This window comes from Apaloderma vittatum, unplaced genomic scaffold (genome assembly GCF_000703405.1).
Source record: "Apaloderma vittatum isolate BGI_N311 unplaced genomic scaffold, ASM70340v1 scaffold5161, whole genome shotgun sequence".
Classification (NCBI taxonomy): domain Eukaryota; kingdom Metazoa; phylum Chordata; class Aves; order Trogoniformes; family Trogonidae; genus Apaloderma; species Apaloderma vittatum.
This window is the reverse complement of record NW_009698356.1, coordinates 1-65,964: the sequence shown is the minus strand read 5'-3', so window position 1 is coordinate 65,964 and position 65,964 is coordinate 1. Positions and strand designations below refer to the sequence as shown.

Here is a 65,964-nt window from a genome sequence, read left to right as displayed (position 1 = left end):
CGGCTGCGGGAGCCGTGGTGCCTGGCCCGTTGTCAGGAGCACCGGGAAACGTCCACGGCTCAGGGCAGGGCCGACAGTACCTGTGTCACACACAACCGGTCGGACTTTTCTTTGAAACTACCAGTGACAGAGATAGCAGAACCTTCCTGTCTGCTATTCTTGATAGATGAGGGGAGATACGGGTTATACAAATCGTCAGAGCTCAGCGTCTCTGAGCAGAGCCCTCCGCACAGCAGAGTTTCAGGTGGGCTCTTACCTCTCTGCCCTCATTGCCATCTGGCCGAGTTGGAAACCGCTCGTCCACGTTACTCACAGTGCCCAGAGCCTCGCTGCCGGCCTCACGGCCCGGTTCCTGCTGGGTCTGTTGCGCTGGTAAAGGTGCCCTGTCAAGAGGAAGGTAGTTAGACTGGTTTGGCATGACTTTTTTTCCTGACAAATTCAGGTTAGCTGTTACTTTCACTTTAAAGTTTCTTGCCATTTGAAAGATCATGTATTTGCTAGCATGGTAAAAGGGTTTTTCGTAGAATTCTGTTTAGCTGGCAGACTTAAGAAAGATTTTTCCTTCTCTCTTAAAAAAAAAAACCCAAAAAGAAACATAAAAACCCCACGATAGCCCCCCCCCCAAACACATACAAAAACCCCCAAATCAAAATAAACAAAAAAGCTCCACAAGAATCAAACAAAAAAACCCCCACCCAACCACCTACCTTATCTTGTAGTAATCTGGCTAAAATAAGATTAAAGGTGATATCTCCTTGTAATAACTCACTGGATATGTTGTCCCCAAAGTCCTATGGAGAAAAGACAGAAAAGAGAGACTCAGCAATGCCTTGGTTCTAGTTTACAGTTCCAGTTCTGAGATGCAGAATTGTCTTCTTGAGTATCTGGTTGTGTGGAAGTGCAGCAATCGACTTTTAAATCTTCAGAATGGGAAGAGGGGAATCTCCTCTCTTCAGGAGACAAATGTAGTTTGTTTGTGGGCTGATAATATCAGTAGTAGAATTATAAACATGGAGTATAGCCTATTTTTTGAAGGCTGGAGAATTTGGAGAAATGAGAGTTAAAATAAAGACAGCAAGACACTTGGGTTTAAAGCATAACAGTGCAAAGGACCAGGAGGAAGTCACCAACTAGTAATTTTTCTTGTCATGCCTGATCTGCAGCAGCCTCACCATCTGCTGTTTAGGTCTAAACAGTTCAAAGTCAGACTGTACTTTTCCTGAAATACTGATTTATTTATCTTTTAAATGGATGCCTTCCTCCAGCATTCCTACACAGAACTCAAACATTTGCAGAGAGATAGACAGACCTGTTTCTGCCCTATCTAAATTGAATAACATATAAAAAAAAAAGCAGCTACTTTCAGCTTAGCAACTGTTGACATGTATGTGGTTTCTGTGTTGTAGTAAAATTCATATTTAACTTTAGGTTTGTCCCTCTATGTCTTGGTGTAGCTAGTGGTGGAGGAAAGGAAGTTCCAAAGACAGGCTGAGATGAAACAAATTGGAGGGGAGTCATCAGCCCTTTGGAAACTTGGACATATATTGGGTCAAGTTTGATTTGTCTTGACGAAATCAGCACTACAGATACACAGTAAATCCACTACAAAAACATGATGCTGAACAAGAGCAGAAAAATCAGTCTTACAAACAAAACCTCAATAAAAAAGTGCTTTTCACTTAAGACTTAATTTTATGCTATTGAACTGGCATCATGACCTCATTTTTAGTAAAGCCACTGCCTTAGACAATGAGCCTTGCAAACATGTTTGTAAATACAATTCATGACACATTTCTCCTCTTTAATGCTGGTTTTGGGAAACAGATACTATTGGAAAAAAGGCTTTCAGAGCTAAAGGTGGTGGTGTCCTTTCTGTTGCTACATCTGGGATGTCAACCATACCAAGGGTAAAACCCCAAACAACTGCCAACCAACAATAACAGCAAAACATTCAAAAAACCTCATTGCAAACCCAACTAAAAAAAAACCAAACCAACCTTAAATTTCACCACAGTTTGCTGTATAGCAAACCAGTGTACCTTGTGCACAGGCACCATCATAGATAGATAGTGACTCAAATGACTCCTTTTTTTGTAGCAGTGAAGATAGGCTGGGGAGGTCTCATGCATCAAATTATTATTCTGATTAAAGCCTAGATTACTTTGGCCTGTCTGATAACTTCTACCAAAGGGCTTTTAGCCAGGCATTTTCTATAGCTCCTCCAAAAACTTTGATACAAGTATTAGGAGGCTTACTAGCTGCCTCTACCTGTGTGCAGGGAAAGGCCATAAGCCACTTTGATTTGCCCAGGAAGCGAATCCACTTTGCAGAAAGGAGGTAACTTCATAGTTCTCAACTGTTGTTGTCCCGTCCCCTTGTGAGATTCGTTTCCTTACGGCTTGCTGTTTAGCAAAATTGACAGCTGAACAACATTCATCTCCAAATTCACAGCAGAAAGACAGCCTTCTCTCTAAGGAAGTCAAACTCAGACTGCTGAGAGCCTGTCAGACTTTCATAAACTGGCTTTCCAGGAATGGCAACATTCATTTGACTCGCTTTCCTCTGTACCACATGAGCCATATCAAGACAAACTGTCTGACTGCCAGTAAATCTTTAATTTAAATTTCATTACTAAACTCACTAGCTGTGACTGGAAAAGGTAACTTGGAAGCATTATTTATTATGTTTAAAAATGCAGTTTGAGGATGCTGCATGTAGTATAAATTTAATTAATGACCTGAGACAACTTTTCAGAGAAGTATGAGAAACACAGAACCTTCTACAACCTTCACCTCTTTATATTGTTTGGGAGATCTCAGAGAGTGTATCTCCTAGATTAGTCTCGCATGCCTGAAGATGCTTAACCCTCACCTCCGCACTGGAAAGTGGCACAAAGAAATCACAGGCAGCAGCAAGATCCCAGAGGAAGGCGTGTGGAGCAAACGGCACCAACACACTGGCAGGGGGCCCTGCAAGCATCATACCCCTCTCCCGAAACAGAGTTCCCATGTAAATGATTTGGGCAAGCTCAGATTTCTGCTTTACTTCTTCCCTTGGCTCTGATCTATACCTAATCAACAGTCTGTTCATAAAAGTGAACTTCAGCTTTGACTGGAAATTCACCTTGCGTTGCCTTTAGGTGGTTTAGACAAATTAACTTTCTCCTGCGCTGGCTGGTTTCTCTGAGCCCAATGCTATGGCACTGGAGCTTTGTGGCTCTTAACTTACAAAGCCCTAAGGCAGGGTTAGGCCATGTGTTTACTATAAACATGTGGCACACTCCACCTGTACAAGTGTTTGTTTTTGCATAACTAGCAGATAACAGGGCTGTAAATTTTATTGCTAAATATTATAAACATAGATCTATGATTTTTTCCCCCAAGAACTGTGGTTTGTGCCTGATTCTGATCTCACTTCTACGAATTTTAGATGGATATAGCAGGAAACCGTGACTTACACATTAGGGTAAAAAACTGACTTACAAATCAGGGTAAAAAACTGTGACTTACAAATTAGGGTAAAACTGGTTTGCGATAGCACTAATGCTACTTGTGGGTTTTGTTTAGCATGATATAAATATTTTTGTCATTTTTCAGCAAGACGTATACATAAATGATTAAAATATATTAATTTCCATAGTTTTCCATTCAATGCCCTATTATATATCCATGCTCTATAAGAAACAAGATGTTTTTCTGTAGTGGCTGCCCCCTCCCTGGAGGTGTTCAAGGCCAAGTTGGATGGAGCCTTGAGTATCCTGATCTAGTTGAGAGGCGTCCCTGCCCATGACAGGGAGGTTGGACTAGATGATCTTTAAAGTCCCTTCCAGCCTAGGCCAGTCTATGATTCTGTGAGGTTCAACAAGCCGAAATGCAAGGTCCTGCACCTGAGTCGAGCCAATCCCAGGCACAAATACAAACTGGGCACAGAGTGGGTTGAGAGCAGCCCTGAAGAGAAGGACTTGGGGGTGTTGTTGGATGTTGATGCATCCCTGTCCTGGGATGCATCAAGAGGACTGTGGCCAGCAGGTCGAGAGAGTGGCTTCTCCCCCTTTGCTCTTGTGAGACCCCCACCTCAAATACTGTGTCCAGTTCTGCTGTCTCCACTGTAAGAGGGACGTCGATCTGCTGGAACATGTTCAGAGGAGGCCACAAAGATGATCCAGGGGCTGGAGTACCTCTGCTACGAGGACAGGCTGAGGGAACTGGGATTGTTTAGTCTTGAAAAGAGAAGACTCTGGGGGGACCTAATAGCTGCCTTCCAATACCTGAAGGGAACCTATGGGAAGGCTGGGGAGGGACTTTTTACAAGAATGTCCAGCGATAGGACAAGGGGAAATGGGTTTAAGTTAAACAGATTTAGATTGGAACTTGGGAAAAAAATTCTTCAGTACGAAGGCGGCAAGACTCTGGAATAAATTGTCCAGAGAAATTGTGGCTGCCCCCTCCCTGGAGGGGTTCAAGGACAGGTTGGGTGAGGCCTAGAGTAACGTGGTCTAGTTGAGAGGCGTCCCTGCCCATGACAGGGAGGTTAGATTAGATCATCTCTAACGTCCCTTCTAAGCTAGGCCATTCTATAATTCTCTGACAGTGTTACAAGAATGACAGTTCCTCTGTTCTGTACATTACCAGCGTGTGTTTTTTTCCTGAAAACATCACTATCTAAAGAAATATTAACACATATATTTTCCCCAATTGTTTTTCCTTCTACTGCTTCAGAATCCATCATCACAGAGACCTGTTATTGCTGTATGTGTCCTTCTCCGGATTGTCTCAAACTGCCCAAGAGGTAATTTTGATACTGTCACACCACACTTGAAACAGAATATCTAAAATATGTGATTATGTCTTCTTATTCATAGCATTAACATTTTGTACCACTTACATAATTTCTTAAGTTCCTGTAAAATGAAATAAATCATATACTAGATGCTCTTTTTTTTGGAAGGATACTTAAAAGTCTCGGGAGAAAAATTTGAAGTACTTATTTGTAGAAAGTTGTCACAGAAAATTTGTCGATTTAGTTGCTCCATAAGTATCAGTGAAAACTCAGATTTCAATGTCTTTTGGGCCTTTCTACAGGAATAAGAAAGCATATGCAAACAAATGGGAAAGGCAGGTTTATGAGACATAATTGCATTTGATTTCAACCATAAATTGCACAAGAATCAGAATCATTACTGCACTGCTGAGTTTTCTTTCTTTCCTGAGTGGCCTTCACATTTTGTTTCATTTTAGCTGCAAAAACTAACTGCAGTATTGCAGTTGCAGTGATGTGCACTGGTTTGCTCTTTTGTTTGTATCTCTGGACCCTATGAAACCCCTTTTCATAAATGCTTCCTTTTCATTAGCAGTACATATGGGCATGGGATATCACATGCTTCTTTGCGTACTATTATGAGTAGAAGGTCAGAAGCTTTAAGACCTATAATGATTTCAATTCAAATGTGCCCTTCAAGAAATCAATTTCAAGAAAGGAAATAAAAAATAAAACTGAACACAACAAATATTAACTGCATAATGGTTTCAAGTTGTTCAGTCAATATTAAACTGACAAAAATAATCTAAATAGTAAATTATTTGAGAACACAACTTTACAGATTTATAGAGATTTTCATGATGAAAATAATGCATAACTCAAAGTGTTTAATTTTGCATGCTTCATTAATTTTCTGCATTCTGATTCTGGTGCAATTTAAGGTTGACATCTTTTTGTGCTTGGATTCTTAGGTTTCATGTGCTGTTTATGTTTGTAGTGGTATAAAGTGTTATTTTATTGGAATGTGCATGTGTTTTCTTGTTATTACTTTAGTGATCTATTACAGAAGTGCTACAAATTGCACGGTAACAGAATTCATGCACTCATGAACTATATGTCATTGACAGTGGGAAATTACAAATTCAGTTATGTTTGTGTCACCAACTCAGCTGGTGGAAAGCCTCTTTATATATGAGAAACATCAAGATGTGGGCAATGTCCTAACAAGGTTCAGCTATTCCAGAGCTCTTCTGCTTTTATCTTGCAACTATTACGTGAAATGTTAAGGACTATATTTCTTGGAAAGTGCACCTGTTATACGACGGCAGGTGTAGGGGGCAGCGGTTAACCAGCACTGATCGAGAGTGACTGCAGAGTGATCAGTGCTGTTAAAATTCTGGTCCATTCGAAGAGTGCTTTCCAACTAAATCCTGACAGATGCAGAATGTTAAACAGAAGACAGCTGCTGCTGAATCTAAGAATGTGTATAAGGAGGTTAAAAAATATATATCCTTATTTTTTAATTAAAAGTCTGCTGTTGCAATTCTTTAAAGAGCCATCACAATTCAGTATGAGTAGGTCTGTTCACTGGAAATGCATGTTAACTCCTTTCTGCAGAAAAGGTAAGGATTATTGTCTCTTTACGGGGCCGCCCCAAGGAGATAATTACACGCTGTAAGATATAATCACACGGATAGAATATGGAGTCTAGGGCAAAGCGGGATGATGATGTTTCTGCTCATACCTTTGACTGCAGTATAGGGACCTGCATTGTGTTACAATTTTTAACTGAGCACATAATAACCCAGGTGTGCTATGTCCTTGTCCTCTGGGTGACTGCAGTCTGTCATGGTAACAATATTGCTGTACAGACTAAAAGAGAAGGGATTTCAAACTCTCTTTAAGGAGAGAAATAAATAGGCAGGCCTCGGGGAATATGTTTTGGGATAATGAAGTTTGATAATCAGTAGCAGGCGTGGCAATCTGGAAATCTCTTCGGTATTTCTAGAACAGCCTTGATAACTGAAAAAGTCATTGGGATTTGTTCTTTTAGACTGCTGGTCCACAAAGCATGTTGATACTGAGTTAATAATAAAGTTAAACTGAATGAATGAATTTTGCTTTTTTCAGAGGAGTTGTACTGTATAAATAAACATCTACCCACTGTTAAGCAGGATCCATAGTATTAGTGACTTGGTTTTTGCGGTATCTTTTGAAATTGAGATAATCCTTCAGAGGAGTGTTAGTCAAATCACAGCATTGTCTTTGCCCTTCCCAGAAGGAACACTTAGCGTTCAGAATGACTGGTAGTATGGCATGTCACATTTAGACCTCTCGGCTGTAAATTGCTTTCAGTCTCATTTCTGTTCAGCTGTTCAGTCAAATCACGAGTGAAGCAGAAAGAGAATTTGAGTACTAGCAGCTCATTCCCTTGCGATCCTGCTGCTCCCAATGATGCCAGATAAACGCCGATGTACCACACTATTATGTACTGCTAATAGAAGGTTAATCTGACCAAGAATCTCTTTCCAATTCTGAGAAATTCTGAACAAAATGTCGCTCCTTTAAGTTCTTTATTATATCTAGTTGAACACTGTGGAGTGCAATGGTTCCCTACAACTCAGGTGGGTGACTGGAAAACCTCAGCCGTTCGCTGTTCATGACCTCGAATCTTTCTAGACAGCAAGAGTAGAAAAAATGATGGATTTCCCTGTACTTTCCCAAGGTGCTCTGTTGAAAAGACACAACAAGCCTAATCTGGGCAGAAGAATAAAACCTATTAATTCTCACATTACATTTCAGATTCCATTCATGCAGCCTGTGCCAACTTACTGCCTCACCACAGATATGTCCATTCGTTCCAAACCTCAGTTTTCAAATCAACAAAATGCAAATAAATGCATAATTTTGAGGAAATGGATATTCTACAGGGAAGCCCACTGAAGAGAATTTTGTAAAACGTTTTCCTTCCTTTGGAAGCAAAACAGACACTGGATACAAAGGAAAATATCAGACTGCATTTAATACATACAGAATTATTCTCTGTCACATACTAGCAAGTGTTGAAATATAAGTATAAAGCAGACAAAGCATCAAGTTCATAAAGCCAATCCATGAAATTACGTAAATGCTGTGAGATATTGATTGTTCTCACTGCAGTTTTACCAGGCAAATGGACTTTTGTGCATTCCTGTACCTTAATTTGAGCTGTGCTGCCGAATTCAAGCCATCACTCACTTCAATACAAGTCAGACAGGCTTCCCTAGAAAAGAAAATGCAAATAGTTTTATAAGATATTAATGAAAAGCTTTGCATCTGAGCAAAATACTGGACTATTGGGCTTTATTAAATGGATTTTGGTTTTTTTTATAGCATGAAAGCTGATTCATCCTTGTCTTCAGTTACTTTCATTTGTTTATTTGTGGGTGCAAATTGATTTTAAACTTGAGTGAGAGGGGTAGGATGCATAAAGCATCTCTTTCTTCTGTTGTGGTCAGGATGGCTAAGCTGGTGTTTAGGATTTCTAATGGAAGACTTCACAGGAATGAATCAGGAACAACCACCACAGACTTCTGTTTGGGCACTGTGTGAGCATGGTGAATGGTTCTAATGGTTTCATGATACCTGCTGCCTGCTCTTCTAAGAAGGAAGTGCAGGCTGACAATAGATTTCAAAAGTGAATAGTGGCTTTTCTGGTGTTTCAAAATGAAACAGACTCTAAAACCTAGAATTTCTGGCAGATTTTTCAGTATCTCACTCTACAGTATCAGGCAAATTACTCCTATGCCTTAAGTGTGGCCAAATTTGGAAAAAGTAGTCCAGGAACTGTGACGAAAACCTGGCTGGTTTTCAGGTGTGTTTTGTTTTTAGAGAGTCATTTAAAGAAGGAGGATTTTTTTCTTTTCAACTGTGAAAGCAAACAGTCTAATTGACCAAAGAGAATTACTTCAATTAGGTGTGCAGCTACTTCAGTGAATTCCACCTGGAAACACATTCAAGTGCCATTTGAGCTAGAATACATAGAATGATTGCAGCAGGAGCAGACATACTCCACCAAGATTTGCTATACAACAAGTAAGAATTAGTGAAAAATACCAGGCTCCCAGGCTCTGGAACTCTGCAGAAACTCTAGGCAACAGAAGGGGATGTCAGTGTATTTCACTGTGTGGAGAACATTCACTTTGGCTCAGTTACATCTGTAGTGCAGCTTCAGCTACACAGGGAGATAATAACCAGCAGCGGGCAAAAGCCTGCTTGCAGGAGTAACTTCTGATTGAAATCCAGCCTGTACATATTTGCAGAATTCTTTGTGCACAGTACACAGACCTGTATGTTTCACATATACTGAAATATCATATCAAACCTTTTTTATAAATTTCAGGTGAAAAATGTCCTTTCCAAATAAGATGTGCAAACCCAAACTAGTTAGCTGATGAATAATCTGAATAAATACATTGTGAAAATGTAGTAATACAGCAGAAGGCTTTACTGTTGGGTCACATAGGTAAGAATAATGACATCCCAACCACCCAAGGAACTCTAAAAGTCATGGAGAAACCACTTGAACATTAACACTCACAAATCACAGGAGGTAGTTAATACTGCTGCCATCACTTGTGTCTAAAATGAAAAATTCTTAAGTTGCAGACTTTTTTGCTGGTGCTCTAAAGTCACACTCCAGGGTTTAGGTCAGCCCTTTCTCTGTGTTTGTTGGTGTTATTGTCTATCTAAGCAGTTATTTGGGATAACAGGTCACTCCAGCCCTTACCTGTCCCCACACAGCAACAAGAAAATAACAGCAGCACTAAAAGATTAATCTGACCGCAACCGATGGCTTCTGTTTCACTCGTGTCCCAGAATTTTCATGTTTGTATCACTGCATTTCTAACTTTGCTTTGCTGACCTATGCTATCCCCAGCCTGCTTGACTGCTTCATTTTCATATTATCAGTTATCATCAGCAGGTTTTTCCACAGCTGTGACCTTATTCTTCCCTTTCTGCACAGGGTTAGGAATGTTAAATACACTTTGATAGAGGGCGGGGGAAAAAAAAGTCCTGATTGACAGTAGTCTGAGGGCTTTCAGCTTTTAAGGGCTACTGTAACTTGTCTGGGGATAAAACACCATGCCTCTTTGCATATTTATTTGCATAAATACTAACATTGCATAAATTTACAATATTTGCTTTAATACTAACATCCACTGCTCGTTAAAGTAGGTCTACCCAATTGAACTCAAACAAAGATTTGTGATAAGACCAGCTTAGTAATACTGATTTTAACTCATCCTGTAGAATCTTCTAGTTAAGATATTTTCTGTTAAATTATGTAACGTCATCTGAACAAAACTAAAAAGCTCACCTTTGTGGAAATGTTACCTGTTTCACCGCAGAAGGGAAAAAATCATGCAGCTTCAGGTCTTAAAGAAGTTTGAGCATCCCAAAGACACCCCTAATCCAGCCAAGTAACACTTGTTTCCAGTGCCAAAATCAAAGAGCAGGTCCAGAACTCCTCAGACCTGAGCTTAAGTGGGGCTGCTCACAGCTGTGGCAGGCCTAGGGCAGGGAAGGAGCTCAAAATACCCGCTGCAGCTGGAGCCACACTGTCCCCTACAACGTGACAGGCAGGGAAACTGAGTAAGTACAAACCCCTCATCCTTTCTTCTTCAATGCAAGAATTGTGCTTGATTTTTTTTTTTAAATAACAGTAAGACCTATAATTTGAAATCTGCCCACTTGTGATACAGTGAAATGCAGGTATGTTTGACAGGCACAATAGTTTAAGTCAGATGATGACATTTTCAGCATTAAACAATCAGGTTCCCATCTGACAAGGAAAAAAAGATGTTCCCCCACCTGGTCTGAACTTCTTGCATTCTGAGCATTCTTTCCATAAATCATTTAATAGCTGTCCTATTCACAGGAAAATGTATTGCTGAAGCTAAACGGTGGTGCTTTTTTCCCCCTCCACTCTCATTGGAGGTAAGCATAATAAATTAAGCCTGATTTGCATGCAAGTTTGCATAAACACAAAATTCTTGTCATGAACTAGCAAACAATGAGCTGCTGCTGTCAGAACACGTTGTTCGAACAAAAGCATAGTAGTATCACCCTGCTGCTCCACGTCAGTGGTACTTTGCGACAACAAATCTACAGCTCTGCAAAGGCAACGAAAAGAAAAAAAACTCAGCAGCTTTGCATCTCTCACTGTGCCGCAGTCCAAATAACCTCCATCACTTTGTGGGACACCCTGAGAAGAGGGAAATTCTGAGCCCTGGATGAGCCTGTATGCAAAATGTAAAAATATAAAAAGCTTTCCCTGATGACACAAGTGTTCCATCTCTCAATACACTGCCTGGAAGTGTATGTCAGCTCATTTATTGGGCAAGGTGTTATTAGCTACTGTGTAATGTTGTCATGAAACTTATGGCATTACAATGTTGAGCACATTTATTCTGGAATTAGTGGCTTTACAGGAGTAAAAGCATGTTACTAGTCAAACTAGACATGTCTTAGGTCTCCCAGAAATAATTTTTGACATTGGGAAAAACCCTCCTGACATGGCATGTAGTGAGATCAGAGCTTCTGACAGCTCTCCATGGAAAGTATCAGCATGCCAGGGTTTAGCTCTGTTTACCTCTAGTAACAACACATGAAGAGTTCAATGCTAACACCTACTTAGTGGCTGCTTGGCTTAATCATCTTCTGGAATCTGTCAAAGGAACAGAAGCAAGGGGAACTAATTATTGTAACTCATCACTAGTAACTAGGAGGTAGCAGTGGAGATTTTTTGGCTGGAAAGGATTGAATGAGAACAGTAGTAACAGTTTGGGGCATTTACCCTAACCAAAGCATGCCTAGTATTTGAAGAATATTGCTGGCAGTCTTTGTCATGCAGTGAAAGCATATTTAAAAAGAAAGAAAAAAAAGATGTTAAGCACAGAAAGCTTTTGTGATCCTAAGGTTAGGTGCTCCCTTCAGATGACCTCTGAAACCTAAGGCAGAAATGAAGCACCTCTTCGAACGTTAACTAACTGTGCAGCAGACTTTGCTATTTGCTTTGGCAACCATCTCCATTTAAAATGCACTCAGCTTACACGGCATCAGCTATATATTTTTCTATAAGCAAGATGCATTTCCTAGCCTCCTGGTTCCATGATTGTATTGTCCTCGATCCATCGGCATGTAAAGAATACCAGGTGCCTAACATCATCTGGAAACATAAAATTGTAAACTAAAAAGCTGGTGGCTGTCAACTTACTGCAGCAAGAACAGAAAAAGGAAGAGCAAAAGACATTGAAAATAAGAACTCATTAATGTAAAACAGGATTATGAATATGCTTTGTTTCACACAGCCACACCCTACAAGTGCTTTAGAGACCTGTAGAGGTTCTTGAGCTTTCCGTTCATTTAGTTTCTGCTACTACAAATAGAAGATTACGTATCTGATTCCCATATACCATTTCCAACACTAGATTTTGGTAAGGACTTAACAGTAAACACCTTCAAGTTTTGCTCATCTGATGGTCATTTCTGACAAAGGCAGCATTTACCTCTCTGAGCAGAGAAAGGTTTCAATGAGTGGGGAAGCATTTGAGAGTGGTATACACCAGACAGCACTGTAAAAGAAAAATCAGGAAAAACAAACTGTCAGTTAATCACTGCCTTAGGCCCCAGTCCAGCAAACTCCTGTGTACCGGCAGAGGCTGCCTGAAGCCAAAGAGCTGTGAGAGGGGCTCTGATGCCCACAGGTGGTGCAGCGCTTGGCAGGGTGAGCTGCGTCCGTCAACAGGCAAGGAGCTGAGCTCTCCAGTTTCAGTTTCAATAGAGAGGAGTTGGGGCTCTCGATACTTTGCAAGACCACTATGAAAGATTTTACCAGGAATCTTTGCCAAATGAACAATTAATAGTATTTTACCAATTGACTTAAATAGGAAATGAGTAGCATGCAGGTTAGAAATTGGAATTAGCTACTTCTAGAGTTGGACTGACTTGCCATCTTGCTTCTTAAAGAGTACAAAGCTAAAACCATAGTTTGCTGCAAAGAGATTTGGAGGGGAATGCTTCTAGGATTTAAAAAGAACCAAAACCAAGCTGAGGTAAAGCACAATTTGTATTGCAACTTATCAACACAAGACATGCAAAAATTAGTTTTTGTGAGGCAGTCTGAAAATTAATTTGCGTAGGGTATCAGCAGGCAGCACATTGTGCAAGTCCACTCAGGAAGGGTTGTTTGGGTAGATGAAAATCCTTACCACCTTACAGCTACATCTGCTACATAAATAAGATAAACTTCGGTGTCTTTCTGTCCAGGTACCGACAGTCCTGCAGGTTTCTAGCACATAACAAGGACCAACTGAGGAGTACTTATCAGCAATATCTCTAGCAATACAGCAACACAGAGTCTTGCAGTTGTCAGCACTTAAAGCAGGGAAAGCTAGAGGTTACAAGAAGTGCACAGCAGGTTCTTGGTTCATACTTTACAGAACTTGAGGTGTGGGTACTTTGGCAAAAAATCACACAGTTCTGGGTCAGCTGTTTCCAAGATCCAGTGGAAACACTTATAAGGATTGCTGTAAAGTGCATTAAACTGGCAGTGTTATGAATTGGCAAGCCTACTGGGAAGAAGTTCATTATTTTCCCCACCTGGGAATGTTTTCCCATGAAGTAACAAAGAAACTATTGACATTAGTAAACAGTGAAAAATTTCATAATGTATCCCATCACAAGAGAAAGGTTAGTGCGTTATATTTCAGACTGCATCTGGCAAAAACCTCGAGAAGAGTGGAGAAGTAAATACTGGTAAGACTGGAATTTGATTTTCCTTTACAGTTACCTGCACCACACCTCTTGGTGTCTTCTTGGAACAAGGAGTAACAGTTAAGCTCTCAACAGTCTATCATCTGGAGGGTCAGGCATTCCAGGACCATGTAGTAAAATACAAATCTTTAAGCCTTGTGGTCTAGCTCTACTCTTCTTCCACTTTGCAAGAGAATTACAGTCTGTCTGCATTGTAAGACAGGTATTTGCAGACTCTTTATCATACTTTGCACAGTATCCTGTAGTTTCTTTTTCTAGTATTTTTTCATATATGATCAAAGAACTAAGAAGGTCACACTACATCCGGAAAACTAGTAAACAATAATCAGACATTTATATCACTATTTACTGAGCATTGAAAGGGTGTTCATCAGTGAATCGGGAGGCTGCAGCATTGCAGAAATTTTCTGGGGGTGAGTGATTTAGAAGTCTCCCATTGTTTACAGAACCCAACCATGGTTTGCAATTACCACTCTCACAAAACAGTTTCACAGGGCAGTGCGTGCTGGCTGTCACTCACCACTGATGAAAGAGAGCCAGCGATCTGTCACAAAGCGTGATGGATCGACATGCTGCCTCACATCATAAGCACCCAAAAACTGATGCAGCACAAGCTATTTAGGTTAATGTTAGCAAGTCTTAGTAGCAGTTTTCCTGAGCCTGGCTCACTCTGACTGAATCGTAGTTCAAGAACTTAATGACTTAAGCATTTGTGCAGGCAGAGGTACCAGGATGCAAAAGGCACTAAGCACCTGCAGGAGGGGCTGTTCAGTGGTGGAAAGGTCACAAGCAGCCCAAACAGTGAGGGAGCAGCGTCAAATTGACTATTAAACTCTACATTCATAACTTAAGCAAACTATTACCATTAATGAAATAATTAAAGTGGTTTCTGATACTTTGCCTAATTCAATGAAAACTCCACAACAAGCTTGAAAATACGTATGAAGCTCTGAGTACATTGCCATGTAGATTAATTACATTTCCACCATATTGAGTGTAACAAGAGATACAGGAGATCTTACTACTACCAGTTCTTCATTGTATCCTTACAACCAGTGTAAACTTTGCATCTAATGTTGCTCCTCTGTACTCTTCTCCTAAACTGCCTGCATTTATCTGATCAACAAATTGGTTTGGATTTGGCAGATGAGCAAGTCTCACAGTTACCTTGTTGTGGCTTCATTTTGCTTAAGCCAGGTGGGCTTTTTTGTTTGGTTGGGTTTGTTTTGCAAATAAAGATTGTTGATTGCAAAATACATTGTTGACAGCGTAACAGGCTTCGCTAAATTTTTTGAGTTGTAGATGAGGCAGGAAGGACCCTTAAAGTTCTGTGTTGTCAGCTGAAGAAGCACCTTGTGTTGTAGGACTCTGGGGTCTGCAATTGATCCCATGACAAGGTGGAACAACCCTAAGGCTGTAGTACAAGGGAGTCCTGGCTTTCCAGATCTCTGCTGTGAAACACCAAATTGCTAACGCGGTTTGAGTTTTAAACACCCTCCCTGGCACTAGAGCCAGAGCTGAAAACTCACAGGCTCCACTGCTTCAGACCCAGGACACGGAACCAGAAAACTACGGAATAAGAACCCAGGGAAGGAGTTTCTAATGAGGTCAAAGACAGCGAAGCTGCCCTCTGGGTTCAGCAACAGTACAATTCACTCATTAGAAACTCATTACTCATTGACCATTAGACAAAACCCATTGCCTGCCACTGAAGACTTCTAATATTTGCAGTTTTAATATGGCAGAAGGAAAGCAAGTCATAACCTATTCTGACCACTTTAGGGCTGGATGCATTTGTGCTAAGATGGGAGCAGCCTTTAAGAGTTAACTCAACATTTAAATCAGGAACAAAATGATTGCAGAATCGTGGAACCCAGTACCCACAGTGGTACGGGAAGAGAGCTGCATCTCAACACAAAACACCCTCTAAGAATGAAGCAAACAATTGAGAATCTCTGCAGAAAAAACTAATCAGAGTTTTTGTAGCCCAAATTCTCTTTTCAGGCAGCATCAGTCAGTAAATACCTTTGTAAATTAGATTATAAGTCTGCAAAGTCCAGCAATGTTTTAAGTATATTTTAGTTACAGGTCTTAGTTTAAGAGCTTCTTTAATAGTATACTTAAAAACAACCAAAAAAGCTAAACTACCACCCTTAAAGACCAGGTACTTTTCCCTCCAAAAGCCCTATGTTTGCCATATTGGTAAAATACACAAATAGGAGCATTACCTTTGCCAGAGCAGTGCTGCTGCTCATGGAAGAGTAGCAGTAAAGTTTCCCTGCAGTTCCCCTGATGTGCAGTAGCTCCAGGAATGTTATCAGTGTGGCTGCTTATCAAAACCAATTCTCTCTGAAAAACACAAAAATACAGATGAGCACAAGCATTCTTAATTTGTTTTGTTGCAAAGTACTTCTGTTTGGAGGAGAAAATAAGATTACATCACATGCAATTGTCTTTCTACTCCTCCTTAAACAGCAGCTTTGACTAAGCTGATGTGTCAAACCAGCTGAATGGGTGCGGAGGAGCTGGTTAATCTCAGTGATGAGGAACCCACTGGAAAACTTACCTTTGTGGAGAACTGACATTTTGGCAGCACTTCCTCATTATGCATAAGCCAAAAGTAGCATTCAGTTGACGTTATCTGCAAAGCAGTGAGGCACAAGCTCTTACCCTTTTGCACAGCTGTGTGGATTTCCTTTTATTATTTGGGACTATGAACCAGGAGAGTTGAACAAAATGTTGAGCGCCAAATGAGTTGCTTTTTTACTGTCTGCTGTTGTTTAGCAACATCATCCTTCTTAGCATAATTTGCATCTCATTTTTACCCACTCTTTTGCCCTGTAAGTCCACAATGGAACATTTTCCATTTCAGCACTCAAGAAATCTGTTTCCTTTCCATTTTGTGAACCGTATACTCCACAGGAACTACATTTCTGGGCAGTTTGTTTTATGTCTGCTGAATCCAAGATGTAACAGCTCTGACTGAATCCATTTCTCAGTTGTCACACAAGTAAGTGTCTCTATAACAAATGCTGCCAGCTGCTGAGCTGCAGGGATATCATGGCTCACCTACCAGGCTGAGATTCTTGGAAGGGCTGTAAAATTCTGAGGGCAGGAGTTACAGCTCAAGCCTCAGCACATGCCTGACATCAGAAAAGCTTATAGTCATGGCACGAGGACACCACCAGAAAGTCATTTTACGTTTTTCTTAAGCCACAACGTTAGCAGTGTAGGCAGATTTCAACTCCCAAGTGAGAACTAAGAGGGGGTACAAAACTATGAATAGTCAGAGCAGCCTTGATAGTGGAAAAGGTTAAACATAAAAAGAAACAAACAAACAAATAAATAAACATGCAGAAAAAAACCGCAGTCATATTGTCCAATTGGCATGTGAAATAGTAGTCTGGTTTCTGAAAATTTAAATGATTAGCAGGAAAACTCCTAGGATAATTTTTATTTAGTGATAGTATTTTGCATAATACCAGCCAATTACATTCCTCAGGCATGCAAATTTTGATTGCCAAGACATATGTTATTCTCAGTCTCCAACCTTCTGCCACTAATAAACTGCTCTTTCCTCAGGCAAATTGCTTAGGTCAAACTATTAAGGAGACTTTTAAAGACATAAGTAGTATATAGTACACACACACAGGTACACATTTTTCTATACAAATGCTTTATTAAAAATGCTTCTGAGGTGGCCCGTAACAAAACTATACCCATGTAGAGTTTTTTAAAACAGAAATCAAGACCAAATGGTATCTACTGCAACACATTAATATGTTTTCTGTCATTCCAAAACCTGGTGTCTAGATGTGAACAATTAAACTTGCTGTCTATGTGTGCTACAGGCTAGCCAGTTTGAGGTACTACTCTACATAAACATGGAACTTGATTCAAGTCTTGTTTTGAAAAAACTTCACTTATATTGTGACAATTTTTTGTGTGGCTACAGTAGAGTGTGGGAAAAATAGCATTATTTCTAATATTTACTCTAGGACAAACAGCATGGAATTTTACAAAATTAAAAAAACAACAACAACAAAACAGTACAGGGACTTTTTACAGTATCTGCCACTGATATGTTGAAAGATCCAGCCTTTGGAATTGAAATGGAGAGACAGTTAAACTTTCTACCTGCTTTCTTCTTCCCTTTCCTCCTTCCTCCCCTCCACTCAATATTCAAATTCTTTACTCAGTAGAAATGATGTATGTAGAGTATTAAAATAGAAAAAATGTCTTCTCTTAGAAAACACATGTATTTTATTTATTTTATATATATATATTTAGGACAGATCTTATTTTCCTTTGGTGAATAGATTTGCATGTATAAGAAAAAAAACAAAGACCCAGACCCTGTAATTAGAATTGAAAACATTAAGATGCAGCTGCACCATCGGAAGACAGTTCCATTATATTTTGTTATGCTTCCTTTCAGTTTAAAAAAGACTGTGGTGTCCATGATGATGCTAGGTTCCTTCACAGCCATATTCCCCTTGGGGCTGAAAGAGGATCAAAATTTAGACAACGTATATGCTAGTACGAGAAAACCAAAGACAGCTCTCGCCAATTAGGCAGTGGTACTCATTATACAGGAGTTTTTGTTCTAGATCTTCAGTGTCTCAGAATAGCTTTGGTGAAATAAGAACTAGCTATGCAGCCTATATCAATCAGCAAGAGGGGATACTTAAAGATCTAACCGCATCTCTATTAGCACTTTAAAAGCACAGCAATGTTAGTACCATGCCAGAAAACACTTCATGCCTAAGGCAAACAGTGGCTTTTCAAGGATGCCTGTGGAGGACCGTGGTCGGCAGAATACTAGCAGAGTGTCTCAGGAGAACTCTTCGCTACTCTTGCTGTTATGATCCCTGATTTTTTCATGTGGAGTTGCTGAATGTGGAGTGTGACTAAGTATGATGGGTAACCAGTTTGCTGCTGTCAGAAGGTAGGAGGCAGTGTGGGTCCAGCGCTAGTCACCTACCCACAGATCACTCCCTGTCATGAGCAGCTATACTTTGGTGTCTTAGAATCCTTCATTTAAACCTCTGTTCCCTCCCTGGAATACAGGGTGTTGTTTGTGCTGATACTGCTGTAAAAATGAGTGTTAAACTGGTTAAGCACAGAGTTGCTGTAGCCAAGGTGGCTGGAAGGCACAGAATTGGACCACTCTCCCACACCATGGCTGGGGATATTAGAGAGCGGAGAGTAGGAATTAAAGCCTACCATGTTCTGTCCCATTTTGTCAATGGGTTCAGAGTTGAGTCCCAAAGGCACTGAGCGGCTCCCTGAGTTAGAGCCATTAACATACGCAGTCATACTGGAGAGGAAGTTACTGAGGCATGGGCTACTGGAAGATGGAGGTGGAGATCCTTTCTCAGGTGAGTTGTCAGTCCCAGGTGATGAGTTTTCCAAGATATCCTGATGCTCTACATCTTTGGCACTGCCAGTCAGGGCACTATCCTCTGATTTCTCAGACACAAGAGTGGCAGCACTAGCCCCAAGGTCAGACTTCCTTTTCCTCTTCCTGCGAAAGTTTCCATTGTCAAACATCTTTTCACAGTTCGGGTCCAAGGTCCAGTAATTCCCTTTTCCTGTCAAAGGGGACAAACCCACAACTTTAGTTTAAAAATACACACAGAAACAGCAAAGAGCAATCACCCAGGGCTTTACAATGTTTCTTTCACGTCAGAGAAACAACAATTGCATGAGTAAAAAACAGGTGCGTTTTTTCATCACACAAAAGCAGTAGTTTTGAACTCAGAAAGTGTGTTTTAGGCTGTTTCCTTTAGCTCTGACCATTCCAACAGGCAGAACTACAAGTGGAGCCACTGGGAGGGCTTTCTGGTTTGTTTTCTTGGTGAGGGAAGGAGGCTGGGTCTCTGATTTTACAGTAGGGAGTAATCAAATCCCATACTGGGCTGCTCCTCCAGATTCAGTGGGGTAGAATAGGTTTCTTACAAGATAGAACCAGTTTTTTGGCCCTCTGTGAAGGCATAATAAGGTGGTTTTCACATGTTCCAAATGGTTCGTAACAGCTATTGATAGAAAACAATAAAGGAACAATCTGACAGCGTATCAGCCAAGGGGTTGGAAATAGCAGAGGTGTGATTCCAAGCAAAATGCTATTAGAAACCAATGAAACAAGAGCAGCCTGCTCTCCTAAATGTACTGGATTTTCTTTGACAAATCTGAGTTTGCCTTATCCCCATTCCATTAATTCCCACTTCAGTTTGACGTAAGTCATAAGCATTACACCAAGGGAGTTCTGAATGTGACTTGCTTAGTTAGACTGGCTCCTGTGCTTGCTGAGCCTTACGCTCAGCACATTGATCAGTTCTCAAGAAGACCAAGAACAATAAAGAATCCCCTTCCCTGCAGAGATTTAAGAGCAACACTGATTCGAATCTCAACATTGCATAGTTGCCTTCTTGTTCAGACCTATGAAGAGCTACCATGTGTATGTACTACATCCAGGCTATTAACGCCTCTTTATAATGTATTTGGCATTTTTTTAATTTTTCAAAATTAATTAGAGGGGTGAAAAAAGAGGAGAAGGAGAGCTGTACCTGGATCATCTTCATCTCGAGGCACCTTCTTGAAGCAGTCGTTGAGAGACAAGTTGTGCCGTATGGAGTTCTGCCAGCCCGCCTTGCTTTTGTTATAGAAGGGGAAGTTGTCAGCCACGTACTGGTAGATCTGGCTGAGGGTCAGCCGCTTGTCGGGCGCTCCATGGATAGCCATGGCAATCAGTGCAGAGTAGGAGTAAGGTGGTCTAACCAACTTCATAAGCTCTTCTTGGGATGGAAGGGGAAGCCAGCCAAGGTCAGTTCCTCCCAAGCCGTGCACGTTAGGCAGGAGCTGCCTTTGCATCCCGTACGACTGAGGAATGAAGGGGCTGGCATTGGATCCTGGCAGGTACGGGGGCTGAGTGATGGAAGGTCCATTGAGCCAGAGGTAAGGGTTGGGAGTAGCGTTGTAATCCGTTGTCTCAAAGGTGCTCGGTCGCTGTGGACTAGGGATGTTCTGCGGGTGGAAAAAGTTCTCATAATAGATACTCATCTCCGGAGGTTCTTGACCGATATTTGGAAATTGTGGGCTGCAGCGCGGTGGAGAGTGCGTCTGTGGATCAAAGGAGCTCATGCTCTAACACAGGCAGCTGGTAAGTTATGACACACCTGTGCTAGTGCTCCTTTCCCGAGACAGGTGCATCACCTGTGCCCTTCCCTGCCTACTTATGCACCTGTAAATGTTTCAGCTTGTGCTGCAGGCTCCACCCCACAGCCCTGAGTGGCTGCAGATGAGGATGATATCCTTTTCGGAATGCTGGCAGTCCCAGCCAGCCATTGATGTCACATCAACCAAATGTGAAAGTTACAACTGTTTATCTTCTTAAAAGAATGAAGGAATTTTCCACTAATGTGATGCACATAAAGAAAGCCTAAGGTGCCTTGAAGTTAAAATCTCTAATCAGAGAGCCTTCTCTTTCTACCTTTCACAATGAAGCTTTAGCCCTTAGTATTTATTTTTAAAGAAAAAACATTTTTTGTTGCTGCTAGAAACATCTCAGAATGCAAAAGCTGTGATCACTCAGTGAGTCAATGAAGTCGCTGCATTGTCACTCAATGAAACAGTAGGTATATATATACTTAAAAAAAAAAAAGAAGAACAAAGAAAAGGTCAGACCTCCCTTTCTTTCCGTAATTTTAATTGCTGAGTTGCTTGTATTTCCCCCTAGGCAATCACAGTACTACGACCAAAATCTGTAGCTGGTTACTCACGTGAGTAATCTTACTGATATAAATGGAATTACTCCCTCTAAAGTAAGGATTAATCTTGTGAGAAAAAAATTTCAAGTTTAATCATCAAACCTCTCTTTAGAGCTTAAATTGGTGAACTGAAATGGGAAATCATTATTTGCTGCTTCCTCTTAGCTGCAGAGTCGGTGCAGAGAGCTCATAAAACCTCTTAGCTGGATTTCCAAACAGGAAGGAGGCAGTGTTCAGCACAGCTCTTTTCAGCTAATTTCCAATAACTTCATTTGGACCGGTACAGACAAAAGTTGTCTCTTTAAACTTAAATAACAAGAAAAAAACTTGAGCCCATTTATGAATTGGAAGAATACTTACTGCCCTGCATGGCAGTCTGCATTTTCGAAGGAGGAAAGAGCAGAGCTGCAATCTCACCAACACCTGTCTTGGAACGAGGACAGCTCTTACGACTGTGTCACTGCACAAAAGACTGTGCTGTAGTGAAAAGTTCCCTTCAGAAGTGATATCTGCATTTTTTTTTAATGTTTAAGACATATACACACAATTGCAACTTGACTCAGTCTTAATAACCCATTCAGTTAAACAAAGTCCTGGTATGCCAAGGCTTTTAAGCTGTCTCTAGTCTTGTAATTTCTAGAGAAACACGAGTTTTGGCCTGTAGATTTGAATTCCTGGCTGTACCAAAGACATTTTTGCCTTGTCACACATTCTGCAATTCACTTAATCTTTTTGTGCTGCAGCACCAAGATTTTCCCCCTCCCTACGCATCAGTGATTCACCAATGTCATCTTCATATTGTTGTTGATCTGAAAGGTACAAAAAAAATTCACTGGAAATACAACTGAAATACTGAGGAGAGTGACAAAGCTAGCCGGTTTGTCAGCTGCGAAACGCATCCCTACAGCTGTTATTTAACAATATATGCTTTTACTGCACATAAAATTGTTTGTACTACAACTATAGACAAACAAGCTGCTATTTTAATTCGAATGACTGAGAGTTCAGAGTTTATAAATGCTAACTAGCCTATGCAGAGATACACATTAAACAGACAAAAGTTAGGTGGAACACTGTGGGGCTGGCATATTTTCTAAGTGACAACTGCTGTGTATAGGGTGACTTGGACAAAAATACCCAAATGATGATTCACTTTTCAGGAAATAATAATGCCACTACATCCCTCCTCATGAAAGCTAGCTGAAATAATTTTGTTTTCTTCACTAGTCATGAGAAAGGCTGTTTGAGTTTTTCACTCATTTCATACAGCTTCCTAATTAACATACAGTAATATTTTAGAAGTGTATCTATAATCTTGGAAATATTAATGTTACAAATACTGCTAATACAATTATTTACAGAAATCAATGGAGCAAAACATTTAAGAAAAGCTCAAATGAGTAAAAAGAGTCACTTCTACAATGAACTAAGACTCAGAATAAACATAATACATTTTTGATCCTCTCAACAAATTATATTTTTGCCAAAAAACTCCATTGAAAACAGTGAAATACTAGCAAATTTATTATTGCTTAGAGTTAATTTATTCCAGGAAGTAAGAATGTAGTTAAGTGCAGCATGGATGTGGATTAGTGGCATCTAAATACATCCTCCCTGAAGTGTTCTGCATGCAGACGTACACTTAAAGTAAAATACACTGAAGTGGGTGCTGAGTGAATATATACTTTGAAAATATACTTAGCTTTACAAAAGGAAAAAAACCCCAACAAACAATTACTCCTGCAAGACTGATGAAGGGGGTAAAACATCCTCCAGAAATGAATCTTTAGGAAGTTTGCTGCAGTGCATCCCAGCAAAGTCAGCCCCTAGCTCTGCTCTGCAGCTGCCCGAGAACCTGTTACTACCAGACTCACCCAGATGTGACAGCTGAGCAAAGCATCACACACCACCAAAGCCGAGCAAGGGCTGAGGTGAACAGTGGCAACTACAGCTTTTGGAGCAACGGAGTACAAGGACAACTGTAGGCTTCTGCCTACAAAGCTCTGAAAGAGAGTGCAAAGGTCTGATCCCTCCCTGGCATGTGCGTGCTGGCACAGCTTCCAGCCGAGACACGATCCCACCAGCAGCATTTTTCTTCCAACTGATTTACTCAGATCAGAGTATAAACGATGCCAGTAAAAATGGTGCTTTGTCAGTACTACGGACACACCTCAGTGCTTGAGGATCACTGCCATACCATGTTCCTGTACAGCAGCACTTCTGGCACAGATGCTCGTATGCCGGCAGAAGGCAACAAGGAAAGAAGAAACTTTGCTCAGGTTATGATTGCTGCAGAGAACCGGGGTCAGAACTGGTCAGAACTGGGGTTATTTGAGTCTAGCCAGGAATACTGCCATGGGGTCCTCACCACTCACACTGCTTTCTTGGCAGGGCTGGAAGGAGAAGGCAGCATTCTCTCAAGTGGAGAGAGGAGAAGGAAAACTGGTGAGGCTTCCTCATAAAGAGGTGGGGAAAAGGTGATATGCTGACTGAGCTATGCTAAGAGATCATGCTTAGGGCTGAAAAAAACCCTATAAACGAAGTGGAGGCTGATGCTGGAGTCTTAGTTTAGTGATCATTACTTTTCAAATGCCTTTGGTTTGGTAAGGTCTCTGTTAGGCAGGAAGTGTCATGGTTTTAACGTTTCATTTTGCTACAGCACAGCACTGTACAGCCCTGAGTGCATGTCACTACCAGTTGGAAGCCTGATCAGCCACAGATTGTTGTCAAAAGATTGTTGTCAATTCTTGTGTTATAGGAATATTTGCTCCTCTTGATTTCCTGAGTGAAGATCTGAAATCTGAAAGTCCTCCATAGGTTTTTTAGGTCAGCTCCTCTGTACCCCTCTACTCCAGCCAACGGTAATATTTCTTTACGCTGATTGCCCCATTACAAAGGAAACCATCATCGTCTGAAATCTCAGGTTATGAAATGTTCAAACTAATTTCATTAACACTGGCATTTTCACTTACACTCCAAAGTAACGTGTACATTCAGCATTTCTGAAATGCAGTGACTTGGGAGAACTGTGTACATGCCAGCACACAGTAGGAAAGCACATAGATTTTTTTTTTAAAAAGAGAATCATACTGAGAACTCTATGCTTTCGTAATGTTCCAGCTGAGCTAGTGCTACCTGCCTTCTTAATTGGATCTTTCAATATGATAAAGCAAAATAAACATGATACCTGCTAGTCTCACAGCTACCTTTAGGTCATCACGCTGTTTCATGATGCGATAGTTTTAACGAACTTACATCCAAAGCACCGTGCCTGCATGACGCAAAGTACAATCTATCGCAAATCTACCCTAACGGCTAGTTTTGTAGTTCTAATTTCATCCTGGCAAACCTTGTAACGTACCGCCTAGTGCTGTCCCTCATATGGCCAACACAAACACTCTGCATCGTGTACCTTAACTAACTAGTCAGAAATGAAATCATTTACATTTGGTCCAGAACATGATGTAGTTAAAGATGTCCCTGCTCACTGCAGGGGGATGGACTAGATGACCTTTAAATGTTCCTTCCAGCCCAATACCTTCTATGATTCTGTGATAGATATTATCAGATAATCCCATGGTGCAGAGATCTATTTTTAATGAATATGAAGCTTTAGGCTGTACTGTTAACATTGTGTATATCTCTAAATCATTGTGTATTACCATAGTTCAACACCTTGCTGAAGAAAAAATCATGCAAGCTATTCATGTGGTCACAAAGAAGAGGAAAAAGAAGTTTTTAAAAGAAAAGAGTTCATCTACAATTCAGTATACCAAGCAACCTACGTTGTTTCAAACAATTCACACATTGGATTCCGAAATCTTCAGTATCCATCAATAAGACATACATACTCCCATAATGACCAACTACCTATATTCTCAGTTGTCTAGCTGATTACTTGTAGAAGTCTTCATGCCTTATTACAATAATCATCTGCCCAGCGTATGCACAAATGAACCACACTATCAGAAGAAACAAGGTGTAGCAGGCAAAACGATGTCATCTCAAGGTCATTACAGAAGCAAAAATACTATGTAAAACACAGTATTGCAAAACAAGGGAACTGAGCTTTATTTCTAGAAATGCAGGTTGAAGGGTAAATTAATGGAAAGGGATCTTTCCATTAAAAAGCATCTGGATCTGTGCCATAAATGCAGCAATGCTAGAATACCCTTAGACTTTTAAGACTTTCAGAACAAAGCCACTGTGCATTTTTAAAGCAACTTTATAACTGGCCTTTTAGAAGACTGTAAAACCTTATAAAGACTAGTAGCTGCTTTCTGACCATGAGAACTATGATAATAAAAGTAGTCATAACTGCTGCTTCAGCAAAGGCCTTCCCCCATCTTGTCAACACGGAACATGGCAGAGGGGATCAGGTGTGCCCTGACGTATGTGTTAGTCACCACAGGCCACAGCCAGGCAAGAAAGCTGTAGCTGCCTCTTCGCTGCCTCTGGCTCCCCATGGGATCTGCTGCAGTCACACGAAGACACGCTTAGCCCCACAGCGGAGGGATGCCTCAAGTCTAAACCAGACATGGAAAAATTGTCCAACAGATTCCTCTCATGTTAGAATCGTCATTATGGGCATACTTTGACAACCTCACCACTCCAACCTGCTTCCAAAGAGCTGAAATGCCTGACAGTTTTATATTATCCGCTTATTCATCTAGGCTTGTCACTAAATATTAGTTTACCCTAGAAATAAACGGTGCTAAAATCAAATGAGATTTTGTATGGACATCAGTTGTGTTTACCAAGTAAAATTAATCCATACACCTTTCTAAAACTCTTCAAAGTTTAATTCTTGTGCATTTTAGTAAGATGCACAACAGAATTCATAAAAAAGATAAAAACTGTAATGTGCTAATACTTCTGTTTTAAGTCAGAGTTCAGCATCAAGGTATTTGGTTGCATGGATAAATCAGCTCCCTCCTACTCTACTCCATCGAGACCTGATTGAATAACACATGTTAGAAGCAAGGATGTTTTAGGAGACATAATTTACTTTTTTTTCCTACACCCTTTGGTACTTGTACAACACAAACACTTGGGTAAAATTAATTAGCAACTAAAACTGATAAGTGAATTGGTGCAAGTACATGCAGTGAACCACTCCATGCTCCATGGACACACCCAGTCACAGATATTAAGGTTGTTTTAATGTAACCAGGGTTACATTAAACATTGCAGTAAACTAAGATCATCTAACTTGTGAACTTATTACAGTGTTAATAATCCTTGCACTTCCAGTTGCTCCACTTTGGTTTTCCCGGTATCTGGATAGACAGATCAGTAGCTTTGAGTTCTAGTATACGGGCAAAGTATTGCAACTACTTATCTCCCCCTAGTGACAGTTTTTGAAAACGTATCAAATTAGTCCAGATCTACCCTAGAGAACTCAATAAGTTTTTATACTACCCTGATCACTGTTCCCTTAGCAATATTACATAGATTTGTACTTGTAATTTTGGCATCTGTAAAAATAAAGAATGGTCGATGTAAGCATCTTTGACTTTTTAGTATTAGAATCCTTTGTTTGCCTTGAAATTCTGTGCAAAAATTCTGGTAAGTTTAGGGACTTACGTGTCTGTTTTAGGTTTGTTTCCTTTGTTCTCTTTTTTTCCAGTACGGATCTCCAACAGTACTGTTGTGTTGCCTTGTGTGAGAAGTCTAAATGCAGTTGTTAAGAAAGGTTCTACGGACTCAGGCATTGAGCATTAGTACTACTGAGAGTGTCAAAGCACTACTGAAGCATTGCCTAGTGTGCCAACGCAACTGAAATCATCTAGTAAAGACTTCATATTCCTCAGTATTTGTAGAATCCAGGTACCCAACTATAATTTTATTGCATGATAAAATAGAATAATCTTGGCTAAGAGCTGCATCTCAAGCAACTCAGTCCAGGGCTGTTTTCTTATGTATAAAAGAGTACAAGCAAACATTGATTTTTTTTCTAGTTACCAGAGGACTCCTACTACTTCACCTAGCTAAGTCTCTTGTTTGGGCAGCCCAGTTAACTCAGGGCACAGGTACCTTAAATGACTCTTTTGTGTCCCCATCACCTCTCCTGTGCCTTCTGAATCCATCACCACTTGAACGCACTGTAATACCATTACCAGCGCCCCCCCACCAGCTAACTAACCCACCTTAACGGGAAGGCCTTGGAAGTGTTACCTGTGAATGGGAGATGCTTCTGCCCCTCACATTAACCTGTTAGTAAACGCAGGCTGAATACACACGTGCATAAAGGAGCATATGGAGTTGTAGCACACGCTAATACTCATGGACCATTCTGTGATTACACGATTTGTTCCAGCACAGACACTCACAGTGGCTGGCTAACTCTAAGGTCAGCCATGGTACAGCAGAGCTTTCTGCTAGTCTAGAATACAAAAAAACCCTACAATGAAAGAGATAATTCTGTCCAAAACCCAATCAGATCAAACTGCCCTCACTTTAAAACCATAATTAAATTTATCTAACATTTTAAAGCTCATGAAATCCATGGCCTACCTGAGGTTTGTTTGCAGAGCAATTATTCTTTTACAGTGTTAATGTTTAGCACATCCTGCATAATGATAGCAAATCAGAATATAAAATTACAGACTGAGTCAATAAAGAACAACTACTCTCCTCACCCCATAGCACTAAATACTGCCAATGCTGAAGTCCTTAAAACTGAGGGCAGCCCTGGAATATTGCTCAATGTTCTCTCTCAAAAGGACCTTGAATACATAAGAGCAAGTAGAAACTCAGTTCTGAGGGGGAAATATAAGTAAATACTCTAATACTAGTGACTGCTCCAAGGCATCCAGGATAGTATATGGCCGCAAGCTCTTTTCATGAGGAATATTTTCCATATTCCTCAGAAAAAAAAATATTTATGTAGTAACAGGTACATATCGACCCCCAAAAATTAAAGAGAGAAAGCATCCTTTTTTTTTATTATTTTTCCCCTCAGGAAGGTTTTAAAAAAAGAAATGATGCAAGAGATAATTCTACTTTACATTGTCTGAATTATATTGCTTTCTACATGAGAAATATCCTGTGTTCGGCTAAGTTATTTCTTTTATTTTCCTACACTCTGGAGAATTGACCTGCGCTATTGTTTTAAAGAGAATACCCTAGGTCTAGATTATCCCCATTGATTTCATCATATATAGAACCAGTCTCTGGGATAAATGTTCCATCTGCTAAACAGCACTGCACTGAAGCTGGAACAAAAAAAGGGTCTTTTGGTCTCTTCCTGACAGTTAAAATAAAATCCTTTAAAATGGAAGAGCAAGTTAGCACAGAGAATTATGGGATTAGATGCCTTTACACGCAACTCCTGGGCCTCAGCTGACTTAATCAGAAACCAGATTTAATAACAAACAAAACCATCTTCTTCCATCCTACTCTGCTATTTTAAAAGCACATTTAACAGCTTTTCTTGTTTACAAGTGCTCTCATCCCATGACCAGGGTAGAACAGACCTGCTTAGGAGCTTGATAAGCTTTTAGTGATTTAAGTTATACCATTATTTCAAAGATGCTTCCATTGCTCTCACTTGGGCTGAAATAAAAATTCCTTGATAATCAGTGAGACATGATACAGCTGCTTCAATACTGTAACATTAGTGACCATTTAAATCCAGAATCTGTATAGTTATATACTTATGAATTTATCCTAGTCCAATGCAGAAATTGTTGCTCATTAGTACAATCAATGTAAAATCTCCTTATGACTCCAGGTACAGATTGTACTGTGTGATTTACCAGGCATCAGATATTGAATTAAGAGACGTCACGCTCAACCTGACCAAGTGGAATCAAAGTTCACTTTCTCATCAGTTTCCCGTCATCATTCCAAATTTTTTTCTTGCAGCATTCTTTGCACATACCTTCAAACTCATTTTGAAGGAAACAGACTGCTCCATCACAGCCACCAGCAATGAAACAAGCAGCAAGACAGCCAAACAACAAAAGCTGTGAATATCAAATGGGCTAAAGACAGCAACTCCATCTCTGAATCCATTTCATCGTTGAAATTTCAGTAACTTCAGCTGCATGACATGAAAGCATTAACCTGTATACCCATTCCCTGCTGTTCTAAGAACCTTCAGCAAGTGCTTGGTACAGGTTGTACCAAGGAACTGCTCTTTAGCCAGTTTTTACATTAAAACTGCTGCTGCCTGCAAACACTGAGTAGAGCAGAGCAGCTCATGCTAGCAAATCCTCATCACCACTCTCCAGCTACTCCAGATCAAGCAAAATTTTCCATTATTATTCCATTACAGCTTCCTTGTATTAGTAACTGTGGGAGCAAAGTACCTCTTCATCTCAAGTCTCTCACAGAAAACAGAACAGTCCACGATGCTGATTATATGAATTCTGTTCTTCAGAGACCAGGACAGCACAAGGTTCCTTCAATTTAAACATGATGCAATTGGACACATACCAGACTCTCAGAGACTTCTACACTTCTAAGGCTACTGTTCATATGATGCATTAGTAACACTCCCAGGAAAAATCTACTTACACAGTGTTGTACTGCCTTCAGCAATTCTGAAATTTCTGAAGAAATCCAATCCTCTTTCTCTCCCCTGTAAGACTGTGGTATCCCAAGACAGAGAATGAGAATCCTGCCTTAATGAGTCTTGATAGAAAGGTCAGGGACTTGATGAAACGAATCTGACAACTAGAGAAAAAGCCAAAAGCCGCATCAACCAATATTAGCAAGGAAAATGAAAAAAAGAGTTCCAATCATGTGTCTGTTGACTCTACACAGAATTACCAATATGGCCCCATTACCCCCACTGAGGTTTAAAACTAGATGATCTTAAAAGTCTTCTCCAACCCAAATCATTCTATGATTCTGCTCACTCACAATTTCCATTGTCTAATAAAGTTTACAGACTGCACATGAGACAGCTGAGTTCCACATCAAGCAGTACCTGCAACAAATACACTGGTCTGTCACACATTCATTCTCAATTCAAGAACACAATACATTCCTAAGGTCTGTAAAATCTTCAGTAAAACTCTCCTTCCTGCTCAGAAACTTGATCCCTATTGACTCATATTCTGAACACCTTCCTATAGCTCACACCACCTGATTTTTCTTGAAAATTTAAAAGCATTAATGTTTCTAACAAAAATGAATAAATCATAATTTCACAATGAGGACTCTAGCAGTATCACTGCATGGTACAAACTCAAGTTAGTTAAAGAACACTTCAGAATAACTCGATTTAGCAGAAAGCTAACATTTGCCATCTGTGACCAGACCTTACGCTGCACTGACACAGCAGCTCTTCTGGAGCTAGACCATTATTACTAATGTCATGTTGCAGTCCAGGAGAGATAAAGCCCAGGTTCCTGTGCCTGAAATTCAGACATCCAGCTAACAGAATGCATGGCATGCAGCTTAAATGCACCTTACATGGTTGCAGTGTAAGGTCAGCACATAAAACCTCAGTTGTACATAGTCTCTCCTACCCCACTGTAAAGGAATTATGTATTACAGACTCACACTACCCAACCGTTATCTTAGTGCCACGCAATCCAGAAAGCCAAAATATTACTGTCCAGACTATTTGAAATGTCCGAGACAAGTGACATAAACTGATACAGGAAGCACATGAAAACACAGTTGTGTCCAGAAATGCTTTTCTGGCCTTGCATGGTGAGAGCTGTACAGGTAGGGCTGTACAGGTTACAGGTGAAGCTGCCCCTGGTTCACCAATTCTCTGTGACAGTAGCAAAAGCCTGACCCTAATCTGGAGTAAATTTCTACCCTCTGTGCTTCACCTCGAAGAATGTCAAGTACAGAGATTCTGTGCTGCCTGAGTACACCTTCCTCTGCATAAATGAGCCAAAGGCCTGTTCAGCTAGTGACAGAAATGACAATTACCAGTGCAGGTTGACATTTCTAAACAGATGTTGCCTGATCACCATACTTGCACTTTATTATTCAAGGGCATCACTTGTTCTTCACACTATGTTGTTTATTTAGACTAAGTGTTAGTATCCACAGTTTCTGGAAAGTTGTGAATGGCTGATGCTTGTTGTCCAAACATCCTTGAATTTCAGTTCTGTGTATGCCCTGTTCTTGACAGTTATTTTTTCTTCATTAATTTTTCTTTTCTGCTCAGAGTTGATTTAGATGATTTCAGGCTTGAAATAGGTCCAAAACTAGGTTGGCAAGCGGAGGACAATCTGTGATGTGAGACAACTAATAAGATTTTTTTCTCGTATTTGGTAAATTAAGTGCCAATCTAAGCACTTCATCAAAAATTATACTAAAACCTGAGCAAAATACAAACGTGAATCTTGAACCACTAGTTAAACACTCCACACCAAACTTCCTTTGGACACTGTGCTCCTGCCCTTCCGGTATTTGTTTCTTCCTTTCTAATATTTGTACTATTTTGTTTTGAAACACAGTAATTATAATTTATAATATAAGCTTGAGCTCTTTTATTCCAATCTCACATGAAAATATCAAGATACAATAAGCAAAAGATAACCTTGAACAGATGTCTTTACAAAGAACAAACAGTTGCTAAATCATCCTTTTCTTACTTGTTCCCAGTAGAACCAAATCTTCTATTTTAAAATACTTTATAGGTTGTGATACCAATATTTCTTCAATGTATCTGCAAATAATATTGAAAGAAAATTGGGTACACTCCCTCCTCTTTCTCCATAGTAAGATGTTAAATATTCACCCCTCAGCCCTTAACTTTCTCCCATTCGCAGATAACCTACCCTACTAAACTGAGATTTTTTCCTAGAAAAGCCTTGTTCTTCCTCTGCGCTCCCTCAGCAGCATCAAGTTGCTGTGAAAAGCAAAAGAAACAAAAAGTCTATCGGTATCCATGCCAACAAACCCTGTAGTTAGTGTTAAAACTGGACTCATTTTGTTTTGCTGTCTATGGTTATTCTACCGAAAAGTATTTCTTGGCACAGTATTAGTTCCAGTGGCAACTATTTCAAACTTCTCACAGAAAACAACTGTTAATTATGTCTGTAGAAAACAGCTTCACACAACTTGCAAGGAGAGTCTAAATTCATTAAATACATTATTCATGCTGAATGCAAAAGTGTTTATAGTTATAGTTAGGCTTAGAACAAACTTTCAATCAATTCAACCACTCAGCAAGGAATAACTTTAACCTCTTTGTCTCTCCCGTATCTTTATAAATCAAACAAGGCCAGTCTCTCTCATCCACAACACTCTACACAGTCATATTTAACAAATATAAACCTGCGTATGCATCTGACACAAAGGAAGGAGTGAAGGAAATCAGTTATTCACCTGTTAGAAATTTTAATACTTGGATAACATACTTGCCTTTAGAAAGAACTGACAGGTTATTAAAAAATCTGAATGCTGACCTGCAGTGCTGTCTAGCTTGATGCCAACAAGGCACTATCTTCCAGCTCTACCTCATGAGTTGGAGAGACACAGAAAATCACTTTGGAAAGCAGAAGACTTGAACTTGTAGAATTCCATTTGCTGTCAGTAACAAACCTATGTTATATACAACGATACCTAGAGATTTCAGGGAGAAGGGTTCAAGGCAAATAAATTTTTAACTTTTTATTGATGAACAGCAGAAAATGTAGCTAGATGTAATGTCAATTTGTACATGTGTAAATAAACTTTTGCAAATTTTCAACATAATCAACAGCTACTACATCAAAACAACTCAGGTGTATGATGTCACAGTCGTGGGCATCCCCCTGAGACAGAAGGACACAGAGCACTGTGGCGGGAGCAGCAGAGGGATCTGAGGACTGTAAATCCAAGTACAGCCACAGAGGGAACTGTCAGTGGCTATTTTGTGCTGAGACATCTGTTGCCTTGACTACCCTGCCTGCACAGCTTCCACAGAGCTGGAGCTCGTCTGCACAAGCTACACGAAACAGTAACTTCTGTGCTCTCTGAAAAGAACAGGAGCTGGCTAATGAAAGTGTTGCAGATGGCCTCTTAATACGTCTGTCTTGGCAGGAACAAGTTTTGTTACGAGGGAACACACAATGCCCTTCGACCTGTGTAACCAGAGGCTCAATAAACTTCTGTTCATATTCTGGCAGGCACATGCTGTAGTATTTTCTTAAAACATTATTCCTGTATCTGTATCACAAATAACTCATCAGAGCCCGCGAATATTGTTTTTCATGTTCTCTATTAGGCATCTATGTTATCAGTGCCTTTCTTCAGAGCAGAGAGTGGTCTGAAATATTATATATATGTGTTTATAATTTGTTTTGGTTGAGACGTGGTCTTGTAACAGAATGAATCACAGATCTGTAGATGGAGATTTGAAATGGTGCTCCACAGACTGCTTTCCATCTTCGAGAACTTTGGAAATGCGCTGCAAAAACAAGAGGAACAGAGTGCCAGGTGTTAAAGCGATGACTGTACTGCAGTCAGTTAGACGTATATTAAGCACTAGCTTGTGACCTAGAGAAAAAAAAAAGGCATTACCCAAACCCTAGGTACTTTGAATTCATCTATCCTGCAAAACCATAAAACTGTATTAAAATTTGTCCACATGACCCTAATCTTGCTGTGGAAAAACTATAGAAAAGAACTTTTAGCTTTATTCATTACTTTTTCAGACATATAGAATCAGAAATGTGGACTTCCTTATTTCATAGGCTATTTAAGTTTAAATGTGAGTCGATGAGATCATGCTGAAAAACTGCTACTCCTGGGTCTGAAAAGAACAAATACGTGATAAATTGAAAACACGAGAAATCCTACAGCCTTCAAATTAATAGTTTTTTTTGTTCCTTCCAGTAAAATATGATTATGAACACTCTTAAGCGCAGATTTCACTAAATGTTTCTCTATGGATGCAGAAGGCACTCGTTATATTTGAAAAAACAAACAAACACGGAAACCAACAGTTGAAAATGAAACCATGGGGGAAAAAAAAGGTAAAAACCATAAATCAACCTTTGCTTTGAATGATCAGCAAAGAGTTGACAGAAATCAGTAGAAGGTTTCCTACTTTAAAGGAAGGCAACCTGTTTTAAGCAACATTCGTGACTCTGGTGTAAGCCAATTACTACTTTCAAATAAGCATCTCTGACGCCAGAAATTGCCCTCCTCTGCTTACCTTACTGGGCTGCTGGTGCTAGCTGCCCAACGGAGTTATACAGAACAAGAAATAATTTCTTTTCTTTCCTGCTAACGTTGTATCAAGCCAATCAGAGAAAATGAGTGAGGCAGATGAGACCTCTTGTGGTACCGATGCAGAACTGCACACCTGAGCCTTTCTCACGCACACGGAGTGTATGTACGTACATTCCTACCCCAGAAAGCACTGCCAGAGGCAAATTTTTGCTTCCCCATAGAGCTTCCACTTTTGTCCCTCATGAGAGAGGAGGGAAAAAACCAACCAAAAAAAAACCAAAAGACAAAAAAAAGGAAGCTTGACTTATGATCTTAGGGTATTTTAAAATGACTTAATTTTCAGAGCAATGAATTTTTCAAGAAGTAATATTTTCTTTTTTCCCGCATGCAGAACTTACCATAGTTTTAAATAACTGGTTCACTTTCTTTTTTTTGAAGGTTTTTTTGTCACTGTCTGAGGTTGAAGGAAACAGTGGCTGACTCAGCCTATGTGATGCAATTGTTTCATCAGGTGCCACAGCGCTGGCAGACAGAGTCAATCCTTAGAACAGAAACATTGGTTGCACAAAACAAAACCAGATAAAGAAAGTCAGAATGTAAGATAAAGCAGAACACAAAATAATGAACTACTGCAAAGACCAGAAAGAAATAAGACATTTTTAATCTACCTATATCCCTAGAATACAAAAATAAGTGAAAATTTCCCTGTTTGTCAATGCGGAAGCACTGTACTTCGTTACACTGGAACTGAATAGTGACAGAACGGAATCAATCTGGTCAAAGAAGAATACATAAACAGACAAAAACAAAGTGGGCCGGGAGAGTCTGTTGCGCCTAACAGGCTTCTTGAAAGATGGGCACAACGAGAAGGAGAGATGAAGGGCAGGCTGAGAATAAGATGTGCAAAAGTAATGGGTAAAGGCTATTGATCTAGGGCACATTTCTGTGTAGAGCCTGGCCTAGAAATGAGTTCCACCTTCAGCTACACTTTCCCCTTCTCCATCACGCAGCCATCAGTGTTTCTAGTGCCCACTTACGTCACCTTGTTTCCCCTTCTTGCTGTGAGGGAGGCTTATGAGATTCCTTTCTAACGCCAAAAGCAGAGGAGGAAACCCTGCTATGGGGCAACCTGCGGAAATATTCATCGGCCAAAGCAAAGTTCAGAGCACTCCTTCCTGCTCCAGTGGCAAGGGCAGACTGCTGAAGGCCTTGCTTCTGCAGCGAGACCCTGCAAAGCCAGGAAGATGAATAACCCTCGCCTCTGTCAAGGCAGGGGCATACTCACACTACACAAGGAAGCAAATTTCTGAACTCCAGAATTAGCACTTTCCTAACTTGCATGTGAGCCTATTGTTAATCAAGCAGTAGCAGCAGTCCAGCTTCATGCGCATTAATACACACTTAAATTGTAATCTTTGTCTCAGAGCCACACAGAGTGAGCTACCTGCTCTGCCTGCAGTAAACCCTTTATTGCAGCGTTTTCTTAACAGAAGCGCAGAACTCTCATCTTACTGTAAGGAGTTTACCTGGGATAGTTGGCATAGAACGACTGACAGAACTCATCTGCTTGAGGACAGATGTTTTCTGCGGTGCCACTACGTGTTCTGAGAGGTTGGTGTCACTCATAAACTCATATTTCCTTGACAGCTGTTTAATAAAAAAAAAAACAACTAATGATGAACTGAGCAACAAAGACCTAAGCAAAATATTTCATGAAAAGTATAAAAGAGAATAATTAATAAGCAAACTATTATGCCTAACCTGAGTTCTTTATGGGACTGTTGCTGAGTAAAAACATACAAGTAAATAGAAGCAGTAGAATGGAATCCACATATAATATTATGCACTAGCTAAAAACATGAAAACATGTAATGATTCTGCAGGTGATACATAGTTAGGTAAATACTTCTCAATCCACGCAGAAAAAAAACATTATTGAAAAAGCTAGCCAGAAGGGATTCTGTAATGTGGAACTGAAGGATGTTATTCATATCATGTATCTTTAGAAGAATACCATCAGTCAGCTCTGACTGTGATCTGCAAAGTAAAATGTGGTTTTGAAAACATTTTTCTTTATTACATCAACATAGCCAGCTTGACTGCTGCAAAGTTTGTCCCTATTTTTCTGAGGCAAAAGAAAATTCTGTTACTCGATACATAGTGAGATTCCCACAGTTAGATAAGGTGTTATCTAATTTAATCAAAAGACAAAGGTTGCTTATTCTTGTATATTAACGCTTCTCAGGGCATGACTGGGCTTTGTATGTCTCATTTGTACGAGGGCACGTAGTGTAAGTTTCTCCTTGTTTCCCAAAAGAATCTTGGCTTTCCACTGAATTCACTTTGCTGATTCCTCCACAAATTTTTGATCAAATGACTCTCTCCATTTAATTCAACGATCTTTTATCACCTGACATTTTAATTTAGGGCTTGTGTATCAGGAGGGCATCTTCCAATCATTTTTTAAAATTTTTTTTTATACTAAAAGAAGAATAACTTCCTAAGAACTAAAGTACCAAAAAAAGAGAAAAAGGCAAGCACAATATAAGTTATATAAATCATTCTAATGACCTAGCAGTGCAATAAAAGCACTCAGATGATCTACGAAGCGGGAGATGCCAGCGCTTCAGAACTTTAGTCTGGCACCATTTAAGGAACAGTGTTTGCAACCTTGCAATTTCCCAACAGCTGCATGTTCCATAACAAGGTACAAAACGCACAGGGCTCATCACTTCTGAAATAGCCCTGACTGCAAGGAGCTGCCATGAAATGTCAGCACAGTCAATTGCCTCTCCATAGGAAAGCTAGCTTAACACTCCCAATATAGTACTCCAATTTAAGCTAACCAAGCTTCAGAAATTGCAGCTTCAGGGCTACACTATCTGTCATCATAAGCAAGTGGAGATGTTCTGATGTTTCCATTGATTTGATTCTTCCTCAGCATCGTGCAGGTTCCATTCAGGTCAGGGCATCCTGCACCATCTCCTTTTCTGGCAGCCAGAGTCCTATGTAGTAAATGTTTCTCTTCCTAAACAAAGAAGTATTGTTCTCTTGTTTATGGAATATAAAATAAGACTATGTCAGTAACATACACATTTCATTTCAGAGAGGGGAATATCAGGCGCCGTCTTCTCATCAGCAAATACCACACTGCTTCTTTTTGTTCTTTTTTTGGACCTTCTCATCTTTACTTCGGGGTGAGGATTAATTTGCAGAGCAGTCACCTCTGATTCTGCTTTTACTGGCTTTGGTAGCACTACTTCCAGATCAAAGCTGCGGGAGCAAAAGAAAAAAAAAAGTACAAATTGCTGAGTGGTATTGTAAAAGCCACTGCTCTTCTGATGTCATTTTCCCATGGACTATAAATGCAGGTCATCTTCTCCTTTAGCGTTCTATGCAGCCTTTCAATCTGTTAGCAAGAAGTTCATGGTGTGCTTCAGCTGGCAACTGTACATACAAATAAAGATGCCTTCAGCAGGCGTGATATCGTCTTAAAATGTTGAAAAGAATGTAAAAAGCAACAGGAGTGCAAAACTCTTTTCAAAGGGTTGTGCATTAGCTTAACCACTCCTAAACTAAACAGTCAGAGCTCATAGGCAAGTTTATGGTGGTAACGGTGCTGAAAGCAAGACATAACATATGGGTTGTAGAAAATGGAACGGAAGTATTACTATTTATTTTCATGTTTTAAATGCATTCTCCTATTTATTTCACCATACTGGACAACATCACACATAGCCAGTGATAAAAAAGTAATCCTCCTCTCCTCCTCTAATTTTTGTAGTTTTAAAACTAGACTATTTTATTTCAAAAAAAAAAAAAATAAAATTGGTGCTGGTTTTACTCCCTTCTCTGTTCACGTAATTAGCCTATTGAACATGGGCCTGAACTTATTTTACAACATTAAAATGGATAAATCAAGTAGAATAGTGAATTTGTTGATCCATGCTTCCTAGAAATCAGTCAGTATTATAAGAATTACAAACAGGTGTGTGATTCAGCTGCTGAAGGGTAGTTGTCTGGTTCCATAGGAGGTGTCCTGCTTTACCAGGAACACGGGGCTGGCAGGCTCCACACAAATCAACTCCGTGGGCTGCACCAACCTTGAGTGGGAGCTGAGGGGTGGGAAGAGCAGCCTGGGACAGCTCCTAATATGTGATACTACAAACCTCAAAAAATCTGTGTTAAAAAAAATTTAATTGTGTTCAACAACTGGAACAATTTGTGGATGAAAAAGCTGATCAATACACCTATAACTGTTCTCCCAAAAGTTTTTAAGTTTCCCAGTGCTGCAGTTAAGAAACAATATTAAGCGAAGCATTCTACACTGCTACAGCCTTTACTAAAATGTTCTAACTCCTTACTTGTATGTTTGTAAAGGTTGCCCTCTTCTCCCATTTTTATAAGCAAAAATATGCTAATTAAGTTAAAAGCTGAAAAAAACCCCAAATCTGCAAAATCGACAGACCTTCGTATCTTTTTGAAATGTCATTTAAAATACTTGTTTTCCTGAAAATGAAACACCACTTTTTTCTATTAAGGTTGAAATACTGTAGCTTTAAGACTGTAAATAGTAATACCTACAGTTAAAAATAACTTTGGCAGAGATTGAAGAGACTGCTAGTGTTCTTTATCCTTGAACGTGTGGGTTTTTTAATCTTTTAGCTTCACCCCATAAAACTAGTTAGAAAACAGGACTAAAAGAAAATTGGTATTGCATTCATAACCAACCTTTCTGAAGCAATTTTACTTGGAGTACTGCAGTCTGAGTTCATGGAAGCCAGTGAAATAACGGATAACTGACGATAGGATCTCAGCATCGATCTTGGCCGTCCTACTCTCTTGTCATCAAAATCAGGCTACAGGATGGAAAAAGACAAACACATTCTACCAAACAACTTCACGTGAACCTCATTTCATCCCTTTTCACTAGGTCTTGAAGACAGCACAGATGTTTTAATATTTAGCATGGAAAAAGCTATTTGCCACCCTTAATTACTGCAACTGTTCCTTTCGTCTGGAAACACTCTAAGGCCTCTCGTGACTCAGTAATACAGTGAGTACCTAAATAAACTAAAATTAACATTAATCAATTGTAAGCTTTGAAAAGAAACTGAGAAAAACAGCATCTGCTGATCTTACAGACTTGGGGCAGTCCACTAAAGTATTTGCCTGAGCAAACAGATTTCATTGGCCTTTGCTCCAAGACACTAACCCTGCTCCACATTCACTATGGCAAGTTCTGCCTCCTTTATATATTAACATAAAATTTTTTAATTTTATGTTTGAAAGCATTGGACAAAATTAGTATTTCTCTGTAGCCAGAGAGGAAGAACGGGAGGATTCTCCAGGTCATCATGTATCCATACTGCACAAAGGCACATCTGCTGCCCCATCTCTCTTTGCAAAGCTCAAGATTGTATGTTCTGCAGTGTTAGCAGAAAAAGATTTCGCTCAAAACCTTCTTGAAGAAGATTCAGCGATTATAATGGAAATGTTCAGCTTAACATTGATGGTTATTTAGGCTTTTCAGTCTGGTAAACAGTTAACTAAAGCAATCTGACTGATTTCCAAATGCTTTCCTGTTACTCTTGTTAATAAGGGAGAGACAAGGATCACATTTCTTTGCTAATTCTAGAACTGTTTTCTTTCGTGAGGGATGGCTCCTGGGATCTAGAATTGCAGAGTGCAGTTAGCTCTTCCCTCTTTCTCTGTGCAAGTATTTCTCTGGGGAAGCATGCCCCCTCCTAGTTAGTTCATCACAGTGCCGTGATACGAGGCAGGGTTTTGGGAATTTCCCAGTGCCTACATGCCATAAACTACTTCTCAGGCCTACAACAATTTCTATCCTATAAACAGGATGTGAAAAATTTTTAAAAAACACTTCCTATTAAAGCACAGGGCTTTTTTTCTGATTACCCCAAAAGTATTAAAAACTTATGCGTAATTTCATATGCCAAATTTCCAAATACTTAGCTTTTGAAGTTATTTCTCACTAAGCTCTGATGTCTAGCAGAAGACTTGGAAACATGTGCAGTTTCAAGAATTATTTATTTCAAAGTGTTTTGCATGCTTCTCATCTTTTGAATGGCTAGAATCTTGTGATAAAGACACAATGACTGCATAACTTTTCTTTTTTTTTAAATAAAAAATTCTCAGGCCAGCCAGAGTCAGACACATTAAAATGGCAGTAGTGACACTCACTCTGCTCTTACAAAATTTTAAATAGGTCACTTTTTTTTTTAACTGCTGATCTGCAAGAATGCTGAAGGGTTCAAGCATTAGGCAAGACTACTAATGGTGGATTACAGCCTGTTTATTATTGCAATGATGGCAGCATGGAACTGCAAATAAGATAAACATACTGAAATAAATATATAGGATTTTGCTTATATAGGTAACACAACACCATATCCAAAATTCAATTTAGAAACTTGCTTTTTCCCCTATAACAAGGAAATAAATCCTTTTATAAAATGATCAGTGCTGCAGGCAAAATAATTTCCAAAGCAACTGGTATGTAATCACAAAAAACAGTCAACATAATTCTTGCTAGCCTGCACAAGCTCAGATAGGCTATTTTATTCAAGATTTGTCTGGAGAGTTTGTGTTTATAAGTTACCCTTCAATTCACATAGATTTCAGTTTGGTCTCAACTAATATTTACAGTATTATACACATGATAGGTTTTACTTCCCAACACAGCTGGAAGTGGCTAGCATAGGGAGACATCAATTGCAGATCAAAGCTCTAAACCACTAAGAAAAATTACAAAGAAGTGAAAGAGAAGAATTTCCCTTTGCTTCCTTAATAAGGCAGAAAAGAATTGCAATTTTCATAGTCATATTAAATACTCCAAATCTTCCAGAATGAGGAATATTTGATACGTCAGAGTATTGAATCAACGCTTTGACTAGAAAATTCACATCTTACTACCTTTAGATCATAAAAAAAACTCACAAGCAAGGAAAGTTTAGTACATGGGTTTGTTTAGAAGAACAAGATGTGCATTAAGTAAAGAGTGCAGGAGAAGTGAAAGGAGAGCAGTACCAATTCTCTGGCTCCATATTGTTTTTCCACTTTAACTTTTAAATGCTTGAAACATTCCTCCATACGGTCATGGAAAGGACGAAGGTTTTCAGAAACTCTTCTTTCATGAATTTTAATTCCAGCCCCAAGGAAAGGTATCTGGAAGAGGGGGAAAAAAAAGAAGAAAAAAAAAAGTGAGAATATTAAACTGGGTCTGACAAGCCCTCTGACTCCATTTAAAATATGGACTAAGTCAGCTCCACAACTCTTGTGGTGAATGGCAGATGGATTTGTTAGGTAACCTCAGCTTTTAGCAGCAAGTACAAGATGGAAAAGGCTCTTGAAAAATGAGCTTGCTCAGGGAATTTTTGAAGAATGTTGGCTGCCCCGTAGTGACTATTTTCTCTCTTCTATGGATTTTAAGGCAATCCCTTACAAGATCAAACAGACCATGTGAGAGTTAAAGAACGACTAGCCCACCTGCTTATGAAGGTGCCTGCCATGGTTTACAAGAATGAAGGTCGGGATGAAAAATTATGCAAGTGGATTCCAGGAAAGTGGTTTCAAATTCTTCTCTTTCAAGTGGAGGATTAAGTGCACTGGGAAAGGTTTAAATCAATCTGCTGGTGGCTTAATCATGTGATCACTTTGACAAAAAAAAAATTATCTTCAAAGATAATGGAGAGCACACTTGGACGTGCTGTTTAATTAGACATTTACAAAGAGAAACTTCGTAGTGCTGCTTCTCTTTAAAATATAAAGACATTTCATTACTTTTCAGTCTTTGAAGATGGTGATTTAAGAGATTTGTGCAACATAGTTTTAGCTACCCTTTTGCCAGTAAACTAACTGCTTTACCATTGATTTCGAGCTATTTTGCATTGCTGTTCGGGGATTTTATTCGTAAAATCCACTTAGATTCCATGCTTCCTTTTTGTGCTCTGACCCTATAAATATTATAAGTATCATATACATCTCTCCCCTCTTTGATCTGATCATATTTTCTGGAAGTTCCTTTCAATGTAAGTTTTAAAAACACAGTATTAAACCTCATCAATTACAGACAGATCTGCTTATCCTCTTTAGAGGGATTTACAAGGATAGATATAATTTACCACTTATTTTCTTAATGCCAGATGGTATTACAGTCAATTTGTACCACTACATCCACTGAGTACCTCTGATGGTCAGAGAGTAATCATATACAGAGCCTGTGGTGGGAAATGATACAAGAAAATGTACTCAAGCTAATGACTCAAACTAATAACCAAATCAAGATGAATCAAAATGAAACAGGAAAAAACTTCAGAAATATTAACAACATTATATAAAAAAGTTCCATTAAAACTATTTTGAAGATTCATTTCAAGGTTGACAGAGGAATAAATGGTTAATTCTTGCTGTTTCTCACCTATGAAACAGAGACAGAGTCATCAAATAGTTTGGGTTGGAAGGCACCTTTGAAAGTCATCTAGTTCCAACCTCCTTGCAATAAGAAGGGACATCTTCAACCACATCAGGTTGCTCAGAGACCCGTCCAACCTGGCCCTGAACATTTCCAGGGATGGAGCTTCAAACAACTCTCTGGGCAACCTGTTCCAGTGTTTCACCATCCTCACTGTAAAAATTTCTCCTTTCTATTTAGTCTAAATCTACGCTCGTCTAGTTTAAAAACATCACCCCTTGTCCTGATGCAATGGGCTTTGAGAAAAATTTGTCCTTATCTTTCTTACAAGCCCCCTTTCAGTACAGAAAGGCTGCAATAAGCTCTCTCTGGAGCCTTCTCTTCTCAGACTGAACAGCACCAACCTCTCAGCCTGTCCTCACACGGGAGGTGCTCCAGCCCTCTGACCATTTTTGTGGCCTCCTCTGGACCCGCTCCAAGTCTCTCTTGTGCTGGACACAGCACTGCAGGTGACGGCTCACCAGAGGGGAGTAGAGACAGAGAATCCCCTCCCTTCCCTCGCTGGCCACACTGCTTTGGATGCAGCCCAGGGTACTGCAGCCCTTACACAGGCACAACAGAAGCTTAAATCAATGAGGAAGAATTTTTCAGTGAAATAGTACGAAGTATGAAACAGCAAAAACACTATGAGAAATATCTCGAGCCATTCCTTTCTGAGAGTAAAATTTCAGATTAACTCCATTACATCCCTCTTTGCTTTGTTATAGCAATTACTGTGTCAGCAAACAGTTCTTTCTCACTTAAATCATCTACATTTCAGAGGTCTTAGCACTTAGTGGTTTCTTAACAAAGTTCATATGTGCAAAAATGGAAGTCTCTTCTCTCATAGTCATTAATTTTACCATATATCGATGGCAAGAATTTTTTCTGGAATAGGTAATGCAAACAGAATTGATAATTTCTGAGTTTGTTTTTCTTCCCTCCAGTATCATAACAAATGCTTAGGTCAATGTAAAGAGCCACGCTCCCTTGAATCTCAGCAAAACTAGAGGTGCATTTTCCTCTGAGTACAAAAGGCTTCTGCAGGTTGGCTGGCTTATCATAAGTACAATAAAAAAAACTACAGATAACCTTGGTAGTGCTAGTATAAGCAGAATAATCACTTTTAAATATTTACTATTGGTCTTCCATGCTGTTTGTCACACAAAAGACATGTAGCTGCAATCTTTGAAGGGTCATTGAGCTCCTGTGAGGAACTATTGTTCCATTGAGATTTCTAATGCAAACAAACAAACAGTAACAACAAACATTCACCTTTAGGAAAGAGTTACTTCCCAAGAGAATTTCTGATGTTTGCAAATGCTTGTTTTCCCAGCAACTCATGACTTTTGCCACACATTCAGTTTTGCCTCCAGGAACACAATCTGAGTTTGAAGTCCTGGCCCTTTTAACCATAAATGTCACCCAATGTATGTGGCTTTTGATGAACCATTCCAAATGATGTGCTCTTGCTCTACAAAGTACTTTCCTGGCCTGCTGCTTTCCCTGGGACATAAGGAGGTACACGGGTAATTGCCCTGATCCTGGTGACATTTCATCTAACTCCTAACGGACACTGTAATGATGATACTCCCCAGGAAATATGACGTGATTTTTCTAAGTGAGACATTTCTCCAGTTTAGGCACAGATTTCAAAAAACATGAAGGACAGGAAGGCTTAGATCCTCAAGAATGTTTTATCGATCGCTTGCCACATCATAGGGTAAAGAATTACTGCTATGCTGTTTCATCAGTGAACTTCCTGTTAGGCACATTAAACTTGAAGGAGTTGAAGTCATTTTTCCTACTTAGTAGAAACTTCTCATAACAGGATCACAAACAGATAGTCCTTTTAAAACTACACATACTTTGAAACAGAAGGTTTAGTCTAAGAAAGAATATTTTACAATTAGCCCCTTTCTAAAAAAATACTATGAATTCGTCACAAAAGTAGGCAGACACTTTGTAACAAGAATATTCTCATTCTTCTATCCCTCCCTGCTTTGGGGAAAACATCAAAACAAACAAACAAATCAACAAGAAAGGAACCACAAAAAAAACCAAACCCAAACCAACCAGTAAAAATTACACAATCATCTAAACGCTGTGTTCTCCTCTGAGGAAGGAACAGAAAAAAGGAATCACTGCTGAAGCCTCAGCTAACTGTAGACAGTAAGAACTTACCTGCCAAGCAATTAGATCTTTGAGTCTATTCAGCTTTTCTTGGTCCTCTGGATGGGCTCTGATATATTCTTCTGTAAAGAAAGCCTTAGACAAAAAAATAATCCAATCCATCATTTTGACAAGTAAAGAAAGCAGTGATTACTCTATTGACTCCAGCTGGTGACCATAACATTGGTCATCAAGTAAGAGACACACGCGTACTCCTTAACCAGATGCTGCTGCTGATAATTCCTTGTTGCACCAGTTCAGAAGGAAGGTGCTTGTTTTGTTAAAAGGCATTCAGTCTTCATCCAACATTTCTGAGTTTTGAGACCCCTACTACAAAACCCAATTACTGTTTGCATTATTAAGCTTGCACTGAAACTAAAAAGGTAGAAATTTGGAGTATCGTGATTTACCCCATAAATGATCCCTTGATTCATGTACGCTACTTACTGACATGAGCAAGTGTTAGATGATAACGAAATTGAACTGCTTCATAGAGAAGCAGGGCCAGATATTGCACACTCATTGCCTTTTGCTGCCCAACGATTTTATCCCCCAGGTACAAAAGAACAGTGTAGCTATCTGCCCATGACTTCCAAATATCTAAACAAATTATACTTCAGCACCAACCCAGCGCAAGTAATACTCTTCCACAATACGTCATGCTTACCGCATGTAATTTAGGCGTGTACATACATACATATATACAGCATCTTTTTACCACTATCCGAGTCTCTCTGACATGCTGAGCCTCCTGAGCACGGCACACGCTTTTCATCAGGAAATGGCAGGCAGAATTAATAGAGCTCTACAGCTGAGGGGTAACCCCATATTCATTTTCATCTAAAATATTAATAATTTATAATTTAAGTTCATATGAGTTTTTAACATTCTTGCATTCTCTCCTGCCCTGCCTTCACAAGGTGGCTGTACGGATGGAATTTTCTACAGTTCAGTCCCTCAGGACATTCCATTTTCCTTGTATTGCCAAAACTGTTTTTATTTGCATTTCATTTTTGAACAACAAAACCTCCTACGCAGAATAGCTACAGTTGGTGAGAAAGCCTGATGATGGTTTATGAGAACCCACATGTAAAACCTCCAGACCTACTGCAGGATAAACTCGATTCATTTACTCCAGATCAAATCATTTGATGTGTGAGAGCCTATTTCACTACAAAGGGGCACCTCACCTCCCATGTATCCAAAAACTCTCATAAGTGCAATTAATATCGAGCTTCAGTTACTACAGCTTGCTAGTCTCTGCAGATGTGAGCAGGATAGGAGGATCTCTTAATCGGTGGAGTTATGGCTTTTGTATTCTCAAGCCCCCATTCCACTGCCACTTTGAACAAAGGATGTAGGAGGATTATGAAATAATAAATTTGAGTGTGTTCTTTGACTGACTTACAAACTCTTACCTTCTCATATTTAGCAAAGCCACCCATAACAGCTGGATCAACAATTCCATTCAGAAGCATAGAAAGTGGATTAATAGGGAGGTTCTCATCACTCTGATACTGGTTAATCATCATCAAAATTTTTTCATTCGTCGTGGACATCGTCTCAATAGCATTCTCTAAAGGACTAATTGTAGTCTATAAAGAAACAAAAGATTTCTAAGTTTTATACAGAGATAAGAGAAATATTTTTGGTTTATAAACATCACGTAAAAGAATTGTGTTCTTAGAATTCAGCAAACCACTACAGACTTGTTCAGTTCTCTTAGGAATTGGTCCTGAAACTATAAATCAGATGGAAGATATATTGATCCCAACAGCAGAAAGATAAAACATCAGTAATAATAGTTGCATACGTATAAAAAGAAATAAACAACAGTAATCTTGCATGATAAATTTGTCAACTATTTTGTACATGAGGATTCATATAGATGTGTGTTTTACAGGTTCTTAAGCATGTTAATACACACCTGTGACATGGAGACAACTTCAAACCATCGTAAAATTCCAGGAAGTTTGTATGCTGTAACAAATGATGTTCTTTCAATCCACATGGACTATGAAAAAAAACATAGCAGGGAGAAAATGACACTTTAGCATTTAAACTTTAATCTTTTCTGCCTTCTGAAATGTCAGAGTGAAAATAACGTAGATGGAAAACATGCACATTTTTGCATAAAAGGACTGCAAAAATGAATGTAGCACAGCAATCCGCACTAATCACTTTTCTGACTTCAGATTAGGTCATCTTCAGGCATTACAGGGAAAAGAAAATTACCCTTGAATCTTTTAGTACCTGCTCCTACTTTTGCCATTACAGATGAATGGCTGTGACTAAATGACCTGCTCTCACCTCTACCCAGGTTATGCTTCCCCCCTCCACTTTTAAGACATACTTCTGCAATTAGAAGCAGTAATAGCCTTGTAACAACTTGGCAGCATTCTTACTTATCATACTGCATGGTACGGTTGTCACGATAAACTATAACCAGATATCTGTAAAATTAAAATATATAAACTCACCACGTTTTGATGCATGACACTGAAAAATAATTCCTGGTGTTGAAGATTTCCTTGAATATTTGAGCAATGCAGACTACTCAGCACCAACAAAACTGACACAGGCAGTACTCCATTCTGTCAAGATTTCGTAGGACTGACAAATGCAGACACCACAGACCTCTCACTGCCAAGCTGGCAGCTGACAAAACTGTTGTAAACTACAAGAGGCAAACTACTTGATATTTATTTACGTGCCATCTTGTTTCATAATGAAAATCTGTACCAGAAAATGGTACTGCTGTAGACAAATATGTTGTATGCGGTCAACTACGTAACGTCTACCTGCAGTTCAACAGTGATGTACTGATAAGCAAGCACATAGGAGCAGTGCTGAAACAGAGACATATATGCTGAGTTTTTAGAACCAGAACCTAAAGTTAGGGTGTCGGTACTGGGGAATCTGAGACTAAGAAAGTATCCAGGCCAAAAGTCCGTCACAGCTACCAGAACTGCATCCCTCAGCCTATCAGTTACTTACAGCAAATTCATTTTCAGGGTCAACAGATCCTTTTCTGACTGGTCTTGAATAGTGGAAGCGGTGCACATTATTGGACTTATAAAAACTGAAAGAGTTTAAAAAGATTATTGTAAAATACGGGAATAAGAAATTTATGGATCTTGTTAGCGCAGCAAAAGATTTCATTTTGAGTCAGTTGAGTTTTTAATTAAAAACAAATGGACTACTCAGAAAAAAAGTACTCTACTGAAAACTCAGGAGACAACTACTTTTTCTGTAATTCAGGGACAACAAATAGTACTGTACAAGTATTAAGCTTCAGCTTGTGACTGGGTGTAATTTCAGGTGTAACAACGCCAGAGCTTCCAGATTAATGTTAAAATGTAAAGAAGGCGCTCTAGAGAAGATTTTTACTTTCCTGTATTCTTGCTGCTTGCCTGCTTCATAATGGCATACTGAAGAGGTATACTTTGGTAAAAATAACTGAACAGAGAGGATATATTCCCATGGACTGAAATACATGGGTTTTTTCATCCCCAGCAAATGCCAAATCAGTTTAATCACACGTAACAATTCTGCTCACAATTGTGCCCAACAATAGTTATTCGATAAACTAAATATTTGAAGCCATCAGTAATTTCTCGTGATAGATAAGAAAATATATATAAGCACTGGTAGAGCAGGATATCGATTTAAAAAAACCTATTGCAAACTCCTGTTATGGTCTATTTATTCTATTTAGCTCATGAATCATTCTCAATCACCTGGCTATCTCCCTGCTATTCTGGCTGCCTGGAATTAAGAGAAATTTTGCAGTTTTGGCTGTCCACAGAAAAACCTCTCCTTCTGTTTTTTAGTATTTTTCTTCTGTGATATGATTTGATACAGCAGTATTTTCCACTTTCTTTTCTTTATTGATGAAGAAAAGCTTAGTAGTTTGCATCAGAGGTCCTAGGTTCCGATGAACTAACGTACCACAAGTTTGGTCGCTCAACTGGTTGAGGCGTCTCTGTTTACTTATCTCTCCAGGCTTCCAAAATACGGCTTGGTTTTACTTTAACATATTTCTGAGATATTTTTTGCTCTGCAAAATTAGCTTTTACTTAAAATGGCTTTAAAAGTAATTGATCTTTCATGAAATTCCTAGGGGATACATAAGTGAGCAAGCTAAGATGATAAAAGCTCTGAGGTTCATTGGCAAATGACTTGAGTTCACAAAATAATGGTTGTCTGCTAAAGAATATGGACTTTCATTACATCATCTGTTACAGAAGTTCACTTACTTTATAATTTGATCAGGTACTGCTTTATTTTTGAATCTAGGTTGCTCCTCCAGGACTGGTTGCACTGTAAAACACTGAATATCTGAAACCATTAAAGTTAAGGGCATGTTATTAACTATCAGTGTGAAACACTGTAGGCTGTGGAGGAAATTAAAAAAAGTACAAAAGCAACAACAACAAAAATACAGTAATTTCTTGATTAAAAATACACAGAGATCAAGGTTTCATTTGTGGAGCTTTCTTGGCCAACAATAGAAGAATCTGCTAGTAGTCGCCAGTAAATATATATTAATTTTCATTGCTTAGTGAGCTTGAATTTATCACACCAAATCATCCATTCAATTTAAAAGCCAAAAGCCAGCTTAAAAAATAATATCGACAACATCTGATGCTAACAGTTTCACTGTTTAGGCATGCATAATATCATGATGTTTAGCATTTCATCTTTGAAATCTGTAAGTGAGCAGCCCCTTTACTTCAGATTTCCTTTTTCTGTGAATGTTACTTTTTAATCTGAACACTATCATATTCTTAGATATTTCAGTATATTTGAACCTCATGCCCTCTGGTTAGATTCTGTAGCTTTTTCTTAAGTGCATCTCCTGAGTAAATTTTGCTTTCTATAAATTCTACTGAAGTGTGTGTTCTCAAAAAAAAAATAAATTAGTTGACTCAGGAAAGACTTATCAGAGCTTGCTCTCAAGCATCATGTACTATTTTAGACAAGCCTGTAATGTTCTCTGCTTCAGTCTCAACAGTGTGAAAAGAAAGCAACTTGATACAGCACTCAAGGAAGACATGAATTCAGTATCAGGACACAACAGCTCAGAATATGAGTTAACAGACTCATAGGTTCTTTGCACTTGGCTAATTTGCCATTTGAAGACAATAAAGGTAAACCATGTGTGAATTTGAACCGAATTTCTTCACCCAAAGGGTTGTCAAGTATTGGAACAGTCTGCCCGGGGAAGTGGTTGAGTCGCTCTCCCTGAAGGCATTTTAAAGATGTGTACATGTGGCACTTCAGTACATGATTTAGGGGTAGACTAGGTCTCAGTCTTAGGGTCTCTTTGAACCTAAATGATTCTACGATTCTTTGAATACTGAAAGAGACAGGCTTCTCAGAATCGTTAGAAAAACAGGAGCAAACATCTTAGGAACAAACCACAAGAGACATGCAGGATATATAAGCAAACCAGAAATTGAGCTGCCGCATCAGTAAACTTTCATCCTTGTTAGGAAATGATTGTTCCACACAGATAAAATTGCTAATAACAAGGTTTCTCCCAGTTGCCTTCATTCTGTCATCTCCCACGTGTCCAAGGATACACTGACCAGGAGAGTTTTTCACAGCCTCTCCAGGTGCTGAGGTGGTGTTCATCTTCTCAGCGCTGGGAAACTGACTCATCAGCTGTGCCTGGAAATCCTCTCTCCTCTCATATTCCTTCCCACGATAGATGAATACTTTGTTCTGCAAGGAATAAAGAGCTGAACTCTTGGGCTGCACAATGCTGAGGCAGAAGTTACAGATGCATGTTTGCTAGTACAAAGACACAACGGGGTCTCCATATTTTGAAATAAGTGTTACTGTTTTCTCTGAACACTGATGAACCGTCAAGCAAGACATCTCTTTGACCAGGTGCTGGAATGCAGCCCTGACTCTTCAAAGACAATAGTTTATGTTGAAGGAAGACAAACTGGCATCATCACTGAGAATGCTCCTGTAGAGCACAATAACATCAGAATGAGAGGTAAGAAAACTACTGAAATTCCTTTTCTTCTTGTCTGTCAAATGATTCACTTTCAAATACATTCTGGGTCCAGGTTTCACAGCTTTCTAATACCCTTTGGATTCTTGATTTCTCACATCGTAGCCAAAAAATGAGAAAAGTAATGAAAATAGAGAGTAGATTCGGTGTATGCATCTGTTTAATGAAAACAGTTCAAACTTTTCATATGCATCCTAAGGTATCAACTAGGTGTTTCCATTCAGAGAAGAACTTAAGTTAATGCAAAGCAGTTGGTATGAAATCATCAGCTCAATGCTTATTAGAGGTCAACTGAACTTTAGTCGTTACAAGGAAAACAGGAAACCAAAAGAAGAAACATCAGTATTGCACCGAACAAATCATAGTGTATCCACAGTTCAAATATTATGTATGCTTCTCATCCTACCAGCCATGAAACAGAGAGCAAGGACCAGGACAGAATGGTTGCTGTGGAAGCAATGTTTAAACAAACGCAGACTACAAGAGAACAATTTATCATGAATGGCTGAAGGAAGGTGATTAAAGAAGAACTGTTTCGTCTCTCTGTAAGAACTAGAGAAATGATCACATGACAACAAAAAGGCAAAAAAAATCTCCAACACACAGAGTTGTGTACTGTGAGGCCACTGTATGTTCTGGGGGGCACCAGCTCAAAGAGCAACTGGACAAATTCACTGTAGAACAATCCATGAAGGGCTAGAAAACAAGTGTCTCACCTCCAACCCAGGAAGCTGTTTATCAGGTAAGTAGGGAATACAGATCAGGCTATCGTCACTGCACACTTGCTCTATATTACACTCATCCTTATCCTACTTATGTACTATTTCCCACTGGTAAGGACACAGTGCTGGGCTACAGGTTGCATTGGTCTAAAAAACAAGCTGTTTTGAAATTCGTCATGTATTTCAATTGTAACTAAGAGGCAAGGTAAACCTGAAAGTCTATGACAAAGTCCACTAAAAATACCAAACTTTTGAAGCAATTTTGGATTTAATTTGAACAGAAGTTAGTTAATGACATTCTACTAGCTATCAAAAACCTTTGTGGAGACTCATTTGAGAAACAGGAGCTGCCCACAGCAAATCACATCATATTGCTGCACTTGGCTCCTACATATCACCTTCACTACCCGATACTTCTCCTATTTTCCACCAAAAAAGCAAGAGAAAGAATCAACTCAAATGCATCTGCAAATATTTTTTACACATTGATACAAGTAACAATTCAGATTCTCAGTAGAGTCCTGCATCTAAGCAAAACTAAATTCCTGGCAAATATCCCCAGATACTCACTTATACTGGCAGAGTATGCTCATACTTGTAAAAGCACATGAAAATACATGAAAAAAGTAAGAAGTTCAAAATATTTACCCTTAGAAATGTGGGGAATCCTTGGCCATAATACCCAACAGCAAAATAATCTGGTTTAGGTCTCAGAATTTTCATGATGTTTTCATAGAACTTTGCTTGCTGAATCTGAAAGAGAAAACGGCAGCAATTACTTCTGCCAGGGTTTTTATTTCACGTCTTTTTTAACCTCTATAGCAGAACTAGGTAATATTCTACAGCTATCAGTGGCTATGCAAGAGCTATCAATATTCATTTTAGCTGCAGCAATAATGAGCTGGCATGCCCATGCCCACGACACTGCTGCAGTACATCAAATATTGTTTACATTTATATGCAAATACAACACCTAGCTAAAGGTATATGGCTTCACCTTCACTTATTTAACCTCGGAATCATGCTTACCCTTAATTTACCAGCATGGGAAGAAAAAAACCAAACACCAAAGTCATGCTTGGCACTTTACAGTTGAAAGACCTGACAACTTCCCTGGCATATTTAATTTGGAAAAATTCCGTGCCTCGAATGTTTTTGGAGGTCTGCATGAACTCAAATTTCTTCCTCAGCATCATGCTAAGGACACATACCATGTAAAAGGCTTGGAACAATGTCCTCTGTAAAACAGTAAGTGTCCCTGAGGTTTACTTTTTTTATTTCCCATGTTATACCTATGGCAACGCTGCCACTTAAATGGAATTGGCAAAAATACTGTCTTTATCTTTTATAGTTTATGATAAAAGCTGAACTGAATGGAAGAAAAAGTTTTCTTAATATACAACACTATTCAAGAACATCATGTTTGGATTCCTGTGGTTTCTTTGTGGAAGAGTCGCGGCTATCTACCGAATGAGCCCGAAACATTTGTGAAGAGATCAGTTGAGTGGGGAATGAATCTTCAGTGTGGAAAAAAATGCATGTGGGGGAAGGGGTTCTTCTTAGATTAATTAAATATTAATGAAAACATTTAATCTTCCTTTAAAATCTTTCTTCTAGCCTCTGGACCTGTGATGTTTTACTTGCCCAGTCCCCAAGTAGGATAGAACTCTTTAGCCTTGTCAACATTCAAGTTCCTAAAATTTAAATTTCAGGGGAAAAAACTGCATCTAGGTTTTTTTTCCACCCTAAAGGAGCACAAGGGCCTCAAAAAGCTTTTTATATTTCTTTTGTATGTGACCTTGAAATTGCACTAATTCAAAACATGTTTATCTCATCTACAGAGGTTTCAAAATATCTCAGTAAGCTGATGTCCATGTAACTTTAACAAACTGTTCTTTATGAACCTCTCCCACTGCAATGTCACAGTACAACACAGCAACTCTTTGACAGATGAATTAAAAATCAATAGCAGACAACAAGCTTATGAGCAGCCCTGTCATTTGGCAACTCAAACCCACTAATTTCTGTGACTGAAATAATTTGAAGGTCTGTACATCATCTTACCAGGTTTTGACTTAGAAGTTCATAGTCAAAAACTTCCTTTTCATACTGCTCTGCAAGTTCTTTGCATAAAGATATGGCTTCTTCCCACATCTGCAATGTAACCACATAATCAAAGAGTAAATCCAATACCAACAGACAAGGTTTTAATGCATCACTGTTTAACTATAGTTTTATTGATTTTGCCATCTTTAAATTGCAGTCATTTATTAACTGCCCATTTAGAATGGAAGGCTCAAGGCAATCATAAACTTTAGGAAGGCAGATTAATGCAAAAAATAAAAGTGTTTTATGGTTCATTAAAGGAAGGAATAAGTAAACCTACTTTATTCTTGCAAAAATAAAAAAAACCCTCACAACACCTAACCTTGAAGATACATTAAAAGATTAAATCACTAAGAGGCATAACATCCAGGATATACGCCAAGCACAGGAGCAGCGTATGAGGGCACTGACACCTGCCTCCCTAAAACAAGCATACATAATCGCAGTCAGCCCTACATATGATATTTTTGCTAGTCAGCTAAAAAATTACAAGGCTTAGACTTAAATTACCACTTGCCCAGAGTAGCAGCTTGTTTCTCTCCACACAGCTTAACAGCTACTGCTGAAAAGGACTGTGAGGAATTACAGAGCTGCCCTGGGAAGATGAGGACAGTTTTTCTCAGCTGCTGCAGGCACTTAATGCGTGCAGCACAAGTGGTCTTAGAGCACAAAGAACTCCCTCTCTCGAGAATATTTCTCAAATTCTGTCAAGTCTTGTATTCTGAATGAAGGAGACAAAAGGGGTTTTCTAAGCATAATTCTCTACTGATGTAAGAACACCGGTGGCCACACGCGTTACGGCTGTTTTGGGGTGGTGCCACGTACTCCTGGGCTCGGTAGTTCTGAACCTGTCACCAAACCTCCTCTGATGTATCTGAGGAGAACTCAAACACTAGCTAGATGGGAAATCACTGGGATTTGATTATTTTGATACAGGGGATGGCAACTGCTGCACTGTAGTTATTTCAGATGCCTGAGAAGTTACAAATAGTCCTGCATTTTCCTGCGCAGTGCTGAGGCGCCAAAAACTTTCTACCTTATCAGTTACAGGAGGGACTTTCATGGAGGAGTTACGCCTTCGTTTTGCAGGAAGCATAATGAATTGCCTTCTCCCTTTGTACCTTTGGCTACAGCGGAACGAGACATAACAACTTAAAGGCTTTATTGAGTTAAAGGTTCATTATCCAGCACTGCGGAATTTTCCCCTGCTTTTTCTTGTGCTTTGCTTTATTTCCAAAAATCTCAGCCCTGCCGTCACTGAACTGATGGGCAATTTTATTAACAGATGTTTTAATTTTTTTTTTAAGAAAGCTGAACTAAATCTAGGTACTGCACATCAAATTACTATATTTTAAGTTTAGGATGCAATTCTGGCTTTTCTGAAACAAAAATGTCCATTTCGAACTGTCTGGGGTTTGGAAGATCATGACCAAATGGTTCAGAAATCCAATCTGTGTAGTTTATACTCTTCTCCTAGTAAAGGAAAGTACAATCAACATCTTTTACTATTTTATTACTGCCTGACAGAGATGCTTGTGACCAGCATAAACATTACCCTGCTTTCTTTGTGACCGTGGCTCTTGAAAGAATATGTTCATACAGAACGGATATACTCTGTGAATAAGCCTTCAGGATGCAGTTTTTACTTGACCCACATTTCAAAAAGGATATCCTACACAACCATTTTATACAGAGAGTATCTATTAAATACTACTATACAACGTAACACAGTAAAAAGAGATTTGGTGGGGGTAGAACTCTACAGACCTACCTTGCCTTTGTCAAAGTATTCTATGATCTTCTCATACAAATTCTCTTTCAAGTGTCGGTATGTCTGTGAACACTGGAACTCCGTTGACATGACTTGGGGTGCACACTGTTCATCTGACCACTGAGAAGAAAAACAAATGAAGAAACCATAATTTTGAAGTTCAATATTTCACATGCGCATCCCCACTCCCCCACGCTCTGGTCCCTTGGGCTCTTCCAAGTGTATGTCCCCCAGTCTTTTTTACCTTTCCACAGAGAAACTGGGAAAGGCATTGGGAATGATTTCATTACCTCTTCAAGCAAGTGTTTCATTACATGTGGTAAACAGAACTAGAACATTTTAAAATACTGTGTTCCTTCCCACTCCCCATCCAAAAACTCTGCATAAAAATCTTTGTGAAAAACCTTGTTAGTATCATTTTAGTGTGTCACCTTGGCTGATATTGTTTTGATTTTTTTGTATTAAAATATTTGCATATAATACTATCTTTGTCTATACAGATACACACAACATACCTCATGGTTTTGTATGATCAGAAAAGTCAAAAGTACGTTTAAGCAGAATAGCACTGTGAAAAGTCAAATTTGTATGGTTCAGGACTAAAGAAATTCCATAAGAAATCTAGAATTCTTTGAAGAACATTTAAATTTTGAATTTTCCTTTGAGATGGACATGCATCTTAGTGACCCTTTGTGTTGAGGCCAGTCACAAGGAGAATAAATATTGTAAAATAATAACAATAATAATTACCAGCTACACAAGAAAGCAAGCAGGATTTGGCAGAGTGATATGTATTATTTAAAATGAAAAGTGAGATGTTCCCCTGTGATAGCTGAAAAAGAGTGTTTAATTTTCAGCATTGTTTAGAGTAGTAAGAAATTAGCAAAATAAAAACTAAATAAAAGTTAAATGGCTTCAAAATTTGCACAGAGCATTCTTACTATAAAACTATTTTTCCTAGATATGTAATTTCTTAGATATGTAATTTTACAAATATGTGGCTTTTACTCACCTATTGAAAACACAATTTCCACAACTAATGTTAATTTTGTGTGACCTACTGCAGTATTTTTAACTAGAAACTTGAATACCTCTGTGGAAAATAACTAACATGCAGTAAACCAGAGATCAAGACAGCCACTTTTTCATGTATAAATCTGAAAATTGCAAAAGTGAATTTATCTATTGAGTTTAGAAAATCTAACCTTCAAGAGCCACGTATGGAGCAGAAGGGTATATGCTGCTTCGGTGTAATTCTCACAATCTAAATGAAGATCTCGCAATTTATACAAATATCTGTTAGAGGAAAGAACAAGAATTAGATGAGGTTTTGATGTGGCTGGAATATCAAGTGTCAAAAAAGTTCTAGACAAACTGTGTTATGAAAATTTCCTAGACGTCACGCAGTTACTACCCAAAGTGTCTTTAAGGACGCTTTGATGGGGTGAAAGTTCTCTGCGCTCATTCAGACTTTTCTGTGTTCTCTGTGTGCTGAAACATTTTGCCCAAAAGGAGAAGAAAGAGCTCACCTCCGCCTGCAAACTGCTGGCAGCTCCACCTCTAAAGAGGAAGAACTACCAGAAAAGGTCTACGCCAGACCTCCGAGCCCATTATTTCTGGACTGTACTAAGGACAGCTGCCTTCCTCTGTAGCACTTTCCGATTGCGTGTAAACACTTCCCATGGATGCGGGTGCAACAGATAACACAAGGTAGAGGAGAAAACGGAAAATACCAGCCCAAGTGCCCATACAACTTAGAAGGTGGGAAGGGCAGAAGAGTTGTTCTAAGTCATCTGTTGTCAGAGTCCTCCTCGATCCCTAGGGCGGCACTGCTGCCACCAGCACAACGACTGCCCGTCACGGGAATCAAGCCACATCTTCTCCAGCAGCCTCAAAAAGCCCAGTCTACCCCTTCACACAACAGGAGTTTTGGCACAGGAACTCTGACACCCTCCTGTAGCAATTCAAGGTGTAGCCATTCCCAGTTGTCAACCCAACTGAAAACTGCGTCCCCTCAGCGACACCCGGAGAGGGAGCGGTGTTTCTCCCTGGCCTCTCCAGCTCATCGCTCCAGGTTTAGCTCTGCATTACCTTTGGTGCTCATTTCAGATGAGATTTTTGGGCTTTGCACTGCAGTGGCTGAAGTGCTGGAGGTTCTGCATACTTTGCAGAATGAGAGGAGAGGGTAGAAATCATAAGCTTTTGAACAGCAAGATTTGCTGCAGCTCATATGCAAAGCTCTTGGAGACACTAATAGGCCACGTGATCTGAAAGAATTTGCCAGTACAGCTATAGCTCTTACAGAAAAACGTTTTACAAGTAATTCTGCATTGCATGTAATGTTGCATATTTAAAGAGACTTGGCAGAATTTTGCACAATTCTACAAAACTTCAATGTTTTTTATGTAATCCTAAATGTGAGCTCCACCCTCCGTGAAACCTAAAATGTAGCTGCAGTTTCTTTACTTAAAACACCAGACAATGAACACTGAGTGACTTGATCAATTAGAAGTTGATTCTTGGGGGAAAAAAATGCTGCTGATGAGTACATACAACAGATTCCAAATGGCTGAAGGCTAAGCAAACAATGGAGTGAGCATATAAATGAGGCCAGGGCTACAACGTTACATAAAAGAAATTCAAGAACAATGATAAAACCAAAATTCATAAGTATTACTGTCCTCTCCAACACACATCCAACAGAACGACAGTCGTACCTGATATACATCTCTTCACGGTTAATGTCCTTGTAGAAATTCTAGGGACATAAACATGGAAAGTTATCTTCTGATGTCTTTTATTAAAGCACAAGATAAAAATATGAGGTTTTGCACACTTTCGCAGGTGTATGAGTTGCTAAGGCTTTGCAAAATGTACAACGAGAATTGCCTCCTAAAGAGTTGCAGAAATTTATACCACATTGCAGAGCCATTACTGAGGAACAGAGAGTATGCAAGTGCAATACATATTAACCATGTTCTCTTTGCAACCTTTAAAGTTGATCAAGGTCCCTCTTCAGCTTAGAGGAATTTCCTGGTGGAGGAATCACTGGATTTGACATCCTCATTACAAAACAGCAATAAAAAGACTCCCTGCGCAGACGTTGGCTCTGACAAAAGCCCACTTAGGTTAAGGCTCTCAAAAGGTCAAGGTCTATGAGCAGCAGACTTCCCTATTTATCCACAGAATCAAAGTGGATAAAACATTCAAGCAAACCCAAAGAACTGAATGGATGCTGCTTTTGGGTTAATGCATATATCCCTGCAGACAGACATAAACATCTCTTGCCTGAGAGTTCAAGTCACTACCCAGCACCGTCAACTACTCCTGGCCCAGGAAGATTTGCCTTCATCTTTATTAAATGGATTTCAAATCTATTCCCTATTCCCACACGAGAACTACAAGAGAGAACATACCAGTAAGTTCACGGTGCAGCTCATGCGATTGTCCTTGCTTTCATCATTCATCACAGTCCGGTAATCCAGCAGTTTCCCCAAGAGGCCTTTAACTAGGCTGACAAAACTTTCAACCGAGTTAAAAATGCCGGGATACTGGCACGCACACTCTGTAAGACTGCAAACAAGAAAAAGGTTTTTACAAAACGATGCAAATTAGTGGCCCCAGCTGAAAACTGTTTGGACCTGAAGGCAAATATGGAATTAGGGCTAAAGCAACTGCAGAATAAACTGTAAATTCCCTTTGTGGGTTGCGAATTTAGATATCCAGAAGCCAGATGGGATATGAATCATAAGAATAAATGAAACATTTCCTTTTCCTACCTGAAAATTACTTCAGATTCAAGAGTATGCTCTCAATTTCAGAATGGAGCAACCTGCATCCATGTTATAACAAACTCTAGTCTCTGGAATGCCACACTAATTGAACAAACACTACTCCTTCCTTTCCTCTGGTACCTCACAACAAAATAACAACTGTCACTTTCTCTTTGTACAGTTAAATGTGAATAAAAAGTTCGGACTAACATAAATCACAATTCTGACTCAAGAAAGACATTCACTAACAAGACCTCACCAGAACAATGTCTCCTTGATAAATAAGCAAAACCAAACAAGAATTTTTCTGCAGTTTAGAAAAAAAGGTTCTCTTTTGTTAAAAATACAGAGAAGTGAGTATATGCATCATGATCAGATTCCAATTTATACTGAGAAAATGTTAGCATAACATGCTGAAGTGACTTGTGAGCAGATATTTCACATTATTATCACAGCTTTGTTTTCAAAGCTTGACTGTTTAAACACTATGAAATGATTACCAGCATCTCATTAAGGATTATCTTCTTTGATTAAGAGTTTATTTCTGCTTTTCTGTTGGGATTCTCTCTGACAAGCTGCATTTCTATGTACATGTATATTCACGTGCTTTGCACTGGTAGCTAGAAAGATGCTGGTGTGTCACCAGCCTTTTGGCTACTGCTCAGCAGTGCTGCGCAGCACTGGCCTGACCTAACCACAGGGCTTTTCTGTACCATACGGCACAAAGTAATTACCTGTGTATTTGGGATATTATATGGATAAGGTATCAAAATCACCATGTATTCTCACAGGAAAACAGTAGAAACAAACTTGTAGTTGCAAAGATATCCTTGAAATTATGCTCAGCTTAAGCTGAGCAGTTTCACTTTTTACTCCTCAGAATTATTTAAACGTTCTTCAGAAAATACATGTCCATACTGAATTCAATCGCAAAAAAAACCTAGAACAGGACCTGAAACTACTCAGTCTCAAGCATTCAACTCCAGCAAAGTAAACCCAGCAGCTATTGTTTATTCCTTTGATTGTACAGCTTCAGCACAGAATTATTTTCCTGAGAGGGAGTGTGTACATGTGTCCAAAAGAACATTTACAGAGGCTAACAGATAAAACCAGAACACTTTAATTGCTGTGATCTGACCAGTCAGAAATAATAACTGAAATGTTTAATTCTGGAAACATAGCTTATGACATTAAATATATTGCAAATGCAGCATTAAATACTAAAGGTTCTGAAGAGCTGATGACACAAAAAGCTACCAAAAAAAAAAAAAGATTTGTAAAAAAGAAAGTAAGAAAGTCTCAGACTCATATAGCAGACAGCTATACTATACAGGAAAAACAGGGTTATTTTACATATGGAAGAATCAGAACCGGGACAAGACGCTAACGAAGGAAAGAGTACAGGCACCATTTTAGTGACTGTCATAAATTTTGGCCACAGGTTCAGCTGGAGTGACAGCAAACAAGGCAGACCCGTGGACATTACTTGCCTGTGAAATGAACATGAGTCACCAAGACAGCACATTTATTTCCAATACAGGTTGAAAAACACTGACATAAAACACAGGCTACTGCTACATCTCACCCAGGGCACAGCACATAACTCCAGTCACTAAAGAGAGATGAACTGGAGTAAAACAGAGAGAACTACAAAATGAACAGGAGAGAGGAATACCTGTCTCAGGAGGGAAGATGTAGAAAGTTATCCTGCATAGCTTTAAACAACAATCCAAATAAAAAGGACCCATAAAATTTTAGAAGGTTTTTTTTTTCCTAAAGAGGGAAAATGAAACATCTGAAGAGACGTGTGAGGATCCCACCACTGCCTAATACATCGCACGCACAATCTGCCACAAGTGAAAGCAAAGCTAGTGAGTCTGAGGATAAAACTGAATGGGATTGGCCAAGAAGAGGAGGAGATGCTGTATCGGGCTTAAGGTTCTTAGAAACATAGAAATATTTATTTTAAACTGTAGCACTTTGCAATATTCTCATTCCAGGTTAGTCACTTTATGTAAATTCAGAGAATAATCTTTTGGAGTCCAACACAGATGTCAAGAAGTAGGATATTTTAAAATACCTTCTTATTAGTGTGAAATAAACCCAAGAGAAGTTATAAAGAAAAAAGAGGAAAGCTTAAGAAGTGAGTGGAGTATTTAGCTTTGCTTGAAAGTTGGATAGAGAAATGCAGGTTAGGTATAATTTCTTCAGAATTCAGCTGGAGCTCAAAATACTGAAAAGCAACCACAAAAATTGTTTCAGTGAGCAAATTACAATGTAAACTAGTTCTCCTGACAGAGTATGTTATTTCCACTTCCTTCAAAAACAAGCTGCTAAGATTCTATTTTATTTTTAAATGAGGTTACCAACTTAAGAAGTGGGAACAATAAGATAAAAACACATCCTGAAGGCTTTTATACCCGTGTGCTACTTACATGGACTCAAACAACTGCATGTAGTGTTCATCCCCTCGTCCTCCTTCCACCTCGTGGTCCAACTTTAAAATGATTTCATTTTCAAACTAAAAGACAAATCAAAACACTGAAGAGATATCCAGAAGTCAAACACATTTCAATATACCTGCATAGAGTGTATTTGGGTTACCCCTCACCATCTTCTGAGCAACTTAAAGCATTATGATTTGTATTTCAAAAAAATGCCCTCAAATAGCCGATATTTATGTATCACACTTGTAACAGAAATACAAAAGATGAGTTGGGGTTTTTTTTAGTATTTTTCCTCAATATAAAATGAAAAATACTAGTGACAAATATATACTTTAAAAAAAGTAACCTAAATCAGTTGGAAATTTATTAGTTTCACTGCTTCTAAGTCTCTTCGCTGCTAATTCTCCTTGGTTATTCATTCTTTGACATGTCTTTTTGGCTTGTTATGTGAAAACCTGAGAATTTATAAAAACATTCCAAGATTCATCAGCTTGATTTGCAGTCCACGGTTTTAGGACTGCTGAAAGTCTGGACAAACCCTTTCACCAAGCTTCCACTGCCTTTGGTACGGCCTCTGAAAGGAGTGTGGTAAGTGCATCTCAAGTCTTAGTGCAGCCATAGGCATTCTTTGTTGACAGCCAGCTGATCGTACCATGTTCAGATACGGTATGAGAACACAACTTGATATAGATTTGTAAAGAATCTGCACAGTTAGAAAATTACAAGCTTTTAATGCAAATACTTCTTTAAACATTTCTAATGTGGCTGTCAATGCTCTCTTTATGCAGTCACAACATCTCTCATTCCCCTCACTCCAAGACACCTACTGAAATCTTGGAGTATCACATGAATAAATGACTTGGGTGTGGCAAAATGTATATGCATATGTATAAAAATATATATTCCTATATACTGAATGTTTTGCATTGTTACATAGAGCACGGTGAGGCAGCAGAACAAAAAGACTGCTTGTTTATAGTGACTGTTCTATTGCCCTGCGTCAACTAGAAACACACTAAAAAGGAACGATTTGCTCGTGCTCACATCTGCGGGTGAGAGAAGCATGCAGAAGAGGGCAGATACATTATTTTTTATAGGACTGTCAAATAAGAGGCACCCTTATATTTATTTTAGAAGCCACAATAAATTTTGTGGTTTTAGGAGCACTAACACTGTGATCCAGAACAATTCTCTGTCCTGTTCCTTACAGTTTTTGCTGCTGTTATATCAGCTCTTTCTCTGTAATTAGAACATAAATTAAAGATTGCCAGTGGAACAGTACATACTCTACCAATACTAGAGAATAAAAAGCTATCACCAACATATATATATAAATTTACTCTGGCAGGTCCAGGCTGGTAAAGAAGTTTAAAGGGCTCAGAATTAATTTCCATGTGTATGTAGTATGTGTATTAGTGTAGATGTGTGTACTACTAACACGGGTAACATAAGTATGTGGCAGTTTCAAGACAATATTAAGCAAAATTGGCCAATGTAGTCATTTCCTAGAGCTGAAGTCTGTGGACTTACTGCAGTAAGACAGAACTCTGAATACAGTGCAAGTCAAGCACCAGTTAAAAATCATTCCCCTCTTAAATCCTTCCTAGCACTTATTCAGCAGGTAGAGAATTGATTACTTCTGAGAGGCAATAATTTCACAGATGCTGGATCTGAACTAAAAAACTCCTTCTAAGCATCTTTCCTGCAGTTACTCAACAAGCTGCAAAAAAAGCCAGTTGCTTCAACCAAAATAAATAACAAGGCTGGCAGAAATATAGAATGAAGTTTTAATGTGTCTGTGCCAAAATTAAGCCCTGGAAAGGGCATCTCTCCTCTCATGCAGAGTGTGCCTAACTGTCATTGGCACCAATTTGGCTTTAAACCATCTGCTTACGTATCTAACTGATCCAAGAAATCTCCACATGTATAAATATACCTCAACATCAAACCACAAAATATCTCCATTTTTTCCACTCAGGTCTCTCTGAAGCACCAAATGACAGAAATTTGGTTTTTTTTGATAATGGGACGATCTCATATCCCTCAGAAATCTTCATGGATAACAAATTTTCAAGAAGTGAAAGTAAAAAACACGGATACTTACAGCAATTATAAATCACCCGTGCCAGAGGAGTTTGCTGAGCACACCTATATTAGTAACCTTTTACAGTTGTCAGCTATGAGAATCCAACAGGTTCTCCACGAATACACATCTGTCCTCTAACCCTGCCGACAGCTGTGTGAGCCCAAGAGCACACTGCCAGTCCAACAGCAGTCAGGAAGGAGAACTAACACAAAAGACTTCCCCAGACGGCATCAACTATTGGTGGAACCAAACTAAACCAACTAAACTGAAAATACCAAACACATATTTATTTATTTGAACTAAAATGTAAACACAGATGAGTTAATCTTTCCTAGGTCAAGTTAAATCCTTAATGTAACTTAAATCCATATTTATTTCAATGGTATTTTCAATTACTCTTCAAAGAGCTAATAGCTTTTTTATTTTTTTAGTTTGTTTTTTTTTTTTCTCTGTTTGTTTGTTTGAACTAAGTCTTTTCTAGCTTTTGGCCTCAGATTATCAAACCAAATAGCTCTAGGTTGCTCATTAAGATGTCTTGCTTTGAGGCTTAATGGAATGCACCACCTGATCTTTCAAAGCAAGATGAGTTTTCCGTATTTGGAGGATGGGATTCTTTTCATAGCATGTGTCCAACACATAGGTAACTGACGTCCCTGTATTTCTGAAGGAGAAGGGGATATATTTGAAGAACCAGTTCTGTCCACAGACACTTGAACGTAAGTTAGATAAATTGCCTTTTCACAATTCCTAGCTCTCTGAGCTAATGATAGGCAGAGCCTTGATAGCTAAAATTAGTAGTTATTAATGGCTTTACCCCTACATCTACAATTAAAGCTAAAATTACACGCTTATATAACATTCCTTCTGGCTGAATGGAAGTTCAATGTGCACAGTAAAAGGAAGGATTGCAAAGAAAATGCCTTACTACGCCATACACCCACGTATGGATTCTGTTCCATTAAATATCTACGGATAGTATGGGACTAGTTGATTTCCTAGAAAAGTCCTGGTTGATAAGTAACTTTATAACCTTACCATACGTATACTGGATGCAAAAAAGCAGGACACAGCCTCTTATGCTAGCCCCAACCTAATACATTTCCACCCAAACAAAGAACTCGAGTGTCTCAGCACAGTTTCGCTAGTTAACAAAATCACCCTTCCTGGTAAAGTTTGTGAAATCATGTTGCAGGCACCAGACAAGCTCTAGTTGCAGTACTGGTACAGACTCAATGAGTAAAGATGTGTCTGTGCTTTTCCCCCCTCTCTCATTAGAGAGTATTAGATTAGAAATAAATTATTTAAAGTTAGGCAAAATTAAATTTTAACTGAATGTCAATCTAGGCTCCTGAGTGCCTAAAGGCAGTACTGAAATAAAATATTATCCTTCTCAAAATTTTATATTAAAGCTTTAAGAAAATATCCTAAATGCCAATTTGTATATGAAAATTGTCCACTAGCAAAGCCAGAGTTTATGTGTTTGTGCATCAAATAATTTTCCATTCATATTAATTCTTTGCCCTTTCTAACTAAGATGGTAACAATTTTAAGTAATAAACCTTAATGCGCTTTTCCATTAAAATGTATATTTTTAAAAACTTACCATAGTTCCCCAACTTTAAGACATTTATCTTAAGTACCTCATCCATAAGAAAAGAGAGAATAAAACCAATAATTCTTGACCAGTAAATGACCGCAAGTTCTAAAGCAGAACATCAGAATCCAGTGGGACTCGACTGCTCAATTATGAAATAGTTTTAGTGACATGTGATAAATTTTACTTCTTATTTTTAAGCTGCAATAAAATGAACATCCTTGTTCCTCAGCACTGAAAAACTATCACCCGAAACTTATTTATATCAGCATAAGAAGTGATTTAAGGGTGTATTGGGTTGGCTCAGCCGGATT

The 65,964-nt window shown here is 39.1% G+C and overlaps 2 protein-coding genes across 3 annotated transcripts; both read right to left on the bottom strand.

Annotated features, from left to right (window-relative positions):
• Positions 1 to 18,615: 18,615 nt before the first annotated feature.
• Positions 18,616 to 20,718, bottom strand: FOXI1 (forkhead box I1). 2 transcript variants are annotated; one of them, XM_009877971.1, is made up of 2 exons: positions 20,145 to 20,718; positions 18,616 to 19,169 (listed from the first exon to the last, which is right to left on the bottom strand). In XM_009877971.1, the coding sequence occupies exons 1-2, from the start codon at positions 20,716 to 20,718 to the stop codon at positions 18,616 to 18,618; spliced, it is 1,128 nt and encodes a 375-aa protein (XP_009876273.1). The 2 variants fall into 2 exon arrangements, with proteins under 2 accessions (XP_009876273.1, XP_009876274.1); XM_009877972.1 differs by having other exon boundaries at positions 18,616 to 18,890; positions 20,148 to 20,718.
• Positions 20,719 to 33,636: 12,918 nt separating this feature from the next.
• LOC104269361 (dedicator of cytokinesis protein 2-like) lies at positions 33,637 to 62,044 on the bottom strand (the record flags this gene model as incomplete). The annotated part of the gene is made up of 19 exons (XM_009877973.1): positions 33,637 to 33,711; positions 34,877 to 35,019; positions 36,005 to 36,125; positions 37,571 to 37,751; positions 39,210 to 39,337; positions 41,529 to 41,666; positions 45,136 to 45,219; positions 46,542 to 46,718; positions 47,051 to 47,137; positions 48,121 to 48,205; positions 49,383 to 49,464; positions 50,712 to 50,853; positions 52,522 to 52,626; positions 53,938 to 54,027; positions 55,751 to 55,870; positions 56,956 to 57,046; positions 58,468 to 58,508; positions 59,167 to 59,323; positions 61,959 to 62,044. Coding segments are annotated over 19 exons (2,133 nt in total), but the record flags the coding sequence as incomplete, so codon positions are not given.
• Between the last annotated feature and the right edge of the window lie 3,920 nt (positions 62,045 to 65,964).

Bases quoted from the DNA above. Each gene is read 5' to 3' on its own strand.
- FOXI1 (XM_009877971.1), bottom strand. From the start codon at position 20,718: ATGAGCTCCTTTGATCCACAGACGCACTCTCCACCGCGCTGCAGCCCA. The intron at 19,170-20,144 runs GTACAGCTCTCC...CCCCTTTGACAG, and splicing joins TCGAGATGAAGATGATCCAG to GAAAAGGGAATTACTGGACC.